The sequence below is a fragment of the Panthera pardus genome, unplaced genomic scaffold (assembly GCF_024362965.1).
Source record: "Panthera pardus isolate Hobbes unplaced genomic scaffold, ASM2436296v1 HiC_scaffold_8, whole genome shotgun sequence".
In the NCBI taxonomy this organism is placed as follows: domain Eukaryota; kingdom Metazoa; phylum Chordata; class Mammalia; order Carnivora; family Felidae; genus Panthera; species Panthera pardus.
This window is the reverse complement of record NW_026527013.1, coordinates 1,915,945-1,977,528: the sequence shown is the minus strand read 5'-3', so window position 1 is coordinate 1,977,528 and position 61,584 is coordinate 1,915,945. Positions and strand designations below refer to the sequence as shown.

At 45.5% G+C, this 61,584-nt stretch overlaps 2 protein-coding genes across 4 annotated transcripts in view; both read right to left on the bottom strand.

Annotated features, from left to right (window-relative positions):
• Window positions 1-2,022: 2,022 nt before the first annotated feature.
• Window positions 2,023-25,585, bottom strand: LOC109260814 (zinc finger protein 791-like). Of its 3 annotated transcripts, XM_053897514.1 has the most exons (5): window positions 25,460-25,585; window positions 8,423-8,583; window positions 5,208-5,267; window positions 4,534-4,789; window positions 2,023-4,389 (listed from the first exon to the last, which is right to left on the bottom strand). In XM_053897514.1, the coding sequence occupies exons 1-5, from the start codon at window positions 25,460-25,462 to the stop codon at window positions 3,091-3,093; spliced, it is 1,779 nt and encodes a 592-aa protein (XP_053753489.1). In that variant the 5' UTR covers window positions 25,463-25,585; the 3' UTR covers window positions 2,023-3,090. The 3 variants fall into 3 exon arrangements, with proteins under 3 accessions (XP_053753489.1, XP_053753487.1, XP_053753488.1); XM_053897512.1 differs by having other exon boundaries at window positions 2,023-4,789; XM_053897513.1 differs by having other exon boundaries at window positions 2,023-4,789; window positions 5,208-5,265; window positions 8,457-8,583.
• Window positions 25,586-60,629: 35,044 nt separating this feature from the next.
• LOC109260823 (zinc finger protein 556) overlaps window positions 60,630-61,584 on the bottom strand; it is a 19,134-nt gene continuing 18,179 nt past the window's right edge. The window contains exon 4 of the mRNA XM_019439278.2: window positions 60,630-61,584. This exon is cut by the window's right edge and continues 675 nt beyond it. Coding sequence (XP_019294823.2) covers window positions 61,338-61,584 — 247 coding nt within the window. The 3' untranslated portion in view covers window positions 60,630-61,337.

Below are 61,584 nucleotides of genomic sequence, written 5' to 3'. Positions count from 1 at the left end.
TTACAACAGGATCATGACAGAATTTCTTTCCTCCAAAAGGGAGACATAATTCTAAACTTTGACAGTAGTAATCAGATTAACCAACCAGGGAGATCAAATGACCCTTGAACACATTTTATCAGCACTAGAGTGGAATCTGGGGACCCTAACCATTTCTTTCAACTGGATCACCTACCATCGTCTTTCTGGGAAGCATCCTCAACTGATATTGGCAGAATCGTAGTGTAGCTGCTATGAATATAAAATTGTATTTTTCAAACCCTCCTGGCAGAATGGAATGAGACAATATACTACAAATAAAGAGGCTCTTCAGGGCATCAGGCCCATCCTAAGAACAGAAGGCTCAGGTGCTCAGAATCCCCTATACTGTTTCCTGAAGTGCCTCCTTTACGTGGCAGAACCTAATGGATGATAACGGATGTCTGTCCAAGACGTCTCAGCAATAAATAACATCTTTATCCCTCCAAACTCTGTTGTTCTTAAGCCCTATTGGCTACTGGCATGCACTGCCACTGAGAGCAAATTCTTCAGACCACATTTGGATCCAAAGAAAACTCATGACAACTTAATGCTGACACGTCCCCTTTTGACTCCCCATGGCATTTTACATGCCACTCCTCTAAACAATAAAGATTTTTCATAGTTTACTGATGTGTTTTTTTAAAAAGGAGGAAAACAGTAAATATTAGGTTGGGTATGCTTTTGCAAATCCTTTTTTTTTTTTAAATTCCATTTTATTATTTTTTTACATTACCTCTACACCCAGTGTGGGGCAAAAACCCACAAGTCCAAGACTAAGAATTACATGCTCTACTGACCGAGTCAGCCAAGTGCCCTGCAAATCCTTTTAAAGGTACCAAGGTGGCAATACTTTTCCCTTTGAATGTCCAGCCCCATAGGATGTTACATACCGTTACATGACCAAATATCATAGTCAAGGGTAAAACCACAAGCATTTCGTCCCATAGTTGGAATGACTTTGGGGTACCTCAGAACTGTGGAACATTATGGAAACAGCAAGGGTTTTTTTGTTTTTTGTTTTGGTTTTTTGGGTTTTTTTCTTACCTCTATTAAGGATAAAACCGAAGGGGCTCCTATGTCCAGAATTTACCAGATACCATATTTTGGTCGACTGATCTGGCTGATATCAAGGGTACTGGTCTTTCCAGACACCCCCTGGGGGCCAGAGGAAAGCACCCCACTGGTATTTCCACCACAATCACTGCTTTCGGAAATAAGCAGGCAAACCTGAGTCATGGTCCAAAGGGATGTCCCTGCACACTGAAGAAAAAGTTCTCACTTAGAGTGGACATGCAAGGCTCTCTCTACCAGCAAAACAGCACCAGGAGCAAACTGCATAGTCTTTATTTCCTGTTCACCAGGAATAAACATCAAAGAATGTCAAAGCATGGGAGGAAAACACAAAGAGCCTCCGGACATAGACCACACACACATATCCGGTGTTTACATGAAAGCACGTAGGGAAGATGTGCGGTTTTGAAGACTGCCAGGCGACTACAGTGGGTCTGTTCCCGAACTGGCTCCTGGGAGATCATGGGACTCTGGATCTCACAGGGCTATTGGTGGACAGCCTTGAGCCCAGAACATTGCTGATGTTTCAGCATTTACCCCATTCACTTTCCCAGGCCTTGCAATCCACTCTCAAGAAAGAACTGCACAAGGGATGTTCTTCTAGGTCATAATTTGGAACGAAATCAATCTAAGACAAGAACTAGTGCCAGAAAGATAAACCAATATCAGAACTCTAAAAATTGAAGAAAAAGGGGTGCCCAGGTGACTCAGTGGGTTAAGTGTCCAAGTCCTGATCTTGAGGTTTGTAAGTTCAAGCCCCACGTTGGACTCTGTGCTGACAGCTCGGAGGCTGAAGCCTACTTCAGATTCCGTGTATCCCTCTCTCTCTCTCTGCCTCTCCCCCGCTTGTGCGCTCTCTCTCTCTCTCTCTCACCCTATCTCAAAAATAAACATTTTTGAATTTTTTTAAAATTGAAGACAATGAGAAAATTGATGTGAAAATATAACTTTTAATAATAAAGACTGAAAAGACGAGTAGACACAGAATCAGGAAATTCCAGTATCCATAACAGAGGACAGAAAAGAACTTTCAACAATGAGGGGTCTAACATCATGAAAATTTATCAAGGACATTTTGGAATGTTTAATTCAAGAGATTCTTTTGTAAAAGTATATAAAAGTGTTAAGTACACACCAACAATAGACACATTTTTATCACCTCTAGGTCCAAAAGACATTATAATGGGAAAGAGACATGTTGTACAAAACCATGTGATTACTTCAAGTCTGAGGTAACATCTAGGTTGTACAGATAGAGAGGGCAAAGAAGGCCACTTAAAACCATCAGTGTTCGTATCAATGAGATGAACTAGGAATTCATACACTTGGGATCCCAATCAAGGAAGAGGCACCTGGAAAGTCAAAGCCATATTCACAACAATGAAAAGATTTCTCTCCTGCCTGAATTTTCATGAACAAAATACATGAAGTTCTATACCTGAAGTTTTCCCAAAATTGTGTGCATTCAGGATCATCTCCGTTGTACTGACTTGCATTTTCAATAAGATTTGAAAGGAGGGATGCCTGGGTGGCTCAGTCATTTGATCATCTGACTTTGGCTCAATCATGATCTCACGGTTCATGAGTTCAAGCCCCGCATCTGGCTCTATGCCGACAGCTCAGAGCCTGGAGCCTACCTCAGATTGTTTCCCTCTCTCTCAGCCCCTCTCCTGCTCATGCTCTGTCTCTGTCTCAAAAATAAACATAAAAAAATATTTGAAGGAAAAATAAATGCTTTCCTACAGTGTGGCTTTGCTCACAGATTCCCGGACAGGCTCTTCCATGGTGCTTAAGTGTGTAATGTTTCACATTACTGTGCTTGCACGTGTGTTCTCGAAGGGAAGAGGGACAACTGAAGGCTTTCCCACAGAGCGAAAATTCATAAGGTTCTTCTGCCCAGGTCTACGAGACACTGGAAGGTCTTACCAGAGTCCTTACATACAGAGGCCTACTGTCCACTGTGCAGCCTCACGTGTTCTTGAAGGGAGCAGTGATTTGTCAAGGTCTCTCCCCAGGGTGCTTCTTCATATGCGCTCGAAGAGAGGAGGAGAACTTGTACACCTTCCCACACTTCTTACATTCATAGGATTTAATGGTGCTGTGTGTTTTCAAATGACTTTGAAAATTTTGCAGCTGATTGAAAGCTTTCCCACACTCCATACACTCAAAAAGTCTCTCCTCAGCATGTGTCCGCATGTGTGCTCCCAGGTTGGAAGGAGATGTGAAGGCTTTCCCACAGTGCTGACATTTACAGGGTTTTTCCCCAGTGTGTGTCCGTGCATGTATTCGTAGGTCTCTGTGATACCTGAAGGCTTTCCCACACTCCTGACATTCATAGGGTTTCACTACATTGTGTGTGGTCATGTGACGTTGAAAAGGTTGATGCTTCCGGAAGGTTTCCCCACACTCCTTACATTCCAAGTGTCCACCCACTGAGTGTCTTCTCGCAGTATGTAGTACGAGGGTGTGGTGTCGAATGAAGGCTTTTCCACAGTGCTGACATTTATAGGGCCTCTCCCCAGTGTGTTTCCTCACATGTTCTCGCAGGCATGAGTTATACCTGAAGGCTTTCCCACACTCCTGACATTCATAGGGTCTCTCCCCCGTGTGTATTGTCACATGCTCTCGCAGATTCCCAAGATATCTGAAGGCTTTCCCACATTGTTGACATTCATATGGTCTTTCCCCAGTGTGTGTCCTCATATGCACTCGCAGGTCTGTGTGATCCCGGAAGGCTCTGCCACATTGCTTACATTCATAGGGTTTCACAGTACTGTGAGTGGTCATGTGACATTTAAAATGTTCATACTTTCGGAAAGATTTCCCACATTCCTTACATTCATAGGGTCTTTCCCCAGTGTGTGTCCTCATATGTACTCGCAGGTCTGGGTGATGCTTGAAGGTTTTGCCACACTCCCGACATTCATAGGGTTTGACTACATTGTGTGTGGTCATGTGACGTTCAAACTGTAGATGCTTCTTGAAAGTTTTCCCACACTCCTTACATTCCAAGTGTCTGTCCCCTGTGTGTCTTCTCCTAGGTACTAGAAAGGACTGCTGGCCAGGGAAGGATTTCTTACAGGGCTGATATTTATAGAGTTTCTCTGGAGTGTGAGTCCTCACATGTTTCTGTAGGCCTGACTTACACTGGAAGGCTCTCCCACACTCCTGACATTGATAGGTTCTCTCCCCAGTATGAGTTCTCACGTGATGTGTAAGATCAGAGTGACACATAAAGGCTTTCCCACACACGTCACATGCATGGACCCTCTGTACACAGTCATTTTGCACATGACCCTGAAAAGAAGAAACGCAAGTGAAAGCTTTTCCACATTTTTTGCATTCTAGAGATTTTTTACTACTCAGACTCTTTGCGTATGTCTCTGATGCTCTCCCGGTGTCCTGACCTTCATAGGGTTTCTCTACAAGGTCTGCACCCACCTGAGTGCTGAGGCTTGAGACGGAGCTACAGGCCGGCCCACATTCCTCACAGGGACTAGATTTGAGTCCTGGGTGAGATCTTCCCAGATTCCCTAGAAAAAAACCATCTGTGAGGGCTTCCCTACACTTAGCGCATTCACAGGATTTGCCTCCAGTGGGACAGCCCTCATGCACAGTAAGACTTGTAATCGGGTTCAGGGTTTCTCCACATGGATCTCCTTCAATACGTTCACAGACACTCTCCACCAAAGGACTTCTGTTCAAAATAGGAAGGTACATTGTTAGGGAATAATGATTGTAAGTGATCTCTTTATTACCTAATGATCTATTGATGTTTGTTAATCATTATTGGGTTACATGATGGATATTCTCAATGAATGAGTATGTTTTTAGCACTGTGTGCAAGGTTCCAAAGTGGAACAAGCTTCCTGTTCTCCCTGAGGACTCAAATAGAGTCAACATTCAGGGCTTCTTACATATGCTTTTCCCTGACCATTTTTTTCCAACTGAATTGTTTTTCAGATGATCAATAGGTAGAATGCATTTATAAAGGTTTGTCTTGCGAAAATTTCGACTACAGGATTGTTGCACTAGGTTTGCAACTGTTCTCTAATTTCAGGTCAGTCTCACAATCGCCAACATCCCCCCCTTCCTCCCTTACAAGTGTCACTCACCTCAAAAGCCCTTCCTGCATTCGGGTCAAATCTCCACTGCTGTGAAATTTCTGCTTCTCTACAAACACAGAACAGGAATCATTTTTTGTATACATTAGTATTTTCACTCAGAGGCTCATTCTGCAAAGAATTCCACTGAGTCTTTGATCCACTCATTTTACCTTGACTGGGAGAAACTACAAGAATTAGGAGTCTAATTGAATTTCTCGGAAATGATCTGATATGTAAGGTAAGAAAACAGACCATGTATCTCTATTTATATACGGATCCCGAAATGTAAATGAACTTCATGAGGAAGAATGGTCAGGTGACCAAAAAATTCCGAGGACGCTTGTGACTCGGGACTTTGGCAATAATAGAGAAAGTGTCTGAAATGGCAGCCCGTTCATTCAAAAATACTTCAAACTAGATGGACACTAATGTGGAGGTAAGAATTATCAGAAGAGCCAAGTAGGAAGGAACTGGGCAAGATACACACATCCATACCCTACCTCTACAGGAAGACAGAAAGACTGGGCACAGGGGGTATGATAGATGAAAAGTCCAACAGGAAAGCCGGGTGAATGACAAATATCACCCTTCTCAAAAACAGAGTCATGTTTCTAGGGGATGTGTCCAAATGTCAATCCCTTGTCTGGAACCTGGTCCAACCAAGGGTTGATCAGTTCTGAAGGCACACAGGCCTTTGATGAAGCCTTCCTACACTGCCCCAGCTGCCATTAGAGGTCAGGTGATGTGTGTGGCTGCTGGTCTGCCCCTGAGAAGAGCTCAGCGGGACGGAGGATTTAAAGAACAAGCAATCTGGAAGATGGGCACTAACTTTAGTCTTCAGGGTCATTGATGACCGATAATTGGTGGCTTTTTATTATTTATTCATTTATTAATTCATTCATTTAATCATTCTTTTACTAGAAGCATACTGACCTATATATTAGTGTCAGGTGTACAATATGGTGATTTGACAATTACATACGTTACAAAATGCTCACCATAAAAAGTGTAATTGCTGTCATTATACACAACTATACAATTATTGACCATATTCCCTGTGCTCTACTTTTCCTTCTGGTAATGTATTTATTCAACAAGTGCAAATCTGTTCTTCTCAATCCCCTCCATGATTTCACCTGTCTCTCAATCCCATTCCAATCTCACAAACACCAATTTGTTCCCTAGAATTTTAAGACTGTCCCTATTTTCTGTTGTTTGTTCATTTTGTCATTTAGATTCCACATATAAGTAACGTGTTTTGTCTGTCTCTCTGTCGGACTTATTTACTTGGTATAATACTCTCTAGGTCCATCCACGTTGCCACAAACATCACAAATTCGTCCCTTTTGTATTACTGAGGGATAGTCCCTTGTATGTAGATACCACATCTTCATTATCCATTCATCTGTTGAAGGACACCTGCATTGCTTCCCTATGTTGAGTACAGCGAGTAACAGTCCAGTGAACCAGGGGGTGCACATGTCTTATTGTGCTGGCTTTTTTTTCTTTGGTGAACTACCCAGAAGTGGAATTATGGGCTATATGTTAGGTTTCATTTTATTGTGGAAATTCCAAACTGTTTGCCAAGCTGGTTGCACCCATTTAAATCCCACCGACGAGGAGTTTCCTTTTCTCCACATCCTCACCAACACTCGTATTTCCTGTCTTTTTGACACTAGCCGTTCCGGCTGCTGTGAGGGGACAGCTCATGGTGGTTTTGATGTGCACTTCCCTGAGGATTAGTGATACTGAGCAGCTTTTCATGTGCCAAGTGGCCACCTCTATTATTTTCTGTGGGAAAATGTCTGTTATGTTTGCTATGTTCCCCTTTCAATTTTTTATTTTTCCTTTTGTTTCCCTTACCTGAAGGGATGATTCCACAAAAATAATGCTAAGGCTGATGTCCATGAGTTCAGTGCCTCCGTTTAGTCTTAAGACGTGTATGGGTTCAAGTCCTACACCGAGGTGTTTAATCCATACTGAGTTTCCTTTCAGGTAAGGGGTACGAAGCTGGCCCAGTTTCACCTCCTTGCAGGTAGCTGTCTCATTTTCCCAACACCACTTATTGAAGAGACAGTCTTAACCCCATTGTATATTTTCAGCTCCTTCTTTGTACATAATCCGGCCATATAAGCATGGGTTTATTTCTGGACTATTTTGTTGCCTTGATCTATGTGTCTATTTTTGTCCCGGTACTACACTGTTTTGCTTAGTATAGTTTGAAATCTGAGACTGTTGTATCTTCAGCTTTGGTATGTTTTCTTAAAATTGCTTTATTTGGAATCTTTTCTGTTTTCATAAAAATTTTAAAATTTCTTGCTCTAGTTCTTTCAAAAATACTATCTGTATATTGATGGGGATTGCATTGAATATGTATAACACTTTTCATAGTATGGGCATTTTCAATAATATTAGTTCTTATAATCCAGGACAATGGTATACCTTTTTTTATTGTGTCGTCTTCAATTTCCTTTTTTTTAAGTATTTTTAAATGTTTATTTACTCTTTTTTGAGAGAGACAGAGACAGAGCATGAGTGGGGGAGGGGCAGAGAGAGGGAAACACAGAATCCGAAACAGGCTCCAGGCTCTGAGCTGTCAGCACAGAGCCCAACGCAGGGCTCAAACTCACAGACCATGAGATCATGGCCTGAGCCAAAGTCGGATGCCCAACCAACTGAGCCACTGAAGTGCCCCTTCAATTTATTTTTTTAAAAATTTCTTAATATTTATTTTTGAAAGAGAGAGAGAGAAAGAGAGAGAATGAGTGGGGGAGGGGCAGAGTGAGAAGAAGACATAGAATGTGAAGCAGGCTCCAGGCTGTGAGCTGTCAGCACAGAGCCCAACGCAGGGCTCAAACCCACAAACCGTGAGATCACGACCTGAGCCAAAGTTGACACTTAACCAACTGAGCCACCCAGACGCCCCTTCAATTTCTTTCACTAAATGTTTATACCTCCTAGAGTAAATATCTTTAAACTTCCTTAGTTACATTTAACATAGTATTTTATGGTTTTTGAGGTAATTTAACATGAGTTTGTTTTCTACATTTCTCTGCTATTTTGATAGTAGATACGGAAGTGCAACAGATTTTGGAATATTAATTTTGTGTTCTGCAAGTCTTCTAAATTCATGTATTAGTTCTAATAGTATTTGGTGAAGTGTTAAGGACATTCTATGTATTGTTTCATATCATTTGCAAATTTGACTTATTCTTCTTCCTCCTGAAAAGACCAGTGAAGGTATGGAGCCATCCTTACCCACGGCAGACAGGTTTCTGCAGGTCTCCAGCATCACATCTCTGTAGAGCTTCCTCTGACCACGATTCAGCAAAGCCCACTCTTCCGGGGTAAAGTTCACAGCCACATCCTCAAAGACCACAGAGGCCTGAAACATACCACACACTCTATTGCTGCAAAGCTCCATCATCACCCATGTGTGTGGGAGGATGAAGGGTGACAGGCGGGGAGCTGCACTCCATTCCTAGAACCCCTGAGTCACAACAGAGGGTGAGGACAACAGCTGACATGGACTTACACACACCCTATTTAGTGGGATATTTACACTGAGACAGATCTGAGCAGACCAGTACTGTACAGACCGAAAACTGAAATATTCACTCGGACAACACACAGACCGGAGGACACACGCTTGGCTTGCTCTAAGACGATTGTGCCTCGTCAGCTCCAAGAACTGGAACCAGAATGTCAGGATGCTGTGGACACTCAGATTCAGGCTTTGGGCTGTATTTTTAAAAAGTGGATAAAACATGAACCCCAAGACCTGAGAAAAATCATCTCATCTTTCATGTCATGTGTCCTGGCCTCATACAAACTCCCAGATCAAGACATATGGCCCCACTACGCAACTTGAAGTCTTTTGCCAGAACTCCTCCAAATGCTCACAGGTCCCATACATGCAAGCCTTCATATTCATGGCACTGTCCCCAAACCCCAACCTCTACAAAAACTGCAGAATGTGTCTTCCTCAGACACATGGCCCATCTGACCCTTCAGACATTCTAGATGACCTCTCTTTTATTCCACCCATTGGCTTTCCCCTGCCTCTACAGGAACAGGGGCTCTACTGGACTTAAATGGCCAACTTTAGATTTTTCCCATAGGTATCCCAGGTTTAAAAAAAAAAAAAAACAGTGGGCAACAAATTGACTCCTAGTGGACGCAGATGCAACATATTTGATTTTTTTTTTTTAATTTTTAATGTTTGTTTATTTTTGAGAGAGAGAGAGAGATACAGAGCATGAGCAGGAGAGGGGCAAAGAGAGAGGGAGACACAGAATCCAAAGCAGGCTCCAGGCTCTGAGCTGTCAGCACAGAGCCCGACGGCAGGGCTCGAAGTCATGAACGATAAGATCATGACCTGAGCCAAAGTCAGACACTTAACCTACTGAGCCACCCAGCTGCCCCAGAATATATTTGATATTAAAGCTAATTTAAGGTTGCTGATGTAACGAAAAGACATGATTTTAGAGTTATCCATACATATTTATTACATATAAAACTTTTATACTAAAGGTCAAATAAGCTCATGTTATCTCTGTTGCAGTTTGTAAATAAATGATGACTTAAAATCATGGTTAACTTTGTCTCAGAAAGTTCTCATGGGTAATTTTTAAGATAGCTTTCAAAATCTTTCATAACCTGAAACTTTGAAATTTTGCTAAGTTCAGTGATAAATTCGGTTTAATTCACTGGGCATCTAAGTCTTTTCTCAATAAGATAAAATACTAACATGTTAATTAGCAAAAATAAGTTTTATCTGCTTTTGACTTCTTATTGCAGAGAAACTAAAGATACCTGCACCTGTTGGAAAACATACATTGTGCCTCATATAAAGACTGTGCTATGAAAAAGGCATGTTCCTAAAAACTATGAAATGTGTCCATAAATTTGTCATCTAAAGAATCCTGGTGTATAGACAGTTCTCAACTGGTTTTCACTGGAGACTAAGGTTTCTAAGAGGTACAATTCTAAATGTAACTGAGACCGACCGGAATGGGGAAAGCAAGTCTGTATCTAAGAGAGTAGGAGATATGAGGGATGGGAATACATTTTGTTAAGGTGAAAGAAAGTAATTTTCTCCTAAAATGAGACTGGTTATTTAGAGAAAAAAATCTCAGGACAAACTCTGAGTGCAAAAGAATGTTGCAGACAAGTTTGTGAAGGGACAGCTTTAGAAAGTAATTTTATGGGGCGCCTGGGTGGCGCAGTCGGTTAAGCGTCCGACTTCAGCCAGGTCACGATCTCGCGGTCCGTGAGTTCGAGCCCCGCGTCAGGCTCTGGGCTGATGGCTCGGAGCCTGGAGCCTGTTAACGATTCTGTGTCTCCCTCTCTCTCTGACCCTCCCCCGTTCATGCTCTGTCTCTCTCTGTCCCAAAAATAAATAAAAAACGTTGAAAAAAAAAATTAAAAAAAAAAAAAAAGAAAGGAAAGGAAATGATGTTCTTAAAAAAAAAAAAAAAAAAGAAAGTAATTTTATGTGTGTGTGCTTAGGATGGACTAATATTGAAATAAATTGATTTTAAAAGGATACTGCTTCAATAGTAAACATGCACTTTTCTCGCTGGGACAAAGCTTTCTTGGATTGTTGGTCTGGTCTTGATCAAGACGATGTAAACAAAAGTCTTCTTCCTTTCCTTATCTGCCCCCAAAACCAAAGTTTCTATGTTTTGCTTTCACCAGGTCTTTGACTACTTAAAGTTAAAACTTCTCAAAATGTGTAAGATCTGTAATTCTATTTAGACATGTGCTTTAAAAATTTCTGAGAGTTCAAGGGGTGCCTGAGTGGCTCAGTCAGTTAAGCATCCAACTTCAGCTCAGGTCATGATCTTACGATTTGTGAGTTCGAGCCCCACATCGGGCTCTGTGCGGATGGCTTGGAGCATGGAGCCTGTTTCAGATTCTGTGTGTGTGTCTCTCTCTCTGCCCTTCCCCCAGTAATGATCTGTCTGTCTCTGTATCAAAAGTAAATAAACATTTAAAATAAATAAAAATAAAAATTTCTGAGGATTCCAACACACTTTCCCAAGTTTAGAAATTGTAAATGAAGTCTTTTTTGACTAATTAGGCTTGCATATTTGGTATGTTAAGTTACTTGGAAAGCAGGGTCAAACAAATAGTAATAAACCTTAGATTGTATCATTTGAGTGTATACTACAGCTGTTTTGAAATTACATAAAATCCATAAAGTTTAAATATGTTCTCATATAACATCATCACTTGACATTCTAATTGTTAAAATACTAGTTGTCAAAGAAATGAGCAGATTTCCTTGTCAGCTATATTACACTGAAGTCACAGATCAGATCATGAGTCATGGCCATTTCTATGTTGTTTTGTTTTTTTTGTCATTTATATTTATAGTTCTGATGCTCTTGCCAAATGAGTTTTGTCTTCAAGGAGATTCATGAAAAGGATTTTTTTTTGTAAATACAGGTATTTGATATCTTTAAATCATAAAACTGAACTGGGTAAGAATTTCCAGAACTAATGGGAAAGTTGCATTCAAACAAACAGGAATTAATTAACATAGGACTAAGTGAATTAAAGATGCTTATAGTTTTTGTAACTCTTATTTGAAATATTGCTGGTTCTATAGTGTTTGCTCTAACAAATTGAGGAAGTTTTCTCTTGAAATACCTAGGACTTACAGAAATGTGATGAAGTATTCCTTTGTGAACAAATGGAAACATTTCCCTTTTTTCCCTACCTCAATGCCACAGAAGTCCGAAACTCTCAGTGAGTATTCTTTCTTTTCCTGTCAAGGATAAGCATTTGTGTAAGTTCAATGAGCCTCTCTTCTTCTTGTAACAGGACACCATCGGAAATGTTGGTTATCCTACCGAGGCTTCGACTGAAATGTCATATTTCAGAGAGACATGGTAAGACAGCAGATACTACCGGGCAGCTTTAAAGAAATAAGGTTGACTTTATGCAGCCAATCAAGCCCCTTAGAAATGCTGGCCTGATCCCTTGCTGACAGAGTTCCCAGCAGCCTTACCAGGTGAGTAGACAAAGTCAATTCCTGGCAGGTGCAGGTAACCTCAGGATTTATTCAGGGCCTCAAGAAGAGGTATTCACCTGAATCTACAGGGATTGTAGACAAATCTGACAGCAAGTATTTGACTTGGCTTCTGGCCTTGAGAGGTTATTAAAAATTCAATCTAGAGATTATTTATAAACATTTCAAGCAAAGAAAGTCATTAAAAAAAAACTCCTATGACCAATCACTATTCTTTTTATCATTATTATTATTATTTTATATTTTATTTATTTTTGAGAGCAAGAGAAATAGAACACAAGCAGGGGAGAGGCAGAAAGAGAGGAAGACACAGAATCCGAAACAGGGTCCAGGCTCTGAGGTGTCAGCACAGAGCCCAACGCAGGGTTCAAACCCACAAACTGTGAGATCATGACCTTAGCCAAAGTCGAATGCTTAACCGACTGAGCCACCCAGGCGCCCCACCAACACATTCTTCCTGAGCTTCTGTGGATAATTAAGCCATGTTTGTTAGTCTTGATTTGACTATGTCTGGAAATAAGGGTGATTTCAGAGAGAATAAAAAATAATGTTTCAATAACACATCTTTGTAGATATTAGATTTTAACACTATTTCTTATAAACCAGACTAGGTCCTGAATTCTTCTGGTTTCATCAAATATTTAGCTAGAGTTCTCCAAACTAAGGTTTCCAACCTTCCATCCTCTTGACTAAAGTCATTAAAAACCACAACCACCCTTTTTCCTAAAGTCTTGAAAACTGATGCTGGACAACTTGAGGTGAGGTTCAGAGAAACTGGCAAAAGCTCATGTATAAAGAATCATGATGCTTGTTACTGTGAGGATGATAACAAGACCTCATGGACATACGGTCATCTGAACAGCCAAAAAAATGGGAGGAACTCTCCGACATTTTCATAACTCAACTATCACCTTGACCAATTCTGTGTGGCTGGGAGGCCAAAAATCACTCCACAAAATCCCGAATTTCCCCTTCTCCATGGGATTGGCCGTAGACTTCTGGAAATAATGGGTAGCCATTCTTTCCTTATGATATGACTGCATGATGCACTTAGGGATGCCCTTATCTACCAGGACAAGTCACCTCTCACTTGCCAGCAATTCCTCATCATTAGAATATCATTAAGGCTAGGGGCACCTGGGTGGCTCAGTCAGTTGAGCATCTGACCTCGGCTCAGGTCCTGATCTCACGGTTCGTGTGTTCAAGCCCCACATCAGGCTCTGTGCTGACAGCTCAGAGCCTGGAGCCTGCTTTGGATTCTGTGTCTCCCTCTCTCTCTCTGCCCCTCCCCTGCTCACATTCTCTCTCTCTCTCTCTCTCTCTCTCTCTCTCTCTCTCTCTCTCTCTCTCTCTCTCAAAAATAAACAGTAAAAAAATTATTTTAAAAAGAATGTCATTAGGGCTGGACATCAGGCAAAGAAGCCTTCTTGATGGTTTTACCCCTTAGACATATCTGTCACAGGAGTTGCCTCTATCAATGTAAAATTATAAGTAGATGCTTTAACCAAGCACACAGACATCACCTTTAACCAACCCCAACACACACTCACCCAGAAATTGAGGTGGTCCTGCAAAACCAAACAGCCCTTAAAATCCTGCTGCAGCTCAAGGAGTAACGTATACTTTCATTAAAACAGTGTTGGGGCAGCTGAGTGCCTCAGTTGGTTAAGAGTCTGACTTCTGCTCAGTTGTTTGGGCCCCACATTGGGATCTCTGCTGTCAGCGCAGAGCTCACTTTGGATCCCCTGTCTTCCACTCTCCTTGCCCTTCTACTGCCTCGTGCACTCTCTCTCTCAAAAAGAAATAAGCAGGGAAGGGACAGAGAGGGAGACACAGAATCCAAAGCAGGCTCCAGGCTCTGAGCTGTCAGCACCCATGAACTGTGAGATCATGATCTGAGCCAAAGTCAGATGCTTAACAGACTGAGCCACCCAGGCAACCCAAACTTCCCCCAAAAAAATCGTTTCAAAAGAGTGTTAAATATATGCTTCAGATTACAATAATGCTAAAAGATATGGATACTCATGTTGGTGCTTGAAAGGATCCCTCCCTCTCCTTTAATAACTGGTTAAACTCCACTGTAGGAAGATTTTGGTCAACTATTAAAGGTCTTTTATTTCAGCTTCTCTTCCTGCTGAATGTTGACCCACCAGGGACATCTCTATGCCCTCATTCAGCAGGAAGAAGCTACTGAAGGTGACACCCCTGCCCTAATGCCAAAGAGTTGTATTGTCCACCTGTCAGGGGGATGTCAGGGCCACATTTAGATAACAGGCTTCACCAATGGAAAACGGAGTTAGGCAAAAGGACCCACAGTGAACACACAGATGCATAAAAAACAGGCTCATGAAGTGACCCACCTTGAAATGGCCACAGGCCCCAACTATCCAATGGCCTACTTATAACCAGGCACAGTTACCATAAAAAGGGGAATTTCCATATGTTCCCACACTCCCTCATTCTGCCCTATAAGTCTAGCCCCAAACCACTTCCTGGTGGCCCTCTGCTCCCTCATGGTGCATTCAATAAACCGCTAACTCTTTTGTGCTGCATTGGGTGAATTCTTACACAATCCACACTGCTGGGTCCCCCAAACATCAGAACCCCCATACGTAATATCTTTGGAGCAATACAAGAAGCCACCATATCACTGAAATAAAGAAAACAATTATCATAAAATTATCAAAAGTTGTTTAAACAAAAGACATGTTCCCAAAATCTAAGGACACAGAACCCCAGCTACATCAGCTACAACAAAGGCAACACCCCTTCGTCTGGGGCTGCAACATGGGTTTGCTGGTCACACAGCTGATACGAGGTTTGTGATCTAAACAAGTTTTTAAAAACTCATATAACAACAATTAAAAAAAGACATTATAAAGACAAATAATACAACCAAATAATGGACAAAGAACGCGAGTACACATTTCCCCAGGAAGAGACACAATGGCCAAAAAGCATATGAAATGATGCTCGATGTCACCAATCATCTGGGATCCATCCACAAAATTTAATTGTGCACAGACACGTCTAACCTACTCTATGAGGCCAGTTTATGGTGATACCAAAACCAGTCATATACAAAATGGATTCTACAACGTGACCAAGCGGGATTTATCTGGGAATAAAATGGTTGGTTCAGCAAGCAAAATAGCAGTCATAAACTTTATGAACAGAAGAGAAACAAAAACCCCATGATCACTTACACACAGAAGAGGTATCTCCTTGAACCCACCACCCTCTCTTGACAAAAATACTCAGCCAACTAGGAACAGAAAGGAACTTCCTCATCCCGGAAAAGGGGCGGCGGGGAAAAGTCCACACCTAACATTTGCGCACCCAGACACTTCTCCCAAGAACATATGCAAATGGCCAGTGGGTCGATGAAAAGATGCTAGACATTCGTCACGCGGGACACGCACCTCGAACTACCAGCAGAGGCCCCTTCGCACACACCACACTGGCTATAAAGACGCCCCGGGAAGCGCTGGCGAGGACGTGAGCAGGGCGCATTCTCCTTCATTCATCCTGCTGCGGATGTAAGAGGGGGCGGCCGCTTTGGAAGAGTCTGGTGGACCCCCAACACGAGCAACGTGGAGTTCCCACCCAACACGGCAGGTCCGCTCCTCGTATCCACCTGCCCCAGACCCGGGAGGACGAGCGCCATCACACACACGCGTGCGCACGCGCTCTGCTCTCCGCGGCACGACTCCCGATCGCCAGCGATGAAAACCACCCAGAAGCCGGGCACCCCTTCCAGACTGAGTAAAGGCGACACGACTGAAGTGCAGTCAGGAGTCCACAGGGGAAGCTCCCCAACCTGCCGCTCAGGGCCAAGGGCAGACACAACACGGAGAGACGCACCCGCACACCCATAATGCATCACTGCTCCTGCAGGAGGAAGGGAGATTATTTCCTGGGGTGGCAACAGCCCAGCCAATGAGAGACAATCATAGCCCAGCCAATGAGAGAGAGCCAGGGCTCAGCCAGTGAGAGCCACAACCCAGCCAATGAGAGACGGCCACAGCCCTGCCAATGCAGGATAGTAGCAGCCCAGCCAATGAGAGACAGTCACAACCCAGCCAATGAGAGACAGTCACAACCCAGCCAATGTGAGACAATCACGGCTCAGCCAATGAGAGAGAGCCAGGGCTCAGCCAGTGAGAGAGTCACAGCCCTGCCAATGCAGGATAGTAACAGTCCAGCCAATGAGGGACAGTCATGGATCACCCAATGAGAGATGGTCATAGCCCAGCCAATGAGAAGCCCCTGAACGTAGAACCCCCCCCCCTCCCCAGTTTGCTCCAACGGACTTCTTGTTTGCACAGTCCCTCCCAATGCCCCCTCTCCTCTAGAAAACAGTAGCCCTCCCTATAGTCCTCCCCTTTTTCCCTCCAGATTTGCCTGTGGTTTTGCTGTGGCATATGTGTCCCAAATTACAATTCTCTGCTAGTCCCAGATAAACCCATTTTTTCCTGGAAAAATAATCTGGTTTTAAGGTTAACAGTTACTTGATCACTGGTGGACCCACAAAAGACCCCAACCACTCCGGGCTGGCGAGCAAACAGGTGCAGGTCCCACAGAGCCCACTGCGCTGCTTTCTCGCGGACCCTGAAGTGGAGGGTAAGTTTTGTGCCAGGATCAGAGCCCCGCTCCCCGGGTCTGCGCTGTCCTGTGTCTGTGCTCTCCGGGGTTTACTGGGGACCTGTCTTAGGGGCTTGTCCTTTCTGAGAGAACTCATTTGGCTTTTGTTCCGACTACTTTTCAGAACTGGACTGTACCTCTTAGAACCGTACCTGTTGGAAATGTGCTAACCCTTGGTCTGATTTCTTCTGTAAAGAGGCTACCCCTGTAGAGACCAGTGTTTATACACTGGTCTAGAGAAAACCACCATGAAATGGATTCCAAACATCAAAGCGCAGGGAGGGGGGGCTCCCACCTGGGACCCTGACCAGTCTTCGTTTAAAAAGCCATGGTGCGTCCTCATGTGCATTTCTAAAAAATGAACAACTGAACCAAATGTAATTTAAAATTACAATGGCCTTTATGGGGAACTTTCGATCTCCCCAAACTTGTTTTATTGAAAATTAAATTAGGAAGTCGTGACTTCAGAACGTTGAGTTTGATACAGATTTTATTCGGTACCTCAAGACTTGCAAATATTTTCAGGATCTAAGTGTGCCTCTTTGCAAAAGACTATTTCAAATGAATGGAGGCAAACAACTGAAATATGACAAATGGCTTCCAAAGTGTCTTTTTCTCCCACCCCGACTTCACTGCTGCAGACACCCGGCGGCTACTCTACACCCAGGACCTGCCTCCAACCACATTCCTCAACAAGCTCTGAACTTCCCTTTTCTTCTGAACCTGCCCTTGATCCCTCCTTACCTCAGCCTGTTAACCAGGCCTCTTTAAAGGGAAGGCTTCTCAAGATCTAAAACCCCACATTTCTCATGTTCCCTGGACTAAGGCAGAAGTTTCCAGAAATGCCTAGAACCCCCATAAGCTCGCTGAAGAACATAACACAGCTATTCAACTGGGACACACCAACAGGGTGTCCCAGATTGAGATCAATTAGTCCACATGCGTGTTGCTGAGGCCCAGGCCACACATGGGATGAAACTAACCCGCGAGACACAGATGCCCACTTCTGGAAAGATGCTTATGACACTCGCTGGAAATCCCCACCGAGCAATTACAGTAGCTTTTCCTAAGATTGTGAATTAAGACAAAATCTAGACTTCCACACAAAAGCCTGATGAACCTGTACGTGGCTGTTGTAACAGACTCCAGCTTGTCTTCAACATAACTTCAGGTCTTTCTTCACATGTGAAATCTACCCAGGCAGCATTTAATGGGCTGAACTGGGATCCTACTTTTTACTTAAAAGGCCCAAGATGGAATGGGACTCCACGTCCACTGCATTTTCGTTATTTTGGCAAACAAGCGGACTCACACCCCACATGGAGGAAAGGCAGCCAAAATTCTTAATTCTCACCTACGGCATCTGAAGCCTCCTAAAAACCAAACACCTACAGTTCGCACTACGATTGCAAACAGGCGGGACATGTGAGAGAAGGTTATCAGCAGCCTGACATGTCTTCAACGCAAAAAATGGAAGCCAGCTCAAGGAAACCAACAGGCAAACTTCTGTTCTACTTCAAAGGGATGTTCTCCTAAAAAATAATTTAGCAAAACTGACCAGAGGTGTCCCCAAAATGCGCCCCAGAAATGGAAACACTTTATTAGAAGTCTAACTGTTACTTCAAAAAAAGGGAGAACTCTGGTTTGGGCCAAAGAACAGTCTGGCCCTAGGAGCGATTCTACAATATTCACTGCTCACCACTGAACACACAGTAGAGCAGCGGCCTCCAACAACAGGAGAGTGTTCGAGAAGTACTCGTGGAGAAAGACTGAAGCCACAAAAAAACGTGACAACCTCACTGGTCCCACCTGTCCAGTTACAACCCAGGGAAACCCGTTTGCATGAACGGATTTCACACAGCCCCCTCTCTATGAGTATGGGTTAGTCACGGTTCATAGGTTATCTCACTGGCGGAAGCCTTCTCTTGTCCTGTGGCTGCAGTGCTGTGAGAAAAGGGCGTCCCTACCTGGGGAACACCTCGCAAACTTCACAGGGATCCGGGAGCCCAGTTTACCGGCCAGGTGCCGTTCCGTTCGGCCCGTTTTACACCTTCGCTCTGCGTAACACCCAGGATCCTGGGGCTCAGGTGGACTCACTGAAGGCATTGCTGCTACTCGACGGACACCCTGTGTGGAGACACCCCCGCCTCCCAAACACCGTGTCCAAAAGCACTGGGGTTGGTCCTTTTCCATCTCACACCCCCCCTCCAGAGCCCCCCCGACTCCCACCCTGAGAAATCACAGCACGTCATAGGCCCTGGCCCTCGCTCCTTTGACTCTCGGTGACAAAAAGGTGTATATGTTAGTATTGGAAAAAATTAATAGCCTCTTATCAAAATAACCATGCCGTAGGGGCGTCTGGGCGGCTCGGTCGGTTGAGCGTCCGACTTCGGCTCAGGTCACGATCTCGCGGTCCGTGAGTTCGAGCCCCGCGTTGGGTTCTGGGCTGATGGCTCAGAGCCTGGAGCCTGCTTCTGATTCTGTGTCTCCCTCTCTCACTGCCCCTCCCCCATTCATGCTCTCTCTCTGTCTCAAAAATAAATAAATGTAAAAAAAAAAATTAAAAACAAAACAAAACAAAATAACCATGCCGTGGGAGAGCAACGTTCACAGTGCCCTCCCGGGGGGAGGAAGACCCTGAGGCCTCCCACCTTCCAACTCCCGAGATTTCGTCTACTGACGCGACCCCTCCTGGTTCCCTCTGGCCTCCCCGGAAAGGCCCCCCGTCAGCATCTGCCCGCCAGCCCGTGTCACCACACTCCAGGGCACAGACCCTGGAGGCACGTGGCACATGTAGACACACAGCAAACCCTGACTGCCCTGCACACCACATGGTGACGCAACAGGAAAGGTTTCCCGAACGGCAGCAGACGACATCTGTGCCACAGCCTTCCCGAGACGTCCGGCCCTGGCTTGGGGCCCTTTTTCTCACTGTTGCTTCTTCTCTGCTTCATGGAACTCTCTTCGTGGGGTTCTGGCCTTTCAGGAAAGGGCTCATCAGGATCCCGAAACAAATAAACCGGTCACTTGCCTTTTCTCACGTGTTAGAAGGCTCTAAATTCACAAAAGTCTTTCCCCATCCGAACTATCAGCTGATGCCGTCCTATTACCCAAATTCATGGTCTCTCCATTCACAACCTTACAGGCTGCATTTCTGGGTAACATGTGGTTCCAAACTGCACTTTTGAGAACACTTGTTAAAACATCTTTCAAGTTTTGCTACTTTTTCAGAAACTTCACCACTAAGCTTTGTGTCCCCCCCCCCCCCCCCCCGCCCGGCACTGTCTCCTCCCAAATGCCCTGGGTTCGTTCTCTCCCTCTGGGTCCCTGGGATTCACCATCTGCCCTCACGGTGGCCCAGGCGGGGACTTTCAGGAGGCCAACAGGACTTCGGGTCAGCCTCCACAGGGAGAACTTTCTCCCCGGGGTTGGAACAAGTGCCAATAAACAGTTCAGTGGCTGCCTTCAGACCCGGGGTCCCGGATTAGGACAAACCACAGAGTTATGCTACTTTTCTTCCATATTTTATTGCCGGTGACTCGTGTGATTCATACAAGTACACGCTCTGCAAGGCGGACACTGCTGGTGAACACGGCCTAGACGACAAGTGTCTGACGGCATCTCCCTCCGAACCGTCCCTGTTACTCAGCTGTGGCCTCGACTGGTTTCCGCTGCTCTGCTCGTTCCCTCCAACACGAGCCACGCCAAGCGGGAGACGTCCTTCCTGGCGCTGAGGGACAAGTCCACTAAATACAGCAAACCCGCCTCTCACTCCCAGATGCTTCTCAGGAAACACTGAGGTCACACAGAGGAAATGTAGAAATTCGCACACGGAAAGCTCCTTAGGGACGGAGTGGGGGGCCGGCAGGGGGCGCCCTCGCGTCCTGCCCCGTCCTCACCGGGGGGGGGGGGGGGGCCCAGCCGCAAGCCCAGCACCCTGCAAGCCCAGCCTGCCTCAGCCGGGACGCCACCTCCTCACCCCCACCCTGCCAGGGAGGAGCCACTGTGCTTCCAGCTCTAGGTTCTTCCACATCCCGTGTTTCCATCCCGGCCCCTCCTGGCCTCTCTAGGAGAGCGTCCCTCTCCTCTGTTCTAGTAACTGCCTGTGGTCCTGTGGTATCTTACACGTTCAGAACTAATTCCCTGCTGTTCCGGAACAACCTCAGTTTTGGGGGTAAAATAACTGACAGTTTCAATTTACAAGTTACCAGTAACCAGAACACGTGGCAGCAACAGACAGACGGATAAACACCCTGATCGACAAAGAAATGCACAGACAGGCGCCCCTGACTTTAGCAAGTGGCATCAGCAGAGATGGGGACACTTGGACACATGGGGCCAGGGAAGGCTGGTTATCTAAGGGGTAAAAGGAATCATCAGATTCACGGACAATAACCGAGTGTTGTGGATTTAACTGCCACGGAAACAAGAGGAACATACACGGACAGAAAAGTTCCAGCACGTGTGATTAGACCTGAGCGATGGAGGAGTTTTGTCACAGAACAAAAGAAGGTCGTCTACACAGGAACAGACTGGGAAGTTCAAGTCTACTAACAACGCAAAGGGTGCATCCACGCAGACAATACAGAGAAATGACACACCCTGACGTGGAGAAAACACAACAGGTAGAAATGAAACAGACAAATGTCCCCAGGACGTGAAGGAAACAGATCATCAGGAAGAAGACATGTGAGTTACAGGTCACAACACGCTGGAAACACTTCCACAGAAGAGGAAACCCACACGTGAGAAATGCTCAGCCCTGGAGGAATCAGAAAAACCAACGTGCGACGTCCAGGAGACCCCGTGTCACACCCACGAACTAGAAAACAGGAAGCCAGAAGGGACAGGACCCAGCACTGACGTGTGGTTCACACTCTGCACCCGCGTTTCCTACTAACATATAAGTTACTCATGAGCTACAATATGCAATATGTGAGACAGATCAGGGTCACAGCTTTACAACCCTGGACCCTGCATGGAACCGTCACTAGCATTTGGATGAATCCTTTTTTTTTTTTTTAATCTTTATTTTTAGGACAGCACAAGCAGGGAAGGGGCAGAGAGAGGGGGAGAGAAAAGGGATTCTCCACTGACAGTCTGACAGAATTGAGCTGGATGTGAGGCCTGGCCTTGACCTCACAAACCCGGAGATCACAACCTGAGGGGAAGTCAGCTGCTCAACCAACTGAGCAACCCAGGTGCCTGGGATGAATCCTCTGATCCATGACCCCATCCACCTGGCATGAAGGTGTGGAGCCCCCTGCAGATCCCCCCCAACCCTCATGGAGAAGGACAGCTCTGTCCTGAGACACTTTTCCCCAGGGGACGCTCTCTGGATAAAGCCCCCCAGTAACCCGAGGAAGAAAGGAGGCAGAAAGAACTCGGGCACTTTACACCTGCTCAACGTGAGGCTGGTGGAGGACAGAGCCATTCGTGCTGAGCTGGACAGGGACAGCGCTGCTCACAGGTGACAGGTGACCTGCAGACGCCTACCTGAGCCCTGTGCTCCTGGGTGGTTCAGTTGGTTAAGTGTTAAATCATGTGAGTCTTGATTTTGGTTAAGGTGGTGATGTCATGGTTCGTGGGTTTAAGCCCCACATCAGGCTCTGAGCTGAGGGTTCAGAGCCTGCTTGGGATTCTCTGTCCCTGTCTCTCTGCCCCTCCCCCTGCTCACACTCTCTGCCTGAAAATAAATAAAATAAATATAAAAAGAGAGAGAAGACTCACAGGAAGTCCCCCTGGCTCACCCACGACAGGGCCATGCACAAAGCCCCCAAGTCCACACTTTGTGCCTCATCTGCGATCAGCTCAGCTGCTTGTCCCTGTGACCAAGGGGCACAAAATGCTGGCTGGTCCCACTTTGCTTTGGCTTCTTTCCTTCCTCCAGACCCCTGAATGTGGGCTTGCTCTCAGGCTGAGCCACACACAGCCCCTCCTGGGGGACAGGGGGGACAGGCTGGCCTCAGGGAACCCCAACATCAGCACCATACCTGTTCATGCCTGGTTTCTTTCCTCCTCTCCTCCCTTCTACACGACTCTTGAGACACTCGCAGGTCTTAGGCTCACAGTGTCGATGTAGCCCCTGCCCCAAATGCAACTGCCCCCCGATCCCCTGCATGGCCCCTGCCCCTGATACTACAGTCCTCCTCCCCCCTGCACAGCCCCTGCCCCTAATGTAACTGCCCCCCCACTCCCCTTCATGGCCTCTGCACCCAATGTAATAGCCTCCCCTGCCCCCTGCACATCCCCTGCCCCTAGTGCAACAGCCTCCCCTGCCCCTCTGCCCCTAATGCAACTGCTCCCCCTTTCCCCTGCACAGCCCCTGCCCCTAATGCAACAGCCCTCCTACCCCCCTGCACAGCCCCCGCCCCTAGTGCAACAGCCCCCCCGTGCCCTGCATGGCCCCTGATCCTAATGCAACAGCCCCCCATTCCCCCTGCACAGACCCTGCCCCTAATGCAACTGCCCCCCACTCTGTTCTCAGCCCCTGCACCTAATGCAATAGCCCGCCCCTGCCCCCCTGGACAGCCCATGTCCCTAGTGCAACAGCCCCCTGCCTCCCTGCACAGCCCCCACCACTAATGCTACAGTCCCCCTCACCCCTGCACAGTCCCTGCCCATAGTGCAACAGCCCTCCTACCCCCCTGCACGGCCCCTGCCCCTAATGCAACAGTCCCCTCCCCCTTCTTTGCAGTCATTCTTCTCAATACAGGACTCTCCTTACTCAACTCGGATTTTTTTTTTTGACACCGGTTTGACCAACTGTCCACGACCGCCCCTTTCCTACCCAAACTTTGCCCAGGCCGCTGTGCTCCCCACAGGCCCCTGAACTGCAGGTGGCCCACACGCTGAGCATCCACTGAGCTGAGGAACAAGGCCCTGGGGACGTGAGCCAATAAGGCCTTCCTCCACCAGAGGGGCCAGATCCTGACACTGGGCCTTCCTGCCCATCCCCCTCTCGCAGAACAGCCAAGCTGGGTTCTGTTTCACTGGAGGGTCCCTGAGATGGGAGCAGGTCCTGTTGGAACTGATTGTAATAAACTGTCCTCAGCCAGGCGCAGATTTGAGGTCATCTCTCAGGTCTGTCACCAGCTGGACCCCAAGCCCACGTGGTTGTACTCACAGACCTTTGCCCCACGTTTCCCTAAGCTGTCCTTTCCAGCTGTCCTCTTTAACTCAGGCAAATGACAGGAACCTGCCCCTGGAGCAGATCGCAGATCGACTGCCCTCACCAGACCTCCAGAGCCCCAACCTCCCTGACCAGTTTGAGGAGCCCCGGGATTCCTGTCTGTGCAGAGGGACCTGGAGGGACCTCTGGAATGACCACCAATTACCTTTACCTCATTATCACACTGAAGTCTCCACTGGGGGAGGAGCACAGTCTCCTGTACATGACATACTCCCTGGGGACAGGCCTGCTGACCTAAGGCCCACCCGCAGCACCCCTTCTTCCCACCCCACACAGGACGAGGAGGCTTCCCCATGGAAATATCCATCCAGCCCTAAACCAGAAGAGCCCATCCACCCTCCCTCCGGGGAGTCAGGGCTTTGGAAGTTATTTCCTGGGATCTACTGATCTCTGTATCTGCTGCTAATAAAGTTTTCTTCCTGGGACTGCTCAGTGTGGAGCACTTTCTGACTCACCAAGCAGAGAACTCAGGTTGGTTGGGTGACAGGTCCACCGTGGGTCCCCCTGTAAGCTCAGCGGGTTTAGGGGGTGCCCAGAAAAGCAATCGTTTTAGGACCCCAGCTCCATTCCGTGATCTACGCCTCACCGGCTCTATTTGCCCAGTACACTCCTTGCATAACTTCCTGGTCCGGGTCAGAATCACAAAGAAATGGAAAAACAGAAAACCAATCTCAGCCATTTACGACTTGAAGGGAACAGCGGGTTGCAGACTGACAGTCTGCACCAGGCCAGGAAACAGCCAAACCCGTGAAACTCTCCGCGCGGTTTCCAAAGTGAGAAAACCCTGCATTTCTTACCCGAGATCGCAGCCCAGGACCCCGTGCGCGCGCACCTGCTCCCTCAGCGCGCGCTCAGCCCCGGCCCCACGTCCCACACTTACCTCCGCTGGATTCTAACGTCCAAGTCTCAGCCCCCGGGAGCAGCTCTGGCTCCGTGACCGTCACGCTGCACGCGTGCTTTCTGGGCACGTCTTGCAGCTCGGTCCGAGCAACCTCACGCCCGCCTAGACTGCCCCCGACAGAGCTCCCCTTTCTGAATATTCATCGTCACCCTCCATAAAAGACCCCCCCCCCCTCCCCTCTGGGGAGTCGCGGATTCGGAAGCTATTCCCTGCGGCCTCCTTATGGCTGCAAACAGTTTCCTTTATGAGACAACTCGCCGGACAGTCTCTACCTGTCCTCCACCGAGGAGCAAACTCCTGCTTAGTCAGCTCGTCGCACACGCTCCCTGAATCCCAGGCTTCCCCCCTGCCCTCCCCCAGCCTCCCTTCTCAGTTCCATCCGCCCAGGACCCAGGTGCGGACCCCGGGGAACGGGGACACCCCGCCGCGGCCGCTTCCACCTAGGTCCGGCTGGTCCCATCCGCCCCTCCGGCCCGCGCACTCACCATCTCGGGGCCCCGCTCCGCGCCCTCGGGGCGTCCTTCCACGGCGCGCACCCCAGCAACTGTGGCAGCTCAGGATCCGACTGCACCAGCCGCCCCGGCGGAGAGCCACACCCACCGGGCTCTCGCTCGCACCTGATTGGGTGGTGTGCAGGTCCCGAGCCCTGATTGGGCGATCCTTCAGTCCCTGCGACCTGATTGGATGGGTTCCGAAGCTGACTCTCCCCGAATCTGATTGGATATTGGTCCTGCAGCTGATTTCCTCCCCCCCCCCCCAGGCCCGCCCCCTGCCCCTGAGCGACAGGCTGGCGGTACACACGTGTCAGATCCCCCTGCCCGAGGTGGGCTCTCAGTAGAATGCGCTCCGGGCGGACTGAGCCGCCTGTGTCCTCCTCCTTCTGTCTGAGGATCTGACTCAGTTTCTCCGCGGAGCCTCCCTTACGCGGGGATCCGGATCCGGATGTGACAGAATAGAAGGACCCGGTGACCCTTCAGTCCGTGGCCCATACAGCATAACGGTGCACCTGTCCCCTGTGTTTTGGAACTGCTCACTGACCGGTGACGTCACCGTAAGGAAGCCAAGCTCCCCCGAGATTTTGACCTGACCCTTGGACACCGCAAGGCCCCGCCCTCCGGCCCCACCCCTACTTCTCTGGCCTCAAGTCAACCAAACAAGCCCTGAGTCCTCAGCCCCCGGGGGACGTGGCTTCATTACCTGTGTGCCCAGCTGGGCACAGCCACAGATGTGACACGTTACAGTACTCAGGTGTGCGTTAAATTCTGCAAGGAAAGTCACGCAGATCCATTTTATAATCCGTCCCTGTGGATGTGGAATGTAAAAGCTCCACATCCTTCTTCAGGGGGTGGGTTGATGTGGGACAGCTCTGGGAACACACAAAATAAAAAGAACGCTGAGTTTTACTCTGACAAGTGTGAGCCCTATGGGATGTGAATTATATCTCCATTTTCCGAAACAAATTTAAAGGCCACAATAGCCAGGAAATCATGCCTCCTGGGCACTGTTGAAATACTTCGTGTCTCTGCGGATTTGCCCACTCTGCCTATTTAATGTCAGTGGACTCACACCATGTGGCCTGGTGTGGCTGGTGTCTTCCACGTGGTATAACATTGTCACCATACGTTCACGTGCATGCTGTGTCTGTCCTTCATTCCTCTCTGGGGCTGAATCACCGTCCGTCCTGTGGATACGCCGCACCCTGTTCATCCATCCACGCACTGGGGGACACTTGGGACGTGTCCCTCTTTTGCGGGGTCTGCACAGTTTTGCACCTGGCATTCGTGGGCACACATCTGAGTGTTTCCGTCTACGTAGGACTGGAACACTTGGGTCACACTGCAGTTCTGTGTTTCACTTCTTGAGGAACCACCAAACGTTTTCCACGTCAGCTGCCCTGACACTCCCACCAGCCAAGCACAGGGTTCCGCTTTCTCCACATCCTGGCCGCCGCTTCTTTTCTGGATTCTGGCTCCTAGCCGTCCTCGTGAGTGGGAAGTGGCATCTCATCGTGGTTCTGACTCGCATCGTCCTGATGGGAGGATCGGTTCAGGTGTCTATTAGACATTTGTGCGTCATCTTAAGAGAAATGGCTGTTCAAGGTTTTGCTCACTTTTAACCAGGTTTTTTCACGCTCTGTATTGCAGATATAAGGGCCGTCTGTGTATTCCAGTTAATAAAGTCTTATCGCATAAGTGATATAAAAATGTTCTCCCATTTTTGCGGGTGTCTTTTCACTCCCTTGATAGTGTCCTTTGATGCACAAAGATTTACTCTACCGTCAGTTGTGGGAGACAGACTTGAGCCAGCTTCCTATCGGGTGGCTTGGCTCTTAAACACAGGCGCCCTGACTGCATCCCCCAAGACCCCGTGATCAGCATTGCTGCCAGTGGGGAAAAGGTCGTGGGTTCAGTTACGATGTCAGAGCAGCGAGGCCCTGAGAGGGATCTTGGCTTTGCACAAGAAATCCAAGGGCCAGCCATTTAAGGAAAGGGACAAAGATTTACTAAGGATAGAGGTAAGAAAGGAGGTCCTTCACACAATGATGGCCTCTCCTCCCAGATGACCCAGAAGACAACCCTCCCTTGCCTCTAACCAAAGGTTTTATAAGTTTGTTTTATTTTATTTTATCTTAATTAGCTCACCGTACAGAAAAGAACTTACTCTTTAACTCTGGGTTCATCACTGAGGTGAGTTTTTCCTTTGTCTTAAGGTTGTGGAACCACCCACGGCGGGCAATTTTCAGCATGTCCAGCCTTTGTGGCTTTTACTGCTGGAGGGAGCGGGGTCTTGTGGTTTCTCATGAGTCAGACCATGTGACTCTTCTCATGACCTGATGACTTTTAGGTTAAGGGTCAGCCTAAGACCGAAAGGGTTTTACACTGGTCTGTCTCCTGAGTCTCCCTCCCTTCCCTCCAGCCTCAGTCACGGCAGGTCTTTCCACGGCTCCCCCAAGCCCCTCCCGGCAGTGCCTGCTGCCCTCTGGTCCTCCCTCAGATGCCACCCGGCCAAGGACTGGAGTGCAGACCCCTGTGGAAAGAGGGGATGGACGGGGGTACCGGGACCCCAGCCCACGGCCAGGGGCATAAACTGTGGTGGGGACCCCTACAGTACTGGGAGACCCAGGCTGCGGCCACGTCCAGCCCGCTCAAGTGGGAACCAGCCCCTCCCAGTCTCCCTGGTCCTACCAGGTGAGGGTAACATGGTGGCGACACCTGGGGCCCCAAGGACAGATGCACAGAGCCACGTCCACGAGGCTAGGAGACCTCCCCCTTGGATGATGCTGTAGCTCCCCGCACCCTGAACGGTCTGCACTCCCCTCCCAGAACCTGTGACCCAACAGAGCTTCGGAAGTTGCCCCCACACCCGCCCACTGGGCAGCGCCCCAGCACTGGCACTGGGTTTGGTCAGGGCTCCTGGCTCTCCATGCCTGGCCAACTTGACTGGAGAGTGCTTCGTGGGTCCTGCGTGACAGGCACATGGCTGAGCCCGCGTGAACTCGGGTTCTGGCCCCAGCCTCCCCTGCCCGGCCGCCTTCGTGCAACCGGACCCTGCTGCCGAGGACGCAGAGGCAGAAACCACTTGCATCCTCCTCCTGGACCAGAAGTCCTGACTCAGTGTCCCTGCGGAGCGCCCCCTTGTCCAGAGCTGGGACAAGAGGGGACAGGCCTGGACGGGACAGGAGGGTCTGGAGACTTCAGGGGTCGGGGGGTCAGCCTGGGGACAAGGTCCTGGTGGCTCTGTGTCCTTCCTCTAACAACAAAGACACTCAACAGTGTCCCAGCTGTTTTGACATGTGACCTTGGACACCCTGAGGCCCAGCCCTGCCCTCCGCAGCGTCTGGGGTTTGACCGAGGGTTCCCCACACCTCATTTCTTGCCCCTTGGTTATATCAGGTTCTCTCCATTCAGGCCCCAAAGTTTGGGCCACCTCCAGGACTGAGCAAACACCGGAACTGAGAACCAGCTCCTGGTCTGTTTCTCCTGAGAACAAGTTGACCACAGGGCGCCCTACCCTGTCTCCACCCCGCTGGTCCTGCTGTCCTCCGGTCTGTCCTCATCAGTGCACTTTCCCCTTCTTACCTGGAAAAGAAAAGCCCCTTTCTGTCTGATTCGAGACCTTTGCAGACTTCTGGGCTCATTTTGTTCCTACCTAAGTCAAGTTCGTCCTTATGACAAATCCAAGTTTTTGTTTTCTGTTTTTTGTTTTTTTTGGACATACATGCACTTTAAATCAGGAAACCCACAGCTTCCTGAGAGCTTGGTGCTCATGGGAAGTTGGAACTGTTTAAAAAGCAAAACTCAACTGAATTCATTTTAAAGATCTTTGTTGGCTTCATTCAATGATTCATGAATCGGGCAGCATGCCATCTCGCGGATACAAGGGAGCTCGGAGGAGCTGCGCAAAATGAAGGGCTCACAGGCAGGAGGAGTGGGGACAGGAAGTTCTGTTAGACAAAAAGTGGATGGGTGGTGGGAGGTCACCTTTCCTTCCGGGAGGGCAGGGGTCTAGCAGCCCGGCGACCTCACCAGGGCTGACCAGGTCGTTCCTGATTGACTGGTTTAAGATTCCATTTCTGGGAGAGGCCAAAACTGCAATTAAGTTAACTCTTGGTCTGGTGACCAGGAGCTTAGCAAGTGATTCCATTTTGGACTTGTGGTCTTATTTTCAACAGAACCCAGGTTCTTCAAACAACCACAGATATGACATGTACTTAAAAAATTTACAGGGTGCCTAGGTGGCTCAGTCAGTTGAGCGTCCGACTTAGGCTCAGGTCATGATCTCACGGTTTCATGGGTTCGAGCCCCATGTCGGGCTCTGTGCTGACAGCTCAGAGCCTGGAGCCTGCTTCGGATTCTGTGTCTCCCTCTCTCTCTGACCCTCCCTTGCTGTCTCTCTCTCTCAAAAATAAACATTAAAAAAAAATTTCAAGTGGACATTTCACACTGGAAAGAAATTTATTTGAGATCACTGTCTGAACGTGGTCCTAAAGGACTTTGAAACATAGGCGGCCATGCTAGCCGTGTGGGGTTGGCCGGTGACACAGGCAGTGAGGATGTGCAGAGAGAGCAGAGCCACAAGCGGGATGGAGCTGATTCTGTCTCCAAGGGAGGAGAGGGACCGGACATCTAGAGAAATGTCGGCCCTGGTTCCTGGCAGGCTGGGCCTTTTAAGAGTTTTTTAGGGCATGAGAAGGTTGTAGCTGTGTCCACAGTGGAGGGTGGGGGAAGGGGTGGATCCTGGGCAGGGTGGAGCAGGAGGTGACAGGTTTTCAAGGGGCTCTGTCCCGAGCTCATCCAGGATGTGGATTGTGGTCAGGCTAGACAAGAACTTGACTTGGGGCCTACTTCCTACTTGGGGCCTACTTCCTGAGAACGGAAGGCACCGTGACCTAGAAAAACCAGAGAGTTAGGGGCGCCTGGGCGGCGCAGTCAGTTAAGCGTCTGACTTTGGTCAAGTCATGATCTCCCAGTTTGTGGGTTTGAGCCCCAGGTCACGCTCTGTGCCGACAGCTCAGAGCCTGGAGCCTGTTTCGGATTCTGTGTCTCCCCTCTCTCTCTGCCTCTCCTCTCCTCACACTCACATTAAAAATAATGTTTATTTATTTTTAAGAGGCAGAGAGAGACAGAGCATGAGTGAGGGGCAGAGAGAGAGGGAGACACAGAATCCGAAACAGGCTCCAAGCTGTCAGCACAGAGCCCGATGCAGGGCTCAAACCCATGGACCGTGAGATCATGACCTGAGCCAAAGACAGACAGTTAACCGACTGAGCCAGCCAGGTGGCCCCCCCAAAAAATTTTTTAATTAAAAAAAATAAAAGTATACTGGTATAAAATTGAAATTCAGCTTTTCTCTCTGTTAAAACGACAAAATTTTCTTGGATTGTTGGTCCACTCTTGATAAGAAAGCACAAACAAAGGTTGTTATTTTTTTTTTCTCTTCTCTTTATCTGCCCAGAAAACCAAAGCTTCTAAGTTTTGTCTTTATCAGGTCTTTGATTACTTAACAAAGTTAAAAACTTCTCAATGTTAAAGCAGCTAAGTTTTGCCAACAATTATATGGCTTCCTGCAGAATCCTATTGCCACCTGGGTTAAACATAAATATTAAATTTATTATGATATGGAATCCTATTTCAGGCTTGTGCTTTAAAATTTTCTGAGGTTTCTGGGGCGGCTGAGTGGCTCTGTTGGTTAAGCGTCTGACTTCAGCTCAGGTCATGATCTTGTGGTTCGTGGGTTCCAGCCCTGCCTGGGGCTCTGTGCTGACAGCTCAGAGCCTGGAGCCTGCCTCAGATTATGTGTCTCCCTCTCTGTCTGCCCCTCCCTCCCTCACACTCTGTGTCTCTTTCCTTGAAAAATAAAAGAACATTTAAAAAATTAGAAAATAAAATTTCCTGACGTTTCTAACAAACTTTCCAAGATTTAAATGGGAAAGTTAATTAGTCTTGTCTATTTTGTATGCTAATTGGAAAGCCCTGTCAAGCCAGTGATGATAAGCCTTACATCGTACTGAATGGGCAGATGCTGTAACTATTCTAGAAAATATATGAAATTCCTCAAGTTTTACTATGTCCTGGTGGAAACTCATTACTTGAATTATTGAAATATCGTGTGTCATGGAAATAAGCAGATTTTCCTTGACATTGGCATTATAATGAACTCTCCTATCAGATCTTTGACCATGGCCATTTCTGAGTTGGTGGCTTGTTTTGCCCCGTTTTCTTTTCTTTGGTAAATCATGTTAGTTCTTGTTCTGAAGTCCTCACGAAACGTGTTTCATCGTCAAGGATATTCATAAAAAGGACTTTTGACAAACATAGGTTTTGCTATCTTTAAAATCATAAAACCAAGCTGAATAAGAATTTCCAGAAATAACTGAAAAAGCTGCATTCAAACAGAACAAAAACTAATGACATAGGACTCAATGAAATGAGGGAAACGATAAAATATCCCTTTTTGAACATACTGAATCATTTCGCTTTTCTCCCTCCCGGAACCATCCAGAATTCAGAAACTCAGCGAGTATTTTTGCTTTCATGGCAATTATAATTACTTGCATAAGTTCAGTAAGAATCTGTTCTCAGTTTGTGAGTTTGTGAGTTTGAGCCCCACATCTGGCTCTCTGTGGTCAGCACAGAGACTGCTTTGGATCCTCTGTCTCTCTCTCTCTCTGCCCCTCCCCTGCTGTGCTCGCTCTCTCTCTCTCTCTCTCTCTCTCTCAAAAATAGATATCAACACTATCTATTGATATCTATTTTGATATCTATTGATATCTATTGGCTACTTCCAACAGTAGCCAAACTATGGAAACAGCCCAAACATCCATTGACTGATAAATGGACAAAGAAGACGTGGTGCACGTGTGCACACACACACACACACACACACACAAACACACACTGGAATACTACTCAGCGATGAAGAAGAATGAAATCTTGCCATTTGCAACAACGTGGATGGAACTGAACGGCATTATGCTAAGCAAAATAAATCAGAGAAAGACAGAGACCATGTGATTTCACTCATATGTGGAATTTGAGAAACACAACAGCTGAACAGAGGGGAAGGAAGGAAAAATAAGATAAAAACAGGGAGAGAGGAAAACCATAAGAGACTCTTAAGTACAGAGAACAAACTGAGGTTGCTGGAGGGAGGAGTGTGGGGGGTGGGCTAAATGGGTAAGGGGCATTAAGGAGGGCTCATCTGGGATGAGCACTGGGTGTCATATGTAAGAGCTGAATCACTGGGTCCTACTCCTGAAGCCAAGTCTACACTGCAGGTTAACTAACTTGAAGTTAAATTAAAAAAAAAATAGATAAACATTTTAAAAAATAAGACAAAAAAATAAAGGATCTATATGAACAATCACTATTCTTGCTGAGCTTTTCTTTCTTTTTTTTTTTTCAACGTTTTTTATTTATTTTTGGGACAGAGAGAGACAGAGCATGAACGGGGGAGGGGCAGAGAGAGAGGGAGACACAGAATCGGAAACAGGCTCCAGGCTCCGAGCCATCAGCCCAGAGCCTGACGCGGGGCTCGAACTCACGGGCCGCGAGATCGTGACCTGGCTGAAGTCGGACGCTTAACCGACTGCGCCACCCAGGCGCCCCTCTTGCTGAGCTTTTCTAAGTAATTAGGTCAAGTTTGTTAAAACTGGACTTGTTTCATAAACGAATTCGTTTTGATTTGGCTATCCCTGGGAATAAGGGTGAATTTTGACAGAAAAATTATGTTTCAACAACACATCCTTCTGGATGTTAGATTCTAGTTTTCAATTGTCTTTAAACATTTGCCTAAGCTACACAACTTGAGGCGAACTTCAGAGAGACTGCCATACTTGTTCATATGTACGCAACCTTCCTGCTTGTTACTCTGTGGGGACGATAAAAGGACCCAAAGGCATATGATTATTTAACCAACTGGACAATGGGATGAACTCCCCAACAACTATATAGCTCAGCTCTCACCTCGATCAATTCTATGTGGCTGGGATGTCAAAACCGCTCCTTAAGAGTCAGAGCGTAAACCACTCCATGGGGGTTAACTATGGACTTATGGAGTTAACAGATGGCCCCACTCTCCTTATGACTGGATTGGACAACACACTTGGGGACGCCCTTATCTCCTGGGACAACTCATCTCCCACTTGCCAATGATTTCTTGTAATTAGGATGTTGTTAAGACCAGACATCGGGCAAAGGGGGCTTCTTAATTGTTTTAGCCCTATTTGTTCTGGGAGCTGCCTCTGTGATGTAACATTACAAGTAGAAGCTTTAGCCAAGCATACAGTGGCCACCTTTAACCAGGCCCAACCTGCAGCCGCCCACAAATTCAAAAAGTGGCCCTCCAAAGCCTAATCCTGGCTGCAAGTCAAAGAAAAAAGCTATCATGCTAACGTTGAGACTGAATGTTGTGTATTTATCCCAGATGACTCTGCTAAAGTATCCAAAGTTTTAGCAGATGTACACACGGTACATAAATGCCAACTCTTTTTTTTACAATGTGCACAACGTGATGCTGAGCCTGGGGGGTTTCTCCATTACAAGGTACAGATTAGCGTTATTTGTATCAATACATAGCCAGTATAATACATCACCCCAATACCAGCACATATAGGAATATTTCTATCCCTAAAAAGAATGTTTCTTTCTGGCCCGTGGTAAATGTTACTTGGGACTCTGCAGGTCCTAAGAGGCCTTTGTCTTATCATCATCAAACTATCAGAATTTTAACTGAATATGCCAAGCCACAGATGGGCTCATGACAATGATGGACAAGCTCCCCGTTCCACTGGTATGACCATCTGACACCAATGTTTCTTTCATCAGGAGGTCTGGAAGAGGTCATATGGCTCATGGGGGCCCTTGATAAATACACAATTAAGGCCTTAAATGACCCTCAAACTAGCCTAACCCTATTAAACACTAACGTCACCCGAATGCGTAAAGCAATTCTGTAAAATAGAAAGACAGTAGATGTCTTAACAGAACACAAGGAGGAACATGGGGCATTTTTCAGCAGAACGTGGCATTTGCACTCCAGATTATAACAAAAATGTAACAGGATAGTGATATAAATAATTAAATTGGTGCTCTTAAGGACCCTACATAGTCTTTTAACCATTGGTTACATTCCTGGGTGGGGTGGATTATAGTCCCCCACTAAAGGATCTTCTTATCACACTTCCTATTTTTATCATAATGTCAATCCTAATATGTTGTCTCTTTCTCTGTGTTTTCTCCTATTGTCGAGATTCACGATCGCAGTTCCTGACTCCTTGATCCTTATTACTGTGTCTACTCTGGACTCTACAGCAACGGCTTTCTGTAATAGTTACTTGTTGGGACACATAGTGACCAATTTCAGTCCATAGGTAGGAACACCTCCCCCCACCCACTCCCTCCCCTCCCCCCCTCTTTTCCCTCCCCTCCTCCCTCCTTCCTCTTCCTCCTGCCACCTGTCAGTTTGAAGAAGTTACAGAAGATGAGCACTGCACCTTTCAATAACCTTAAAGATTTAAGGACCAAAGATTGGTCAGGGAGGAAATGATGAAGGACAGAATCAGAAAAATGTTCACCAGAAGGCTGACCTATAGTCTGCATTGTTCTGATAAGGATCAAATACGCCCTGGTTGCTACTTTCGCAGAGGGACTCATGACTTTCTGTACATCTCACCCCAGTTAATATTGAACTAAATGAAAAACACCAGAGAAATCTTATGAAAAGAGCCGTAAGTATTAAACTGATGTGATGTGGGGTCTGAGAGCAAAAAGTCAGGAAAGAATTCTTGAGACATTTTCACCGCAAAAAAAGGTGTTTTTACTGAAGCACAGGGGGCAGGACCCGTGGTCGAAAAGAGCTGCGCTGGGATTGTGAGAAGCGACTGGTTACATACTTTTTGGTTAGTTGGGGTTAGGAATAGCAGAAGTCTCAAAGGAATTTGGAAGCAAGGCTTCCAGGACCTTGAGGGGCTAGCTGCTCGTAAGAGAAGGTTACTGACTACTGTCTAGTAAAACATTAATCCGAGACCCTTCAGATGTGTATCGGGGGGCCTATGTTTCAAGGATGGTTGCTACCGCATATCTTGGTGGAGGGGAGGGTAGAAATAAAGGAAGTTTCCGAAGGCGTTTTCACATGTTAAAGAAGACTGACAGGATCCTGGAGGTCTGGCTAATGTCAAGCTAAGGCTGCCTTTTGCCTCTAGCAAAGCATTAACCTTAAGGCAGCTGTCAGTTCCCAGAGGAATGTCCTACTCTGCCTGTCTCAAGTATCTGTCAATGGGCTGCACGTTGTAAGGACAGTTAATTTTATCTACATTTCTTTTGCCTTTGCTTTCCTCACCACTCCCCTCTAAACAGTGTTGACCCTTCAATCTATAAGGTTGCTAAAAGCGGAAGGCCTTCTGTAACTTCTCGGCTAAATAGGGGGGCAGCGAGGTCCCTACCTATGGGTCAACGTTGGTCAGGTGGGCACGTTCGTGTAGGACTTACTAAAGGCAGAGGCAGCTGTGGCTAGAGTTGATAACATATGGGAGTCTCCTTCAGCAGACAGGATCATCTGTCAGCTTGAACTTAAGGCAGTGAAGGCATCTTGGTGCCATGGATCTTCCACAGGTTCACAGGAATAAAAAGGCACGTTAGCAGGCACACTGGATTCCTGTGAGGGACGTACTGGTCTAATTCTTGATATATGAGTCCATGAGGAATGTTACAGCACATGATGTGACCCAGGAGGGGCCCTTCCATTTTGGAAGTAAATCTCCTGCTGTATTAGACTTCCAATCTTTTATTTTTTTAAGCTTTTGCACAGTGAAAGAAGCTACGTTTTATTTACTTATATTTTAGAGAGAGAGAAAGAGAGCTGGGGAGAGGGGCAGAGGGAGAGAGAGAATCCCAAGCAGGCTCCAGACTCAGCACAGAGCCCTACACAGGGCTTGGTCCCACGACCCTGGGATCATGACCTGAGCTGAAAGACAGGAGTCAGCTTAGTAGATAAAATCTACTGATGAAATCTGGAGTGGGGTTCATGAACAAACGACCCAGAAAGAATTCCTGAGATGTCTTTGGTGCTAAGGGCGGTTTTAGTAAAGCACAGGGACAGGACCCGTGGGCAGAAAGAGCTGCACTGGGGTTGTAAGGGGTGACTGATTATATACTTTCAAATTTGTGGAGGGAGGGGGTTGAAAGTCACCAAGGAATTTCTGGATGCTGAAAGCAGGGTCTCACAGGACCCTGAAGATTTAGCTGTTGTCAAGATAAGGTTGCTTTTAGTTTTTAAGGAAGTATGAACATTGAGGCATTAGGGCAGCTATCAACACGTTGGGGAGTGTTACACCCTGCAGGCCTCTGACATCTACCGATGGGAATTTAATTTAAACTACATTTTTCTTGGTTTTGTTTCCCTCATCAGGACCCTCAACAACTGAGCCCCCCAGGCAGGACTTCCCATTTAAAGGACTTCCAAGGGGCACCTGGGTGGCTCAGTCGGTTGAGCGTCCGACTTCAGCTCAGGTCATGATCTTACGGTCTGTGAGTTCGAGCCCCGCATCGGGCTCTGTGCTGATGGCTCAGAGCCTGGCCTGGAGCCTGCTTCCAATTCTGTGTCTCCCTCTCTCTCTGCCCCTTCCCTGCTCATGCTCTGTCTCTCTCTGTCTCAAAAATAAAAAAAATTTTTTTTAAATTAAGAAAAAATTAAAAAAAAAACAAAAAGGACTTCCAATACCTTAAATAAAGCATGTCTCCTGTGTTTATATGGGGTGGGTTGCTGGTAACTGTCAGATCAGGTTTAGGGAGGAGATGGCCTGCTTGTCCATTTACAAAGTTATGAATTAACCTGAGGTGAATAACTTCACAGAGCATAATAGTTTTCCTCTACTGATCAAGTCACAGTGAGAAAGGCCTTTCCGCATAGGAACTCAAAGAGGCTTAACCCTATTGTTTTGGGGCAATTCTCATTCTGAGAAACACTTTTGGCAAAATAGTAATTCAATTTTCTTGAGTCTCAGTGCTTAAAGTCTAATACTTACAAAGACATGTTATGGAAACACATTTCCTCTATAATCACCCTCATTTTTTTTTTAGATTGTTTTATTATTTTTTTCAATATATGAAGTTTATTGTCAAATTGGTTTCCATACAACACCCAGTGCTCATCCCAAAAGGTGCCCTCCTCAATACCCATCACCCACCCTCCCCTCCCTCCCACCCCCCATCTATAAAGAGCTCACCAAACTCCACACCCGAAAAACAAATAACCCAGTGAAGAAATGGGCAGAAAACATGAATAGACACTTCTCTAAAGAAGACATCCGGATGGCCAACAGGCACATGAAAAGATGTTCAATGTCGCTCCTCATCAGGGAAATACAAATCAAAACCACACTCAGATATCACCTCACGCCAGTCAGAGTGGCCAAAATGAACAAATCAGGAGACTACAGATGCTGGAGAGGATGTGGAGAAACGGGAACCCTCTTGCACTGTTGGTGGGAATGCAAATTGGTGCAGCCGCTCTGGAAAGAAGTGTGGAGGTTCCTCAGAAAATTAAAAATAGACCTACCCTATGACCCAGCAATAGCACTGCTAGGAATTTACCCAAGGGATACAGTAGCACCTCATTTTTTTTTAAACATTTATTCATGGGGTGCTTGGGTGGCTCAGTCGATTGAGCGATTGAGCGTCCGACTTCGGCTCAGGTCATGATCTCGCGTTCTGTGAGTTCGAGCCCCGCGTCCAGCTCTGTGCTGACAGCTTGGAGCCTGGAGCCTGCTTCACATTCTGTGTCTCCCTCTCTCTCTGCCCCTCCCCCGCTCGTGTTCTGTCTCTCTCTGTCTCAAAAATAAATAAACGTTAAAAAAATTTAAACATTCATTTTCAAGTGACAGAGAGAGCACACATGAGCAGGGGAGGCGCAGAGAGAGCAGACACAGAATCCAAAGCCAGCTCCAGGCTCTGAGATGTCAGCACAGAGCCCGACGCAGGGCTCGAACTCACAAGCCGTGAGATCATGACCTGAGCTGAAGTCGGAAGTCTAACCGACTGAGCCACCCAGGCGCCCCATATAATCACCCTCGTTTTTATCAAAGGTAGCCAAATCAAGACTAATGCATTTGAAAAACACGTCCAACTTTAATTAATTTGGTTTAATTATTTACATAAGCTCAGCAAGAGTAGCGATTGATCATACACATCTTTTAAAATATACTTTGGGGGCGCCTGGGTGGCTCAGTCGGTTAAGCGTCCGACTTCGGCTCAGGTCACGATCTCGCGGTATGTGAGTTCGAGCCTCGCGTCGGGCTCTGTGCTGACTGCTCAGAGCCTGGAGCCTGTTTCAGATTCTGCGTCTCCCTCTCTCTCTGACCCTCCCCCATTCATGCTCTGTCTCTCTCTGTCTCAAAAATAAATAAACGTTAAAAAAAATTTAAAAAAATAAATAAATAATAAAATAAAATAAAATAAAATAAAATAAAATAAAATAAAATATACTTTGCTGGAACTTTTTATAAGGAACCTAGATTGAACTTTTAGAAGCCTCTCTAGGCCAGAAGCCAAGCCAAATACCTGTAGATTTGGGTGTATCCCTCTTCTTGAGGTCCCCCAAATATCCTGAGGTTCCTGCACCTGCCAGGAAGCGATATTCTTTACTCACCGGGTAAGGCTGCTGGGAACTCTGTCAGCCAGGCATCGGGCCAATATTTCCGGGGGTTGACTGGCTCCACAAAGCCCACCTCAGTTCCTCCAAGCTGTCTGGTTAGTTCTGAGTCTATGCAGGTCAGTCCAAATCTGACATTCCTGTCAAAGCCTTGGTAAAATAACCGTTTCCAATGGTGTCCTGTTACAAGGAGAACAGATTCTCATTGAACTTATGCAAACAATCATAATTTCCACAAAGAAGGAATACTCACTGAGATGTTTCTGAATTCCGGAGGGTTCAGGTAGAGAGAAAAGTTAAATGCTTCACATTGTTCACAAAGGAATATTTATCACATTTGTGTAAGTCATAGATATCTTTTCTTTCTTTCTTTCTTTCTTTCTTTCTTTCTTTCTTTCTTTCAGGTTTATTTATTTTTGAGAGAGAGACAGAGAGACAGAGAGACAGAGCACGAGCAGGGGAGAGGCAGAGAAAGAGGGAGACACAGAATCCTAAGCAGGCTCCAGGCTCGGAGCTGTCAGCACAGAGCCCGACGCGGGGCTCAAACCCACAAAACGTGAGATCATGACCTGAGCCGAAGTCGCTTAACTGACTGAGCCACCCAGACGCCCCAGCGGACGCCAAGTCCCAACAGATTCTCCTGCCTTCTGGGCCCATTGATCAAGAGTGCCTGTAAACAAAACATCAGTTATTTGGCTTCATTCCATCAGAGTTGGTGCCATTCAGGCATCTCCCATGATGGACCTGCTTCCATTCTCACATATCCACCATTTAGATTTTCCTGTGAGCTCCCACACATCCACCCAGGCCACTGATTTGTATTCTTTTAGTTGGTGATCTTTTCTGACACTCCCTCATTTCTCTGATTTTACAATATTTATGTTAGGTTGAATTTGTGTACTAAACATCTTCCTATAATATGTCCAGTGGCCCTGTGTACCTGACTCCACAGGAACTTCTGAAATTTACAATTAGGTCAGAAAACACACAGGACCTTTTTTTTTTTTTTTCCCAGTTGCTCTACTGAGCTGTTGCATTTACCCCGTACTTTTTGTTTCTGGACAATTCTACATGAGAAATAGGTACCTTGTAAATACATGAAGCAGATTGTGGGAGTGTTCTGTTACAGATGAAGGCAATCTCTAAATGATAAACTTAACATGTGTTCAATGATTACAATTTTTATGTTTGCAAACTAATTTGTGTTTTTTTCCTGTTTTTCCCCATCGCCGCCCTCTCCTGAATTTGTGTTTTGTCAAACAATTTTTTGGTACATCATTTTTGGAAAAATCCTAGTAAAACTGGTTTCATATTTTCTGTATACTTAAAACTTAACTTTATTTTTCATGTACTGAAAGGATATGTTAAAATATTCCAATACAGGGGCGCCTGGGTGGCCCAGTCGGTTGGGCGGCCGACTTCAGCTCAGGTCATGATCTCATAGTCTGTGAGTTCAAGCCCAGCGTCGGGCTCTGTCCTGAAAGCTCAAAGCCTGGAGCCTGCTTCCGATTCTTCCCTCTCTCTCTGCCCCTTCCCTGCCTGCTCTCAGTCTCTCTCTCTCTCTCAAAAATAATAAAACAATAAAAATTTTTTTAATAAAATAAAATATTCCAATACAATTATGGATTATCAGAACAATACTGTAATTTTGTCTTTTTGAACATATGTTTTGGCCTCAGAATTTAATGTGAATTTTCTTATTCTTATAATGTTAAGCAGTTTCCCCTTTATTATTTTTTTATATTTATTTATTTATTTTTGACAGAGAGGGAGAGAGACAGAGAGACAGAGGGAGACAGAGAGACACAGAATCTGAAACAGGCTCTGAGCTGTTAGCACAGAGCCTGACGGGGGGCTCGAACTCACCGACCACAAGATCATGACCCGAGCCCAGATCAGATGCTCAACCGACTGAGCCACCCAGGCGCCCCAGCAGTTTCCCCTTTAAAACTGCTTATCCAGGGGCACCTGGGTGGCTCAGTCGGTTGAGGGACCAACTTCGGCTCAGGTCATGATCTCACGGTTTGTGAGTTCGAGCCCCGCGTCAGGCTCTGTGCTGACAGCTCAGAGCCTGCCACCTGCTTCAGGTTCTGTGTCTCCCTCTCTCTCTGCCCCTCCCCCACGCATGCTCTGTCTCTCTCTGTCTCAGAAATAAATAAGCATTAAAAAAATTTTTTTAACTGCTTATCCACTTGTAAGGATAATCACTTATACATTGGCCAAGTCAATACCCGCCAGCCAGAACACATGAGAAATACACATGCAGTTGAACAAAATTAGATTTGTGGACTTCCTACGATGGGGTGACTGCTCAGCATGAGGAAGACTGGAACATCTCAGAAACTGCATAGTAGAAAGGACCTACAGGAACTGGATTTATTTCGGGTGATCTGGGGGAGGCATCAAAAGAGCAGGTTTTTTACTGGGTTGGATATTGTCAAGAAGAGTACAGTAGAATGTTAATTCAGTAGGCTTCGGTTGCTCAAATTCTGCACTTCTTGAAGAAAGCACTGGTCCTTGACCAGCTCCTGGGAGATAAATTTTGAGTCCTTGAAACATTCTGACCAATAAGTGTTCTGTATGTCTGCGTCCTTGGACCACACCGTTATCAGTCTCACTGGGTAGTTTATGCTAACAGTGTGACTTATGGTGAGTGATTGCTTTTGTGTGCATAAGGCCACAGACGAGGCTGTTACAAGTTTGACCTCTGAGGAAGGGAGCTGGAGGCTGGGTAGCTAAGCTCAGTTATGTGGATGTTGCACGGCTACAGGACTGCCCCCTGGAGATGAAGGCTTAGGTGAGCTCTGACTGTCAACACTTCACACGTGGTGTCACACATCATACACGGCACACGTCATACACGGCACGTGACCGGTGAGGGAGGACAACTGGAGGTCCGCATTGATTTCTCCCAGACTTCACCCTATGTGCTATTTCCCTTTGCTGATTTCAGTCTATCCTTTTTACCATAAACCATGGTATAATGGTTCTTCCGAATCCTGTTTGTGTGGCAGGGAGTATGGCCGGAGTCGCAAAAAGGTGAGTCTGCAAACAAAGGGCAGTTAAGTGAAGGTCTTCATGCTCCAGCCAGAACGAGGCCATACTCTAAGCGGGTTGCTTGAGCTGCTAAAAAGAGTGCATGTAAACCGTGTCGTTCGAGGAGAGCTAATAGGATGCCATCCATGTAATGGATGATCGTAGCATGAAGAAACTGAGATCGTAAATATCGGAGAGGTTCTGCAACATGTTTGGTCCTTCAAGTGAATCATCAAGTCTGAGAATGCTCTTGGGGAAGTTTGATACAGGAAATGAGTGTAATTGTACGATTTAGAATTCCAGTAGTCTTATCTAGAAGGCAGAAAAAAGAGAATAGGGCTAAAATTACCTTGTAAAGAAGTAGAAGTCAGTTTTATTAGCCAGACTAGGGATATTTCATTATTTTCGTGATTTGCATAATTCTATTATTATCCTGTGTAACGCCATGGCTACAGAACACTCTTGTTTTTGCCTTGCAGGTAAAGAAGTTTATGTACAAAGAAGCAATTGGCATAAAAGGTGGAAATGTGGGTCTTGGTGGAAAAAACAATCCAGGACAAGGGAGACACCAGGGAAAGCAAAAGGGTGTAGTCTATTTTTTCTATTGAGAGCAAGGGCATCAGTGAGTGAGGATGTTGCTCATTAATGTGTATTTCCATCTTCTAGTGTGTCTTATGCAGACTCTATTAAAGGAACTGCTCCAGGGTGTTTGTAAATAGTGTGTGTGATACACAGTCCTGCATTCATGGAGTTGACAGAGTAATGATTCTCTATAAACATAAAACCCGACTCATAGTTCAGCTTTATTTTTGCAATGGTAAAAACCATTTAGGTTTAGGTCATGTGATATACTTATAAGTTGGAAAGACTTTCTGTCACCAGAGTCCACATGTATCTGGGCTATAGAATGTGGCTATTGATAATCCTCCTGAAAGAATTGTAAAGAATTATAATCCTTTTGAAGCGATTACAGTCTAAATAACAGAACTTGTATCCTGGAAATCGTAGAGTCATCCCTAGTTGGAAAAGGGGGAAGATCACCTGCACAGTCTTACCCCAGCATATGCCCTTTCTTATAAGTAGAATGATATCTATGCAAGCTTTGGTGATCTGGTAGGTGCAACGAGAAGGACTGTGGATGGTGAGGGGATTTTTTTGTAGGAAAAATGAAGGTGAGCTGCAAACGCAGTGTGTCTTTTGAGTATTCTCCAACTTAGTATGAAAGAATACATATTTAGCCTTCTCAAACATGGAAAATTTTAATGCCCTTGTGTGGAAAGAAATAGAGGGGTGCCTGGGTGGCTCAGTCAGTTAAGTATCTGACTCTCGGTTTCAGTTCAGGCCCGATCTCAAGGTTCATGGGAGGGAGTCCCGCATCTGCTCAGTGGAATCAAGCTCCGCATCGGGCTCTGCACGGACAGCACAGAGCCTGGTTGGGATTCTCTCTCCCTGCCCCACCCTTCCCCTGATCACACTCTCTCTCTAGATAAATAAACATTAAGGGGCACCTGAGTGACTCAGTCAGTTAAGCCTCCAACTTTGGCTCAGGTCATGATCTTGCGGTTCATGAGTTCGAGCCCCACGTTGGGTTCTGTGCTGACAGCTCGGAGCCTGGAGCCCGCTTCGGATTCCTTGTCTCCCTCTCTCTCTGCCCCTCCCCTGATCACACTCTGTCTCTCTCTGTCTCTCAAAAATTAATAAACGTTTGCATGGAAACCAATTTGACAATAAATCTCAAAAAAATGAATAAACGCTAACAAATAAACATTAAAAAAAGAAAGAGGTGGAAAATTTTGTTTTAATGTCGCATAAAGTTTTCACAGATACTTCCATATATTAGCCCTCCAGTATGTTAGGGCAAAGAAAAAATGCAGTACCTCTTTGCTTAATTAAACAGCAAATGAAGTAAAATCTGTGTCTACTTTTCCCAACATCAATATTTTGTAATAGTGCAGATATTTCAACGTAATTTGACCATCGTTACCTTATTTGATCCCCCTCCCCCCTCAACCAAACTCCAAAGAAGAAAGTTGAGCACAGGGAGCATGGTTTGACATCAGCTCATGTAACTTATAATCAATGAAATCTCAGTTTTGAAGATTTTATGTGTTCCATGACCTATACGAGGCACTGTAGAAATCCAAAACTCAGACCACCACTGAAAGGCAAGTATAATTGCTCAGTTTTACAAATATGACATCAAATACATCTGACTCAAAATGCTACGATGTCTGAGGTCATTACATGGCTTTTTCAACAAAGGTATGGTTGGGGCGCCTGGGTGGCTCAGTCGGTTAAGCAGCCGACTTCGGCTCAGGTCATGATCTCGCGGTCCGTGAGTTCAAGCCCCGCGTCGGGCTCTGTGCTGACCGCTCAGAGCCTGGAGCCTGTTTCAGATTCTGTGTCTCCCTCTCTCTCTCTGACCCTCCCCTGTTCATGCTCTGTCTCTCTCTGTCTCAAAAATAAATAAACGTTAAAAAAAATAATAATAAAGGTATGGTTTTATTATTTATTTTTTTTTAATTTGTTTTTACATTGTATTTATTTTTGAGAAACAGAGTGAGACAAAGCATGAGCAGGGGAGGGGCAGAGAGAGAGGGAGACACAGAATCTGAAGCAGGCTCCAGGCTCTGAGCAAGAGGTCAGCACAGAGCCTGATGCGGGGCTCGAACCCACGAACTGTGAGATCATGACCTGAGCCGAAAGTCAGACGCTCAACCGACTGAGCCACCCAGGCGCCCCAAAAGGTATGGTTTTAGAATGTAGAACAGATCAGAGTGTAAGGATGGGGAAGGGCTTGACTACAAATGGGCAGTGCTAGTGATTATTTGGGAGTGAGATATTAGTCTGTATTATGATATTGGTACCACTGTATACATTGCTGAAAACTCACAGAACTACACGCAAAAGACTGAACTTTACTGTTTCGCATATGCCTGAGCCAACAACAGAAACCCATACCAGCACCTTGATTTTTAGGTAAGCAAAACAACTCTCTCCACCTCCTCAATGATGTTACAGAGAATGGCAGATACTGATAAGAGGGAGTCTTGAACCATCACGCCTTTCTTGGAATCCACTCAGAAATTAGGTGACACCCTCCTGGCACATGCCTGCCCTTAGCTCTGAGATGCCAGAGGGAAGGGGATGGGAGAAAAAGGAGCAACGGCCGGATTTTGCTGCTGTTCAGCTAGTTGTCTCCAGGCAGGATTCATGAGGCACACAGACTGTAACACTCCTGCAGCTCCCTCAAGGACTCCTTTTAATGTTTTGCCACTACAGCTTTGCTCTGGTCAGTGTGACGTCACTCTGATAATCATAAGCTGCCCCCCAGATATGCGTTAACAATCATCATTCAAACATATGGCTCACTGATACATCGGAAGTATCTCACGACTGATGTTTTATGAGACGACAGTAGATAACCTCAACAGCAGCTAGCCCCTCAAGGTCCTGGAAGGCTTGCTTCCGAATTCCTCAGGCACTCAGGCCATCCCTAACCCCCACTACCTAAAAAGTATATAATCAGTCACTCCTCACAATCCCAGCGGAGCTCTTCCTGCCCACGGGTCCCTGTGCCATAATAAAAGCGTCTTTTTGCACCAAAAATGTGTCAAGAATTATTTAACTGTCCACTCCAGGCCCCACATCAGAAGGGACAGGGCATTTGCTCTACAGGGTCCTGGGAATCTGAGCTTTGAAAGAACTATTGGTTCGAAACAACGGCGGACCTAGTCTTGTCAAGCGGGGCCCTCCAGGGCAGGAATCCCCTGCTTTCAAAACCCCACCCCAAACCCAGTTCTGTACTTTTTGATGAAAGAGTTCACTAAGGGATCCGCATCTGTCCCCATCCTGTAAATATTTCCCTGGAGCGGCACCACGTTGCAGTGAGGTGAGAGGGAGTAGAAAACGGGCAGTGAAAGCCGAGACGGTGGCCCACACCCCTCGCGGGAGAAGCCGGCTCTGCAGCACCAGCAGCTCAGCAGCACGTGGCCAGGCGCATTCCGCCTTCTTGCCCCTTCAACCCTCCATCACAGACATGCACATGCGCAGCCACAGCTATGCGAGACTCAGGGCCGCACATGCGCAGTCCACACCCGGAACCACGGGCTCTTTGGCTCCCTAATCATCCCCAGGCTCCAGGCCAGGTCTGCGGGGTCCGCCCCTTCGTGCCCCCGGTAACTCACTTTCTGGGGCACACCCGCAGGAAACTCAGCTCGAAGAAAGACGGCCCTCCAAGGCCTTGATCTGCCCCTCCGGTTTCCCCCAACACGCACAGCACCCCCTGCAGACCAGCTGTTCCCAGAGGCAGCTGACAGTTCCGACCTTTGCCGAGTGTCCCAGTGCAGGCCAAACCTCCCTCCTGTCGTGGAAGTGGCGCCTGCCGATTTCCCGGAAGAGACGCGCGGGCCTGCCGGAAACGGCAGAAGTCCCCGCCCCCTGGGCCTCACAGCCGCTTCCGGCGGGTGCCCAGGAGGAGCTGCAGGTGGCTTCCTGGGCCTCAACCTTCTTCCTTTCTCCCAATGGGAAGCCGCTGAAAGTCTGCCAGGTGCGAAGGGAACGACAGTGAAGTGGCTGGACTCGGAGGAACCTGGTGGTGGACATGATGGCTGAAGAGGTGGAAGATTCCACAGTTTGTACCGTTCGCAGCCCCAAACAAAGGGACAGCACACACTCCCCTGTGAGATAGTGAGGGGTGCTTCGCTGGAAGAAAAAGTAATCTCCAATCTAAGTATGGGGATGGATGTTAACTAGACTTATTGTAGTGATTTCACAATATCTACATATATAAAATCATTATGTCGTCCACTCGAGACAAATACAATGCTACATGCCAATTATATTTCAATAAAATAAAGAATAATGCCATGATGTTCGCTATAATTACTTCTATCTAATGGGGCATCGAAAGTCCTGGATAATGTAATAAGAAAAATAAATTACAGGAACAGCTCTTCTTTTTTAATTTTTAATTTTATCTCCAAGAGAGAGCGTGTGTGCATGGAGAAAGAAGGGCTGAGGGAGAAAGAGAGGATTTTAAGCAGGCTCCATGCTCACGATGGAGCCTGACTCAGGGCTCGATCCCACGACCCTGGGATTATGACCTGAGCTGAAATCAAGAGTCAGGCACTCAACCAACTGAGCCACCCAGGCACCACCCAGGCATAAGTTCTTTAAAAGAAGAAATTAAACGTATTATTGGCAGGTGATATGATGGTTTACATTGAAAACACAAAAAATTCTACAGATAATTATTAGAAAAAATAGAGTTTGACAATTTGGTATAAAGTTAATATATTTTATTTTTTTTAAGTTTATTTATTTTGAGAGAGAGAGCAAGAGCTATGCCTCAATCTTAAATGCTTTTCTTTCCTGAGTTCATTTTCCAATATAAATGATGCTTCCCTACCTCCTCTGAGGAAGAACTATTTTTTTTAATTTTTTTTAATGTTTATTTATTTTTGAGACAGAGACAGAGCATGAACAGGGGAGGGTCAGAGAGAGAAGGAGGCACAGAATCTGAAACAGGCTCCAGGCTCCAAGCTGTCAGCACAGAGCCCGACGCGGGGCTCGAACTCACGGACTGTGAGATCATGACCTGAGCCGAAGTCGGCCGCTTAACCGACTGAGCCACCCAGGCGCCCCAGGAAGAACTATTTTAATAACAGCACTGGTGACCTGGCTTCCTTAGAAGAAAAAAATGTATATGGAACAGCATGAATTCTGACCTGTTAGAATTTTCCTACTGGACTGAATTTTTTATTGAAAGTAAGACAGTTTGTACCCCAGGCTTCTCACAGGCAAGATTTTGTCTTCCACGGGGAGAGGGGAGAGTGAGCTGTTGGGTTTACTGAGGTTGGATACAGATCTAACATTTAAGTTATATTTTACATAGGTACTAGAACAGAGTTCTGCTGTTAAGTATAATTTTACCCCCTTTTGCCACATTCTAAGATCTATAATTTTGAGTATCATGTTTCATATTCTCTCCTCTGTACTTACCACAGCTTTGCCTCTGTGGGCTTCATCAGGGATATTTTCTTCTATGTTATCTTACTTTGCACTAAGTCTCTCTTCAACTGTAAATTGTTGGTACTTCATCCTTGAAGTTCTTAATTTTGCTGACCTATTCACAGTCATGTTTTCCATTTGTTCCTTTTTAAGTTTTTATATAAATGCAACAGGAATACAGAAGAGTGAACATATTATAAAACAGCTCACTGAATTTTTATAAAGTTAACACACCCTTACAATCAGCACCAGATCAAGAAACAGAACATTGCCAGCACCCGAAGCTCAATTAGTGCTCCCTTCCAGGCATTATCCCCTAAAGATAAGAGCATGAATGAGATTCACATATTTTTTCCTCCTGAGGTCAGGAACATGACAGGGATGTCCACTCTCACCACTGTTGTTCAACTCAGTACTGGAAGTCCTAGCCTCAGCAATCAGACAACAAAAAGAAATAAAAGGCATCCAAATCGGCAAGGAAGAAGTCAAACTCTCACTCTTCACAGACTACATAGTACTCTGTATGGAAGATCCAAAAGATTCCACCAAAAAACTCTAGAACTAATAGATTAATTCAGCAAAGTCACAGGATATAAAATCAATATACAGAAATCCGTTGCAGTTTTATACGCCAATAGCGAAGGAACAGAAAAAGAAATCAAGGAATTGATCCCATTTACAATTGCACCAAGTACCATAAGATACCTAAGAATAAACCTAACCAAAGAGGTAAAAGATTTGTATGCTGAAAACTAGAGAAAGCTTATGAAAGAAACTGAAGACACAGAAATGGAAAAACATTCTATGCTTATGGATTGAAAGAACAAATATTGTTTAAAATGCCTATACTACCCAAAGAAATCTACATATTCAATGCAATACCTATCAAAACAATAGCAGCATTCTTCACAGAGCTTGAACAAACAATCCTAAAATTTATGTGGAATCAGAAAAGACCCCGAATAGCCAAAGTAATGTTGAAAAAGAAAACCAAAGCCAGAGGCATCACAACTCTAGACTTCAAGCTGTATTACAAAACTGTAATCATCAAGACAGAATGGTACTAGCACAGAAGCAGACACACAGGTCAATGGAACAGAATAGAGAGTCCAGAAATGGGCACACAAATGTGTGGCCAACTAATCTTTGACAAAGCAAGGAAGAATATCAAATGAAAAAAAAAAAAAAAAAGACAGTCTCTTCAGCAAACGGTGTTGGGAAAACTGGACAGTGACATACAATAGAATTAACCTGGACCACTTTCTTACACCATCCACAAAAATAAACTCAAAATGGATGAAAGACCTAATATAAGACAGGAAACCATCAAAATCCTAGAGGAGAAAATAAGCAACAGCCTTTGACCTTGGCCACAGCAACTTCTTACTAGACATGTCTCTGAAGGCAAGGGAAATAAAAGCAAAAATGAGCACTGGGACCTCATCAAGATAAAAAGCTTCTGCACAGAGTAGGAAACAATTAGCAAAACTAAAAGGCAACTAACTGATGGAATGGGAGAAGATATTGCAAATGATATATCTGATAAAGGGTTAATATCCAAAATCTATAAAGAACTTATCAAGCTCAACACCCAAAAAACAAATAATCCAGTGAAGAAATGGGCAAAAGACATGAATAGACACTTTTTGAAAGAAGATATCCAATGGCTAACAAATACATGAAAAGATGCTCAACATCACTCACCATCAGGGAAATACAAACCAAGACCACAATGAGATACCACCTCACACTTGTTAGAATGGCTAAAATTAACAATACAGGAAACAACAGATGTTGATGAGGATATGGAGAAAGGGGAACACTCTTGCACTGTTGGTGGGAATGCAAACCGGTGCAGCCACTCTGGAGAAGAGTATGGAAGTTCCTCAAAAAATTAAAAATAGCTCCACATAGTCTCTGTGCTGACAGCTCAGAGCCTGGAGCCTGCTTTGGATTCTGTGTCTCCCTCTCTCTTTGCTCCTCCCCTGCTCACACTCTGTCTCTCTCTCTCTCTAAAATTAATAATAAACACTAAAAAAAATATTAAAAATAGAGCTACCCTATGACCCAGCAATTGCACTACTAGGTATTTACCCAAAGGATATAAAAATGCTGATTTGAAGGGGCACCTGCACCCCAATTTTTATAGCAGCGCCATCAACAATAGCCAAATTATGGAAAAAGCCCAAATATCCATCGACTGATAATGGATAAAGAAGTTGTAGGGTGTGTGTGTGTGTGTGTGTGTGTGTGTGTGTGTGTGTGTGTGTGAGAGAGAGAGAGAGAGAGAGAGAGAGAGAGAGAGGGACTATTACTCGACAATCAAAAAGAATGAAATCTTGCCATTTGAAATAATGTGGATGGAACTAGAATGTATTATGCTAAGCAAAATAAGCCAACCAGAGAAACATAAATATCATATGATTTCACTCATATGTGGAATTTAATAAAAGTAGATAAATATAGAGAAAGGTAAGGGAAAATAAGATAAAAACGTGGAGGAAGCCAAACTATAAGAGACTTTAAAAAAATTTAATGTTTATTTATTTTGGAGAGACAGAGCAAGAGCAGGGGAGGGGCGTAGAGAGAGACACAGAATCTGAAGCAGGCTCCAGGCTCTGAGCTGTCAGCACAGAGCCCAACATGGCCACGAGTCATGAGTCATGAGTCCATGACCTGAGCTGAAGTCAGACACTCAACGGAGCCACCCAGGCAACCCATAAGAGACTCTTAAATACAGAGAACAAACTGAGGGTTGCTGGAGGGAGGCAGGTGAGGGGATGGACTAAATGGGTGATGCGCCTTAAGGCAAGCACTTGGGATGAGCACCGGGTGTTATAAGTAAGTGACGAATGACTAAATTCTACTCCTGAAACCATTATTACACTATATATTAACTACCATGGATTTAAATTTAAAAAAAAAAAACTTTTTTCAAACATAAAAAAAATAGAGATTCCCCTATTTTGTATTTTATTTAATTAGAATTGCATAGCATGTATTTTTGTGTATCTGGGTTTCCAATCAACACTGTCAGCCTCTGGTTGTTGTTGTTGTTGCATTGTCATTTTCTATTACCCCCACAACATCCTTTCTCTTTTTGATGGACATTTGAGTAGTTCCCAGTTTCGGGCTATTATAAATAATGATGTATTGGCCATTCTAGTAAGTACCTTTTTGGGAAAAGTATATATGCGTTTCTATTTGAGGCATATATCTATATACACGCATGGGATGTAGGGAATGCATATTCTCACCACTCATAGATACTGGAATTACTTTTCCAACGTGGTTATACCAACTTACACTCCAAAACAAGTGTGGGAGAATTCCAGTTGTTGTACATCTTCACCCAAACTGGCATTCTCCTGCATGTTTCATATATGTTCATTTTACCAACTCTGGTAGGAATGTACTGGTGTCTCAATTTTCATTTTTCTGATTACTAATCAAGTTGAATACCTCCATTCTAGTTATACATCTATAACTAATTATATCTAATTTAAATCTATATTAGCTATTTGAATATCTTCCTTTGTGAATGATTTCATTTTCTCTTGCATTGCCTGCATTTTTCTTATTAACTCGTAGGGGCATGGGATATATTCTATGTACAAGCCCTTTGCCAGATACATAGATCGAAATTTTCCCCTTCCATTCTATGGGCTGCTCTTTTATTCTACTAATGTCCTTTTTAAAAAAATCTCTTGTAGTTTCTTCTTAAATTGTTTAAGTTCTCACATTTATCTTTAGTTTGTTTTGGAAAGAAGTTTATGTAGGGCATGATGTGGAGATTTACATACATTTCATTTCCATAAAACTCCTGACTCAAGGACAGAGGTAAACACATGACCTAGAAGACCCATGTTTATGGCTAGGAATGCTCTCAGAGAAAGGGAGTGAAGCCACCAAATTGGCTTGACTCAGGTCCACATACAGAGAGGGACGCAAAATTGGGAAAATTGCTGTGATCACAAAGCCAGATGGCACTAAATGGTAGCCTGTTGTTCAAAGAAGCATTAGGTACACTAGCAGCCATTCGGCAGAACCCAAGGGTCATAGGTAAGGCATTTTGTAGGGGGAACACGAGCCCCTTATGTGTGCAAGGGGGAGGTGCCTCAGCTTCAGCCGTGGCCTGAGCAGCATCCTAAAGTCTTCAAAACCATACACTGCCTGACGATGCTTGAGTTGGTCTAACCCTCTATTGAAATCTGACTGAAGCTCTTTGCTATCTAGTAATGACCACCGATAATGCATATTCCCCAAAACCCAGCAAATGAAACTAAAGAAACACTGTTTTACAAGATAGGAAGAGACAATGAACAATGGATCAGAGTCCAACCCGAGATAATAACCTTGTCTTTATATGACTCGGTTTTGATTTTCATTCAGACTGGATAAAGGCCAGATTTGCTGATGGTGAACTAAAAGGGCACTTTTGCTAAAAGGGATAAAAAAAAAAAAAGATACTATATTGTTTTATGTGTTAGCACTGTTATTTGCTGGAAAGCTCTCTATGACCTCCAGGATAAAAAGATATGGTAGGCCCTGTAAAAACTAATTGGCCAAAAGTACACTCCAAATGGCTCTTGTGTGGTGACAGAGTGCAGCAGAGATGTCAATACCCAGTCCTGTCCAGATAGCAGATTTGTTAGCAAAATAAATGTTTCAGTCTGTAGGTTTGGAAGTGATATTACACAGCAACAGATAACAAATACTCTGATGTAAGACGACGTGCCCTTTCCTCCATTCCAGAAGAGACTATTATTGTATGAAGCAGGAATTTGGTTCTTTTTAAAATGTTTTAAATGTTTATTTTTGAGAGAGAGCGTGTGCAAGCAGGGGAGGGGCAGAGAGGGAGAGAGGGAGACACATAATCCAAAGCAAGTTCCAGGCTCTGAGCTGTCAGCATAGAGCCCGATATGGGGCTCGAACTCACAAATCTCGGGATCATGACCTGAGCCCAAGACGGATGCTTAACCGACTGAGGCACCTAGGCACCCCAGCATGGATTTGGTTCTTAAATTGAGATACTTATATACATCTTTTAAATTGTGGCAAAATACACAACATAAAATTTACTATCTTAACCATTTTTAAGAGTGCAATTCAGGGTCATCAAATACATTCACACTGTTGTGCAACTATCACCACCATCCACCTACAGATCTCTTTCCATCTTGCAAAACTAAGACTCTATGCCCATGTAACAATAACTCCCACGGCCCCCCATCACCACCCCACCACTGGCAGCCACCATGTGATGGTTTTTTGTGACTGCCTTATTTCACTTCACATAATGTTTTCAAAGTTTATCCATTTTGTAGCATGTATTAGACTTTCCTTCTTTAAGGATAGGATATGGTGCATATATCCATCGTAAATATGCACATTTCATTTAATCCATCCATCCATGGATGGACACCTGAATTGCTTCCACCAATTAGCTATTAGCAATAACGCTGCTATGAGCATGGATGTACAAATATCTCTTTTAACCCCTGATTTCAATTTTTTGGGGTGTACACTCAGAAATGCAACTGCTGGATCATATGGTACTCCTATTTTTCATATTTTGGGGAACTGCCATACTAGTTTCCATAGTAGCTACACATTACATTCCCACACACAGTACACAAGGGTTCCCATTTCTCCACATCTTCACTTGTTAATTTCTGGGGCTCTTTTTTACAGTACCACCTTAATGAGTGTTAGGTGGTTGAGGCAGTTGTATTTATTTATTTACTTGTTTTAGGGGCACCTGGGTGGCTCAGTCGGTTGAGCGTCCGACTTCAGCTCAGGTCACGATCTCGCGGTCCGTGAGTTCGAGCCCCGCGTCGGGCTCTGGGCTGATGGCTCAGAGCCTGGAGCCTGCTTCCGATTCTGTGTCTCCCTCTCTCTCTGCCCGTCCCCCATTCATGTTCTGTCTCTCTCTGTCTCAAAAATAAGTGTTAAAAAGAAATTAAAAAAAATATATTTACTTGTTTTATTTTTTAAATTTTTTTGAGAGAGAGAGAGAGAGCGCGCGCATGCGAGAAAGGGAGGGGCAGTGAAAGGAGAGAGAGAGAATCCCACACAGAGGGCTCCATGCTCAGCACAGAGCCTGATGCAGGGCTTGATCCCATCAACTGTGAGACCATGACCTGAGCCAATATCAAGGGTCGGACACCTAACCGACTGAGCCACCCCAGTGCCCCGAGACAAACGTAATTTTAATGACCTTAAACTTTTATCCATCATCAAAATGAAAAGGCAACCAACAGAATAGGAGAAAATAATTGCAAGCCGTGTATCTGATAAAGAACTCACACAACTCAATAGCAAAACAAAAACAAAACCAAAAACAAAACACCAAACAATCCAATTTAACAACGGGGAGAAGAATTGAATAGACTTTTTCCAAAGAAGATATCCAAATTGCCAATGATGTGGAGAACAAAGGCAAAATAAAAACCATTAAACTTCCTTCCAACTTACAGCCCACTGACAAGTCCTTGAGACAGGCAGAGTGACCTTCCTTCAGGAACTCAACTGCCTCAATGTTAATACTTCCCTAAGGGGAAATGGCAACCTTAGCTTGACGTTAGCCTGCCCTCCATGACCCTGTAAGTCTACCTTAACATATAAAAAAATCCCCTTGGAAACTTCCTTTATCTCTATGCCTCGCCCACCAAGATATATGTTAGCAATCATCCTCCAAGCTTATGGCCCACCGATATACATCTGAAGGGTCTCACGACTGAGGTTTTACTAGACAATAGTAAACGACCTTTTCCTAACAACAGCTAGTCCCTCAAGGTCCTGGAAACCTTGCTTCCAAACTCCTTAGAGACTTACGCTATCCCTAACCCCCTCCCAAGCTGAAAGTATATAATCAGCCATTCCCCACAATCCCAGGGCAGCTCTTTCCCCGTGCTTGAATAAAACCACCCTTTTTGTACCAAAGACATCTCAAGAATTCTTTCTTGACCATTTGTTCCCAAACCCCAACATTTCACATCAGCCAACATTAGGTTATTATACACAGGATGGGAAACATAAACACAGACAAAGCAACACCACTGTAACGTAGGAGATTCACAGACACTCTTGGCTGAACATAACTCTGCCACAGGGACAATCCCAGCCCTGTCCTACGTGGCCCCTGAGACAGACACAACCTGAGATAAAGATACACACACTCGCAAAAATAATGCACGCTGACAGACCTCCAAGCAACACGTACACACCCAAGAACCTCTGCACCCTTCCCTTATTTGCTTTTTCCCTTTAGGACTTAACCACCCTGCAATACACCTTAGAATTTCTTTATATGTCCTTCATTTTCCCCCATAGAATTTCAGTTCCAAGTGGAAAGGGACGATCCTTCCCACCCGGTCACTGGTAAATCAACAACACCCAGTACAAAGTCTAAATGCTTATTGAAAGGCCAGGTTCATACAGACACACACACCTTCCCCTGGCGGGGGTGGGGGGTTCCCATTTATCCAAACACGCTCTTGGGTTCACATCCAAAGGTTATGTTCCCCGTGCCAAATACTACAGAGTTCCGCTGGCCCCCAAAGGGCCCTGCTGGAAAAGGGATGTCACGCTACAGAACCCTCATTGTGCACAAAGCCTGCCTGCACCCACTCTAGCCCCCTGTCTTCATAACGTGACACCCAGAGCCTGCGACCCCAGAGAGTCAAGGGCCGCCCGCTCCAGCGCCTCGCTGTTGCAGGTTTCTGCCGGCAGAGGCCTCCTCGCCCCCTGACAACCCAGCTGGCCACGGCAGGCGCTCTCCTGGATGTTCCCATGGCCGTCCTGTCCTCCCGGGCTCGGCTGCCGCCGCCGGGCCTGCGGCCTTTCCTGTCCACGGTCGCAGTCCAGCGCACCCACTGCATCCTGCCAGGGGAGAGCCAACGTCTCTCGAGCTCAGACATCCCGTTTCCGGGCGACGGGCAACGACTCCTGGGAAGGAGGAGACACCCAGAAGTTTGTAGATGGGCATGGGGGCGGGCCCCTCAGCACCCCAGCCCCGCTCAGATATAGACCGCGCGTTCTCCGGCTTCCAGAACACCTGCGGTCTCAGCTCCGCCACGGGAGGGACTCTCGGCGGCAGGAGCCTGCGCCTGCGCCTGCGGCTGCGCAGGCCAGCCAATTCAGAACTCCCAGGTGACCCCGCGGGCACCCATGTGACTGCATCCGCGTTGCATGTTGGGAGCACTGGAGGGGGGTGCGGGGGGGCACATGATAATGTCTGAGGAGGCTCTTACTCTAAGCCTTTCCCCAAGTGACCACGGGTGTGCAGCGGAAAGGGTTCCACAGATTCCACCTGGAGCCGTCAGGAGTTCGGAACGGAGGAAACCCGGGGTGTTGACAGCGCTTGCGCGGCGGGGAGGAAACCCCCCCCACCCCGGGGTGTTGGCAGCGCATGCGCGGCGCTGCTTCGCACGTTTGGCCCGGCAGAGGCGAGAGACTGCGGAAGCGCGAGCGTGCATGGCCGTGAGTATCGCGTCCTCCCTGGTGTGTCGCCCACGTGGTAGGTGTTGAGGCTGTGACCCATTCGAAGGAGAGTTTGGCCGGCAGTAGGTTGTGAGTTCATGTGGGAACCGGGGCTCTGGAGGAAGAATGTGGGTCACCGGCTTACAGTGCTTCCTCTGGATTCTCAGTGCACCCACATGGAATTTCTGCGGAGGAATGACTAGTGCAGCGCCCTCCAGTGTGCGTCAATAGCGAAGTTTGCAGCAGTGAACGGCACAGTTGGGTTTGTCCCAGAGATGTCAGGTAGTCTGAACGGAGTTGCAGGTGGCCTCAGGACAGGACCCTATGCATATGCCCAAGGAGTAGGAAACACCACCAGGCCGACTACCCCCCTCCCCGGAGGATTCCCTTGAGAACGCGGTGGAATTCCTTTTAACTTTCAAGCCACAGCATTCCCAGAGTTCTGGCCCAGGAAACCTGATGTAAACCTAGAGACCTATTGCTGGCTTTCCCTCTCTTCCCTCAGGTAAGGTGATGGAGGTGAGGACAGGTGTGACCCTGGAGTGTTTTTGAACTTCAGTTGAGGTTCCAAAAAAGGCCTGATGGGTCGCAAGTCTTTAGGAGGTGGAAAGCACTGTCCTTACACATCTAAAAATCAAGGTGTGAGTGAGTTTAACTTTCCCTTTGGTTCATAAGATAGTTTCGTATCTTTGTTTTCTAATAATTTATTTGAAAGACTAGAATTAGCCATTGTAAGTGTAGTTCTATGGGTTTTCATAAATTCACACTTTGTACCACCGTAGTTAAAATACAAAACACTCCATCTCTCACCTCCGAGAAAACAACGTCCTAGTGCTCATTTGTTGACAAACTTCCCCCCATTCTTTTTTTTTTAATTTAAAAAAAAAATTTTTTTAACGTTTATTTATTTTTGAGACAGAGAGAGACAGAGCATTAACGGGGGAGGGTCAGAGAGAGGAAGACACAGAATCTGAAACAGGCTCCAGGCTCTGAGCTGTCAGCACAGAGCCCGACGCGGGGCTCGAACTCACGGACTGAGAGATCATGACCTGAGCCGAAGTCGGACGCTTAACCGACTGAGCCACCCAGGCGCCCCTTCCCCCCATTCTTAACCCTCTCATCTGTTCTAGTTCCCTGTACCTTTACTTTCCCCAGAATGGCATATAGATGTAGGCTTTTGAATACTGTGTTTAAAATTTAATGTTACATTTTGAAATTTTAGTAATTGTACTTGTCCTCCAGAGTTCTGAGATTTCAAATTTTCAACAGTACCCAGTACACCTCGTGGCACACATTAGGCCTTCAAAATAGAGAGATTCCATTATCCTTTTCAGGTGCGTAAGCTTAAGCAGGACCCTGCTTCCATTGCTTAACTTGTGTCACTTGTACAATTGGAAGGATGCTGGGAGAAGTGATTGAATGTGGTAATAAGGATTATGAAATGACACTAATCTCTGCTGTGCTATGAAAACAAGCGTTAGCATGGAGAAATGGACAAAGGCTGGATTTCATTTGCCTTTTAATTAAGCACAGTACTGTTATATTTTTCTTTCCTAATATGTGTTGGAAGTCTAAGCATGTGGAAACAATACCCATAAAAAGCAAAGTGGGCATTTGGGACTTTTATGGATTATTAAAACAAAAGCTTACACATTCTCCTCCTGTAAGTGGTCATTAAAATTTTCCTTATTTGAGGATGTCTAATAAATTGGGATATCGCTCATATGATACCCCCGGTCTGCAGCTCACTTCACTGATTCCTGGATAGCTTTCCCTTTTACCACCCCTACCTCTTCTCCTTGCTTCTATTAGGAAATCAGAGTGGACTTGCATAGCTATTGCTCTGCTCACAGAAGACTTGAGGGGTTAGAAGTATGAGGATAATGTGAAGCTTCCTTACACTATGAGGAGCTCTGATTTTCTTCAGAACAAATCTCACTCCACATGCCGGAGTCCCAAAATGATAGTAACAAACATATGAGGCAATTTCTTTTTTTTTTTAATATGAAATTTATTGTCAAATTGGTTTCCATATAACACCCAGTGCTCATCCCAACAGGTGTCCTCCTCAATACCCATCACCCACCCTCCCCTCACTCCCACCCCCCATCAACCCTCAGATCGTTCTAAAAGTTATATGAGGCAATTTCAAATTCTTTCATGAGGATGTTAAATACAAACACCCATACAGCATGCTTCAAATCAATATGAACTGTCTGGTCCCAAATACCAGTGCCCAGTCTCATCAACATATATGACACACCCTGAAATTTTTAACCATTGTGAAAATGAGGGTGAACTATATCTGTAATTTTATGGGAAGTGGTTAGTGTTAACTCCACGAGTGGAGGATTGTTTCTGTATCATCACCCACTTTTTACCAACACTTCTGAGCAGTTCCAGAAAGTATCTAAGGCATACTAAGTATACATGAATCAATGGTGCCTTCATTCACTGAGGCCTCTCTTCTTCAATCTGTGTGCCTATTATCTCGTCATGGTTTATATTTTACTTCACTTTGCTTTTATATTATCCAATAAAGTTTAAGATATTTTCTCATGAGAATCTTTTTATATCATTTGCTAGACTTATTACTTAATTGGTAAAACCATTACTTAAGTTTTTACTATTGTGAATAAGAAGTTATATTGATAACACTGTAACAACATACAAAGTAAGATTTGTTAGGATGAAAACTGCCTACATTTGTATGCACCTGGTAATATTGACTCAAAATTTACAATTCTTAAATTCACAAAGTTACAAAGTTTCGACAACTCATAGATGCAATGTTTTAATATCTTTCAAGTAAATTAAAGACATTGACATTTATTAGTATACACTTTAAAACAATTAACAGAATATTTCTCAAACATTTTATACATTTATATAGTGCACAACTCATATGGAAACAGTTAATTGAATATTTCTCATAAACACTGAATTTGTTCAACCAAAAAAAAAATTCACATTGTGTCTAATCACACATAATCGATCTTAATAATGGAACATATCCTGAGGGATTGGATTTAGTGCTGAGTAACAGAAAACCCACACCGTCTACCCAATATGTCAGTAATGCTAATTTATTTTATAGAAATACTGGGTCAGGACAGCTGCTCAATGATGCTGTAGGGAAACACAGTCCCATATGTTCTTATGGATGCATCACTGCAGACACACAGAAGCATGAGAAGTATTAAGAGAATGAGATGTTCACTATACAAATCAGACTTTATATGAATATGTTAAGATCTAGGGAAAAGGGGTCAGAGCATTAGATGAGATCAACGGCCATGACATCCTAATCAGTGGCCTGGTGGACAGTCTTGGGCTTTCAGGAAAATGCAAGCTGTGGACATCTGACCGTGGATGTGCATCCATGCTGGAAAAGCTGGTAGGGTGTCTGTAAAAGCCTACACCTCTGACAAAGTAGAAGTCACGCAGCTCGTATTTGTTTTGAAGGTGCTTTTGATTGGCAAGGCCGGCAATCAGGAAAATAATCTGGAGATGGTGCCCACAGAGTCCCTACACATCTGTCTATCTCCCTATAGAGTGGTGGCTCAATAAACTGAAAAGCGCTTCTTTCAAATCTCATGCAAGCTCATTACAGAATTCTATCATGGAACCATATAGAGAAAGCATCCTGGGAAGTGGTAGTTCCTAGCCCTTCCTATGTTGCGAGGACACATTCCAAGAGAACCATATCCGCCTCTAGATTTCACTGTCTTCTTCATTCAAATGTATTGCCCACTTCCTAACCAGAAGCGAGGACAAAGAGCATACAGCAACAGATGGAAATAACAATTCATACGAAACTATACTCTTGCAAGATCTCTGCATACCTACAAATTTCTAGCCAATTACATATTCACAAATTTGCAAGCCAGCAAAATGGAATAATGGAATAACGATCCTCTGGCCAAAAAAAAAAAAAAAAAAGGTGTTGAGAACATATACCTTATGATGTAAGTAAAGAAGTGTCAACTTTAAGTGTGAAGTTGTAAATTCTCTCAGGAAGATAGTAAAATGGAATATACGTATGTAATGGGAAAGTGATACCCAGCTTGGAACATAGTTGGCCAGTAAGAAAATCCAAACGAATACCAATGTCACATTAGTCTAAAGGCCCCATACTTACAGAACAATTTAAAAACTATATAAAATTAAACCTAATGCATATTTAAAACACATCAACCACCCGTGGGTGAATCACACTCCAAATGGATGCAGAAATATTAACTGAATTCATGAAGGGGGAGAAAACCTACAATATATCAAAATTCATGTACTGTGTAGATGTACTCAGAATACTTGAGAATTTTCATCTCAATGTTTAGTTGAAAGAGACATGGAAATTCACTTGCCAGAGGTCCACATTAAGGATGAGATACTGAGCACTACTGTGTAACTTTTATAATATTTCTCTTCTGGTGTGGATTTTCCAAACTGTTTTACATGAATTAATATGCATTAGGTTTTCTTATATTTAGAAACTTTCTTTTGACTGTGAGTTCTCACATGACTACGAAACGCTTTGAGACAACTGAAAGATTTCCCACATTTTTCACACGTCTGAGGTTTCTCTCTAGTCTTTATCCTTATGGTTTTAGAAGGATTGGGACCAACTGAAGGCTTTCCCACATTTTTCACACTTAAAGGGTTTTTCTCTAGTCTGCATTCTTACATTTTTGGAAGGATGACTGAAAGCTTTCCCACACTGCTTGCATTTATGGGTTTCTCACCAGTGTGCTTTCTGTCATGTTTGTGTAAGGATGAAGACCAACCAAATGCTTTCCCACATTTTTCACACTCATAGCGTTTCTCTTCAGTCTGCGTTCTTACATTTTTGGAAGGATGAGGGCCAGCTGAAGGCCTTCCCACGTTGCTTATGTTTACACGTTTCTCTCCAGTGTGCATTCGGACATGT

Excerpts from the sequence above, each read along its gene's own strand:
- LOC109260814 (XM_053897512.1), bottom strand. Across the intron at positions 5,268-8,422 it reads ATACCTTCACTGGTCTTTTC|AGAGAAGCAGAAATTTCACA; the intron begins AGGAGGAAGAAG and ends TTCTGTGTTTGT. Across the intron at positions 4,790-5,207 it reads ATGCAGGAAGGGCTTTTGAG|AAGTCCTTTGGTGGAGAGTG; the intron begins GTGAGTGACACT and ends TATTTTGAACAG.